The sequence below is a fragment of the Mercenaria mercenaria genome, chromosome 9, assembly GCF_021730395.1.
Source record: "Mercenaria mercenaria strain notata chromosome 9, MADL_Memer_1, whole genome shotgun sequence".
NCBI classification, from domain to species: Eukaryota; Metazoa; Mollusca; class Bivalvia; order Venerida; family Veneridae; genus Mercenaria; species Mercenaria mercenaria.
Window position 1 is genome coordinate 53,055,228 of NC_069369.1, and position 72,089 is coordinate 53,127,316.

General features: G+C 34.4%; 3 protein-coding genes across 3 annotated transcripts in view; 1 reads left to right on the forward strand and 2 right to left on the reverse strand.

The window, feature by feature from the left end:
- The window catches only part of LOC123547179 (alkaline phosphatase-like), a 17,193-nt gene extending 11,621 nt beyond the window's left edge, over nt 1-5,572 (forward strand). Inside the window, exons 7-11 of the mRNA XM_045334086.2 lie at nt 1-69; nt 522-665; nt 2,942-3,133; nt 3,657-3,770; nt 5,361-5,572. The exon at nt 1-69 is cut by the window's left edge and continues 31 nt beyond it. Of these exons, the coding sequence (XP_045190021.2) occupies nt 1-69; nt 522-665; nt 2,942-3,133; nt 3,657-3,770; nt 5,361-5,572 (731 nt within the window). The remainder of the gene's footprint in view (nt 70-521; nt 666-2,941; nt 3,134-3,656; nt 3,771-5,360) is intronic.
- A 5,731-nt stretch (nt 5,573-11,303) lies between these two features.
- On the reverse strand, nt 11,304-23,680 carry LOC128545909 (uncharacterized). Its single transcript, XM_053551413.1, has 5 exons — nt 23,384-23,680; nt 16,419-16,521; nt 15,258-15,434; nt 13,467-13,641; nt 11,304-12,925 (listed from the first exon to the last, which is right to left on the reverse strand). Exons 1-5 carry the CDS (start codon nt 23,504-23,506, stop codon nt 12,778-12,780), a joined length of 726 nt encoding a protein of 241 aa, XP_053407388.1. The 5' UTR covers nt 23,507-23,680; the 3' UTR covers nt 11,304-12,777.
- A 7,147-nt stretch (nt 23,681-30,827) lies between these two features.
- LOC123547176 (uncharacterized) lies at nt 30,828-35,608 on the reverse strand. The gene is made up of 5 exons (XM_045334083.2): nt 35,307-35,608; nt 34,766-34,868; nt 33,664-33,840; nt 32,117-32,291; nt 30,828-31,516 (listed from the first exon to the last, which is right to left on the reverse strand). The coding sequence occupies exons 1-5, from the start codon at nt 35,427-35,429 to the stop codon at nt 31,369-31,371; spliced, it is 726 nt and encodes a 241-aa protein (XP_045190018.2). The 5' UTR covers nt 35,430-35,608; the 3' UTR covers nt 30,828-31,368.
- Between the last annotated feature and the right edge of the window lie 36,481 nt (nt 35,609-72,089).

Below are 72,089 nucleotides of genomic sequence, written 5' to 3' on the forward strand. Positions count from 1 at the left end.
AGAATTACAGATATGTATGGAATAGGGATGACTTTTTGACGGTTGATGATAATGTCGAGTTTCTGTTGGGTAAGAAAAGCATGATTTCGGTCACATTGAATAATGTTTGTCGAAACCATAAACACATTTTTAATGAAATAAGCTGAAATAAGTAAATATATATCAGTATTCTTCAATATATATACATGTACCAGAAATGATGAAAACAACCTTTATGGTCATGCAATTAGGGGCAGTGTCTGAAGTGCTGTGAATTTCGCAATTTGTTGCATGATGTCCATAAATTGATACGCTTTTGATAACAAATTTCGGTGTTTAGCTCTAATGGCGCTATAGCACAACACTGGCTGAATAACCATTAATTCTGTCTTGTTGCTGAAAATATAGTGCTTTGGAAGCTCGGATGTTATCAGGTGATGAAGAATCCGCAATCTACATGTTGTGTGTCCAAAACTGAATTACTTATAACTGCAGCGTTGTGCTAGCTTGCAAGTTAACACATTTGTTTTTTTTCTGCACAGGCCTCTTTGAACCAAGTTATATGAATTTTGATTTGCTACGGAAAGAATCAGGGCCCTCGGGTGAACCATCTCTTGCAGAAATGGTTGAAATGGCTATCAAAATCTTAATGGAAGGAGAAAATGGATTTTTTCTTCTCGTAGAAGGTATTATCACCGTGGTTGAATGCCATTTTAACAGTATTTTGTTTGTTTGTTTTGTTTTGTTTTGTTTAAAGGCACTGGCCTCCAGATTTGGCTAAAAAAAATCTTTCTTTCAAATTGAAGTCTGGTCATATTATGAACATCAGAATATGAATTTTTGTTTTAAAGTATTAAAAAAATTCCAAATCAAGAAAAAAATGATGACTGCGTCGGTTTCGAACCCCGGACCGCCGCAGCAATAAAGACATTTTCCCGTCGTCGTAACCAAGAGCGCTATAGCTGAAGAAGTGAACAATGACTCCAAAATATAGATATTTATAATGGAGACAGTTTACCTGGAGTAAAAGCGTGACAAACGCTTTTCGATTTTCATCGTAAAAAGTAGTAAAAACAGCAAATTCTGATGTGTTTCTTAAGAAATATAGCATTTATTTCAAGATATCTAAAAGAAAAATTGTTGTCGAAAGATCTGGAGGCATGCCGCTTTAAGATTCATATATTAAGCTGATAAGTTATCTCCTCTGGATTGAATTTTCATCTCCATACTATATCACTTTAAAAATATAACATCTATCAAATTGTTCAAATCAAGTAGGAAAGTCCTTTCAGGGTGGTTTTTTATGTTTGAAAATATATATGTGCTTTTTCATTATACATATTCTAACATTGTTCGTGTTCAGTTGTATAGAGAACACCTTGCTTGTATCCATAACAAATTTCCACGACGTTTGTTTTAATTGTGTTTGTCTTACATATTTATCTGGGTAGTGTAGGTAACTATTAATTTTAGCATATTGCTATCTTGACAAATTCGACTTCCGCTATCAGGTAAGAAGCTTTGTAAGTATATGTAGAGATGAAATGTAGATGTTTTTATTAAATTTTCACATTTGCGTACCACCTGGAGAAATATGTAAGACACACGATAGCAATAAACGTAGTTTACTGAAACAATCTTTGAAAACGATTATTGAAGTTCTCTTAAGAAATTGACAATGGAGGGCAGAAAAATATGTCATACAAGACATAGAGATAGTTTTTCTTACTTCTTTCGAGAATTTGATACATGTTATCTCTGTTTATGTCTCATAACTCTGCCATGACTTATACAAGCCTTTTCAACTGACCCAGACTGAAGGAAAATAACAAGCAATGTGCATTTATAAGGCACTGTAAGGTTAGTGTCCATCAATTACGGTATGACGCCTAGCAGACCGACAATTACACTACCAATGTCTCATTCACAAAATACATTTCCGTGGTGTGTCGTCAAATATACAACAGTTTTGATGCGCAGGAATTTAACATGGAAAGCATTAGACAGATAGGTTTATACTTGAGCATCTGAACGATGAATAATGAAATACAAAAAGCCATTCTTCGTGTCCTAAAATGCTCATAAACACCTCGCGGTTGAAAAGATGATGATCTACATTGATAACGGTGATGCGGCAAAAGTTATCATCATAACCATTCCGCTTTTCAACCCTTTGTTTATCATTTGGATCTTTTTTTAGAATAATAGTATTGGTTTGTAGTTTTTGAACTAACACCCTTTTAAACAGTTTAGATGATATGGTTCCTTACTGGCTGTAACACGGACGAGGAGGGCTAAAGGTTTATATACAGGCGGGTACCCAGATAAAACCATCAATAGTATTTCTATGGCCGTTATATACCGGTATTGACGTTTCTGGATTTGAAACTAGCTATTAAGCTATAACCAAGTTTCTTCAAGTGACTGACAACTTCTCGATATGAACCAAAAGTAGCCAAAAATAACTGACAAGTTCTCCGTATGAGCCTAAAGTAGCAACAAATAAATGACAACTTATCCATATGAACCAAAAGAAGATAAAGTCCGTATCTGTAAGGAAAAAGTTTTGACTCCAGCTCGGACATATTACTCGTATCGGGCTAGACGGGCTGTTTAAGAAATTATCTGGTGTTAATTTAAAGTAATACACATCAATAAAAGTGAGAAATTGTAAATACATTGTACCATCAATGACAGTAATTTTGTATCAGTATTTCTTAAAATTGCGACGTTCGAAATTAACGCCGCTAATCGACGATTTTGTTGTTCGGAAACTTCAAAAGTACACGATACTAAGTGAATTGAAAACTATATGAATGTAGGAAGATATAAGACATAAATCACGATTCAAGTTGCATGTATTTCAGTTTTGGAAAATACATGGTTCTATTCAAAACGGTTTTGTTTCTTTGTTTAAACTTTGAAAAACCGGCTGAATGACAAAAGAGGATATTAATTACAGGTGCACGTATAGACCACGGTCACCACTACAATCTTGCAAAACTGGCACTCCATGATGCCCTCGCCTTTGATAAAGCGGTCAATGTCTCAAGAAGGAATATAGAGTTCGAGGACACTTTGATGCTTGTAACAGCTGATCACTCACATACATTTAACATTGCTGGTTATCCAAGCAGAGGCGCAGATATACTTGGTAAGATATACAAATTCGTTTAAACGTGTTGGTGAATTAGGTATGGTTCAATATGCTGTTAAAATCCATGTCAAAATCTAACGTTTTAGATTAGTCTCGGACCCCCCTTATTAACTACTTATAGTTGAAATTGACCAACTGCATGTTAGAAATAAACAAAACGAACGTAACGGTTACTGGCGTGTCGTGAGTTGCAATTTGAGTCCGTATTGTACTTTGCAAAATATGGCAAAAAGTAAAAAATCATTTCAGAAACAGTAAGTTATGAACACGTTTCTAATCAAGCACCAAACGCAGGTTTACATTTAGGCGGACCTACTTTTTTTCATAATTGAATTACAAATAAGTTTAAATAAACAAGTAATATAAAATGAAATATAAATGTATCATTGTTAAGAAACAAATATGGCAGCGCATTGCATTTTTTTTCAGTTTAAATCTATTAATAAAGTTTGTGTAAGCCACTGCAGAGTTGATAGAAATCACTACTACTCTCAATCTAATAAAATGCTTTTATATGCAGGTTTAGTAGATGGTGGCCCGCAACCACTGGATGGAAAACCCATGACAATTTTACAATACAGTAATGGACCAAGTTACGCTGAACCAAGAAGAGATCTGTCGGGAGTGGATACAAGTGAGACAAAACTTTTGAAATATTTTAGCAACCCATACATGATTCTAATATCCTGTTAAAGTTTAAGTTATTTCCTACAGGAATTTGTAACTATTTTCTTGGTTATAAATGATAGTTTTTACTTGTGACGTCATGACTACATACGTCCTATTGGTGTCATGTTGAAATATGATAAAGAATCGGTTAGTTTTCTCTCTTTTTTTTATTTTTAAGCTACAGTAATGAAACTAACATACATACGTGCGTGAAAGAAATTCCTATGATGTTTTCTTTGAATAGCGAAATAAAGGATAAGCGAATGAAAACACGACAATTTAATTTTTATAGATTTGTGGAAAAAAATGAACATTTGTCAAATACGATAAAACAGCACGAATCAATTTCGCCATTTTTTTTGTATATTCAAGAAACTAAGGATATTTCTGGATAAAATGACAAAATATCAAGAACGTTTACCTTTCTATAGTTTTGTTAGTTTTGATAAGCTAACCATACCCCGGCAATGAAAAGTGACGTTGTTACCCTTTCCATTTAAAGATGTGGTTTCCTTAGGTCGACAAAACTCTAAGGCTTATTTCGGGATACGCAAAACCCATTCCGGAAAGACGTACTTGACAGCTGGGCCACATTTGATGAATGTTTCGAAATTAAGACTTGATAAGAAACTTTATATTTGCCATTATGGTATGAATACAACAAAATAAGACACAATACTTTAAAATAACTGGTATCGTAATAAAATTACTCATGTCATATATTTAACTGATGAAAATGGAAATTTCTAAATAAAGGAAGTATAAAATATCCTGTTACATTTACAGACTGCCGTCTAGAATATACTATACGAGTGAGAAAAAAAACATGGCAAAACACCAACGTCATTATTCAATTTAAAACAAAATGTGCGTTTAAATCCGTTTTTTAAACAATAATCAGATGGTCTGATATTTCATAATACATTGTAGATACTACATATATTACGGTACCAAACAGACTGTGTAAGTTCATGGGAATTTCAGAAAAAGAGTATTACTGTACAAACTTAAAAACAATTGATGATATTAAGTAAAAATAGTTTTAACAATCAAGAGGTTGCGAAAATATACGAAACGTTAGTAAGGTTGAAAATTGTTTGAAAAATCTTTATCCCAGTTCCGTCCAGTTGACAGTAAATAATTTCCTAAAACGCACCCCGTCTATTGTTAAAGAATATCAATGTTACGTTGTCTATTACTATGTTTACCAACTAAACCAATTTAGCCAGTTGTAAACGTGAAATATTTTTCATTCACCAATAAGGAAAATATGACTTTGTTTTAATCATTTTACCTTAACAAAATTTATACTATCCTAAAGAGAGTATTGTCCAAAATATCCGTTATTATGACCATGCAAGCACACGACAAGAACAAATTTGTGCTGGAACAGAGAGTAGGAGCATGAATGAGGTGAACATAGTCTGTATAACTGAATAAAGTCAAATCCATTTTAAACAAATATATTTAACGAATGTGAAATAAGTCTACAGTCTATGTATACCATCTTATTACCAAATTATATCGTTTTGTAATTTTTTTACTTTCATTTCAGCTGCGTATAATTTTATGTTTCCCTCTGGCATTCCACTAGCTCTTGAGACACATAGTGGCGAGGATGTGGCTATCTATGCCAGCGGTCCAATGTCGCACCTGGTAAATGGCGTCAAAGAACAGAGTTATATTGCCCATGTTATGGCGTATGCAAGTTGCATTGGGCCGTATTCAACTGGCCGTACTTTCCGACAATGCATGACAGCGCGATGAATATCATTTGGTATTATGTTGACCTTGCAATTGATATTACATCATAGATGCATTACCTCTTTAAAGTAATTGTTTATTTTCATTAATTCTTTATTTCAATACCACATTTATATAGCATTATCGCAAAGTATATACATACAGGCTTTATGAGCATAATTGAAAACCTGTTAAACCAAAATACAAATCTTAAAACAACAACAAAAAAGCTTGCAGTACAGTATATTGAATAAACAATGAATGACTGATAAAATGATATGCTATTCTACACTTTTATGTGACAAAAAGTGCAATTCTTACATAAGTTTGAATTATTTTAGCGCATATAAAATCAAAACAACATCAATAGTGACCAAAAGGATTGACCTTGACCAAATGTATGTGGCATTCAATAAATTTTACACAAATAGTTCGGTTGAATGCATTCTTTAAAATTAAATATGTATGCAAAACATTTTTCTTGTGTGATGATATGTGCAACTTTTATGTTGATATGGTACACGTTCCATCTATGTTCTAGCAATTAGTCAGTAAGTGAATACCAATCTTTAATTTTGAGAATACCATAAGGGGATATTTGAAACTATATCTTTAGTAAATAATAAGCTTTTAAGTTACTGTGATTATTGTCATTTAATTCATTGCCTAAATATAATTTTCATCAGACTTGGATTTTGTCTTGGCGGGGAATAAATGTAAATAAATCAGTGAGAATTGCATCCCTTTAAGGGCAAGCGGAAGAAACTGGTAAGAGAACTTTGGTGTCTTGGTTTAAGCGGTGAGTAAAGAGTATTACTGTCACTGATTTTAATTCAAACATTTGTTACAATAAAATATAGAGCACTGACCATATGTTTTATCTCGTTCAATTGCAAGTTTAACTTCTCCCTCCCACTACCCTCATTATTATAATAAATCAGTCATATCTACAAAGACAAGACGTGCCACAAACTTAACAACACGTATTTAGATGGACAGGCATGTCTTGTAGTGCAAATATTTTGTGTTGTTGTGTATTCAATGTCCCGACCAAGACAGTCGCAGAGATGTTACAACTGTTGTCGACATAAGCCTTATATATATCTAAATATTTTACATTTCAATATAAAAATTAACTACAGTGGCACAGAAGACATGTATAAATTAGCTTTGCCTTTGTATGCAATTAAACGTTTCCATCAATTTAAGTCACTTCAATAAAAAAGTAAACATTGAAGTTTATAAAAAGACAACGTCAATCAAAAACATGAAAGTTAATGAATAGACACTTTGTTGACTGATATATCCGTAAATCATCAATAAACATCTATAGTGACTGTCATGGATCCCACACACCGTGTTCAATTTGAATATTTTCTAAAGTTTTGCAGACTCCCCTCTCATACCTAATGTTTAAAACATATTAATAGAATCATTGCCACACTTAATCGTTAACTGTTACAAAAATAAATACAATTTATGAGAAAATAAAATCGCCGCAAATAGGGTACTTAGCTTAGCTTCTACGGCGGCACGTTTCTGCTTCTTCAGCGATCTTTAGCCAAATAATTAAAGTTTTTGCCAAATGTTTTTTATTTATTAATTTTTGTGTGTATGGGGGTGGGCAATGTATGTCTTACTAATCATTCAGGAATGAATCGTGTCATATTTATCCGTATACCATTCGTGCCAATTCTGTATAACTACATATATTTCAAACATTTACATTACACAATTAATGCAATTTTAGCCAAACAATGGGAAATTATCGTTCAAAAAATATGCTATCTATGCGTGTATTACATTTGTTTTCTTTCAATGAATCAAACTGCGCATAAATAAATGATAAATAATATATTTCCCTTTTTATTACTCTTTAATTATAACTCGACGCAAGTCAATCACCACTGACGGAAATCGTATTGACACAACGCAATGAATTTACTGCTTAATATACGCAAAAGCGGTTTTAATTAGGATAACAAATGTGTTTATAATAAAAACGTTACTAGTTTACGTATTTTGAAACTGTTTTCGAAAACAAGTAACTGGTTATATAAACATTACACCACTACAAACCAAACAATTGAAGTAAGGCTGGGAAGTGAAGAGGGTCGAAGATCAGAAATGGAATCCCGCGGAATAGAAACTGTTACTATGAATCGATATAAATCAACTAGGACATTAATGAAAGTTGAAATATGTTGTTATATTTTGGTTCATTTGTTTGCTTGCGGCGTTGCCTGGCCCAGATACGGACGACCACATCCTTTATACAATGGAAGACAACAAAGAAATGAAAATATTTTCACAAATGCTGTTCTACTTGGATTGGGTAAGGGACAACTAAAACTTTATTTTATTGTTGGAACGTTTTAATTACTTTTAGGGACAGGAAATTAATTATATGCTATTTACTGCTATTTACTGTAAATAGAAAGTAAAAACAGAATAAACCAGTGAGTCCCGGATTATATTTAAATTTGTAAGATATGAAAATATTCGTTTGGTAAGTAAAATATAAAGAAAATGTATTTACTGCGTTATTAATGCAGTAAAATTATATAAATTACGACGACTTTAGCTGTTCTCTATGACATATATATAAGACTTTAACTTGAATTAATCATTTTTAAATGTCCATATGTTTCCGTATATTACTGAAATAATTGAAATAGAAAGGAACGTTAAAGCCAACGACAAAAAGATACAGCTTTCAGTTATGTTTACAGAGGCCTCCGTGGCCGAATGGTTAAGGCCGCTGACTAGAAATCGAAACCTCTTAAGGTGAGAAAGCCAACATTCTAGCTAACGGAAGGCTGATGGTTTTACCCATGTGCCCACACATGCCTGAAAAAATGCCTTAAGGGATACCATTGGTCTTTTACCATCATGAAAAGCTGGATAAGTCGTAAGATAACCCAAATTATGCCGTGTGACTCTTAACCCAGCAGTTATATTTTCAATTCAATCCTGAAAGGTCAAGTTAAATTTAGCCTTTGTAGGATTTATATAAAAAATCTAAATAATCATAAACTTCGCCGTCGACGTATTTCTTTGACAAGAGAGATTTATTTAAGATTTTTGCTGACGATGATGGTGCTAACGGTGCTATGAATGAAAGTGTTAAATTAACATTACATAACTCTGTTTCAGATTTCAATGAAATACAGCCCTTGCAAAGGGCATTTGGTCAATGGTTTGGCTTTGGCAATTTGGGTCTGCTAAACAGTGGTTTTCCAATGAACGCTTACGAACGTAAAAGAGCTAGACAAGATATGAACATTCTAACTGCTTTAGGGGTTATTGATAGCCCAGAGGACGGGGGTTCACACGATACACCGGATAATCCTGGCGCCAAAAATGGAGTTGGAAAGGGTACGAAGAAGTCAACAGCTAACGGTCAATTGAAAGGAAAGAGAAAAATAATGAGTATAACTGCAAAAAATGTGAACACTAAGAACAGCAGCAATGTGGGTAACAAGAGCAAGTTACAAACGGAAAAGACTACAGAAGTCTTTAACAAGGGAGAAAAACAAGGTCTAAGAATGGGTAATGCTCAAAGTTCAACGAAAACTATGACAGTAAAAACTATAAAAGATGTTAATGAAAGAAAATTAGCTAACAAACAGAGGAAAGGTAGACAACAAAATAACGGAGGTGACACCGACAAAACTATAAACAGACCCGGTGGAAAACGTAGGATTAACAGGCCAAAGAGACGTAGAAATCCACCTGGTGGCAATCGCGTTGCAGGAGCTGATTCTGGTGAGGATCGGTCTGAAGACCACCCTCTTAGAGGCAGAGGAGGAGGACGGGCGCTCTGGAGGAATTGGGGTGAAGACGCTTGAGTAAGTGGAAGCGAGATATGTAGTAGACGTTTAATTTCGTGCAGCTAATGTTAAAAAGGCGTGAATCGATTGCATAATTATTTATACAATAACACTTCCAAAATTTGTATAGACATAGAGCCGAATTTCAAGTTGAAAGTTTGTTTTTAAAACATTCACTTATTAGAATTTGTGCCAAAATCTGTTATGACATTTTAACAGAAGACAGTTTTACCTCAGTTTGTAAATTATGTAATTTCTTTTTATGTGTTTGTTTATTTTTTCTATCAAAAGAAGTATATATCTGCCTTACAATCTGATTCTGTTGATATTTTTTTTTTTAAATTTGTACCATAGTGCCTATTTCATATATCAGTGTTTAACCGCTCGTACCTTATGAAAAAGAGTCCACCTAGCTTTAATTAAGATATGAAGAAAAGTATGTTTATATAAAATATAAAGTAACAAATGTCTTTTATAACTCAATATATGAATAGAAATATTCTTTTATATTGTGCTATTTAAACGTTACGTAAAATATATTGCATATACATTGATGAGACTCAAATAAAGACTATTATATGGATAAACTGAACTTATTCCTCAGAGAGTCCAGTTTAGTTAGATTACGTGCCAAAACCTGCTATTGTATTTAAAACATAAGAATACCTTATCTATGTGAATAATGTAAATGTGTTGTCTTCACTTCCTCGGTATTTGTGTATTTGTCATGATTTCAAGAGGTTGTTGTTTCGGTTACGTATAGTCTAACCAAGGTTATAATGGATCTTAATTAGTTTTAATTGAGCTCTAATGTCGTTTGTCATCATTAAATTTTAGCTGAGATTTTTATAAATAGTATGATTTTTTTTACGATTAGCAACAACGCCTTGTTTTTATACATTGTGATAACATGACCGAAATATTTTATTTCCTATTTTATTCTATGTAAATAGACAACTTACGCAAAGCTGCCACATATAGCTAGACCCATTTCGGAGTACACAAATCCTTGGATTATTTTAAAGAATTCTGAAGATGTTATAACACAAAACAATATACATATTCCATACAACCGAACATTGGTAAAGAATGGACAATTCTAAAAGGAAAAATTAACTTACAAGCAATGAACCCTTTCTTGAATGGTTCATTTGAATGTCCGATACTTTTAAGTATGTTTAAAATTGAACTTTACTGTCTGCGTAAGTCTTAAGTTTAGTTTATTATACTCATATCTACGAATTAAAAAGAATACCAGTTTGACAAAAGAACATGAAAATTTAAATATGTATAGTCCCATCCAGTTAGTATTATTAGATAGTGATAAGAATGCATATTGCTCAAACAGAAATTTTGTTAATTTGAGAATATTTCAGTTGGGAAAATACAGTTTTATTATGACATATTAAATTCAAAATTTGTCACCTTTTTAAAATAAACGAACTTAACTCCATTTATTTATCATATCTCTATCATTTTACACATTAACGTGTTATAAAACACAAACTTATATCCAGTAAAACAAAACTAGTACTTTGTAAATATATTGCTATATTTCTATGTGGAGTCAGTAGGTGATTTCAATATAAATTCAATTAATTTATTAATAGATGATGGCGCATATTAACAGACACAGCTAACTTTAAAGCGTCTTATAAAAAATCAGTCAAAATAAACTTTATTAAATTTAACGTTGATTTTAGCCTAAAACTCGTACGTAATGGAAAATAAAATATTTTGGAAAAAAAATACACTCGCATCAATTCTGTCAATCTAATCCTCTTCTGTTACTTTCATACCCTAGTTCTCAATTCGAAATTATGAGCAATGTGTAAGTTTCAAGCAAACTCTGTATTACTATTTGTATATTAAAGCTTCAAACATCGTCATAACAATAGGATTTTACAAAATAAACAAACAACCACGACAGTAAGTTTATTAATTGTAAGGTTAAAGATCGGCTTAAAAACTGTAAAATAAAAATAGATGACAGGCAATAAATGACTGATTCATCAAGAGATCCGCAGATCTGAAGTAATTAAAATTACACTAATTTACAACAAAATATTTGGTCAAGAAAAAGCTCATAGACTGAACTAAGAAATATCTTGCATGTGAAAATACTTCATTATTTGTCTCAATTTCCACGTCGCATTTAGAATAACTGTGAGGCCGGGGTAATGAAGTATTTTGACCCCCATAGAATAATGACCCCCCGGAGGGGGCATACAGATTTGCCCTTGTCCGTCCGTCCGTCCTTCCGTTTGACCATTAGCCCCAGATACCATCACTTGACACAGAAATCAGAGCATTCCGCAACGGGAAAAAGGATTCTATTTCTAGACGCTGTATCTTGGTGTATACATTTTTTTTCAGGAAAATTACAATTCACAATACGTTCACAAAACATACCAGTGTCAATTATCCCTTGCGGAATGCTCTGATTTCTGTGTCAAGTGATGGTATCTGGGGCTAATGGTCAAACGGAAGGACGGACGGACGGACACGGGCAAATCTATATGCCCCGCTCCCCCGAGTTGGGGCATAAAATGCAGCAATTAGGCCTTAGATACATCACTAAATTTGACCAAATGACCGGGGGTCGTTTTTTATGGGAGTCAATATTCTTCGTGAGGTTCAGTTTACTTCACGTGGGGGAATCATAGTACTATGATCTGGAGGTCATAATACTATGACCGGGGGGTCACTTTTTCTATAGAATAATGACCGGGGGGTCATTATTCTATGGGGGTCGAAATACTTCATTACACCGGTGTTTTATACGGAAAGAGTAACTTTTTTTAAATAGAATGATGTTCGGGAATCGATATTGTATGAGAGTTCGAATGTAGTAATTTCGACAGTGAGTATTTTACATGGAAGGAGTCACTTTTTCTATAGAATAATAACCGGGGTAGTTATTCTATGAGATTCGAAGGGAGTCATCTTTAGGGAGTCAGTATTTTACTTGGAGGGGTCAGTTTTTCTATAGAATAATGACCGGGGGGTCGTTATTCTATAGAGTTTTCAAAGGGAGTCAGTTTTTTATAAGGGTAGTCAATATTTTACAGGAAAGGAGTCACATTTTCTATAGAATAATGACCGGGGGGTCGTTATTCTATGGGGGTCGAAATACTTCGTTACACCGGCATGTCGGGTTTTAAGCTACATTTCCTTGTACAAATGTAATGTTACTGGCAATTCTCCAAACATTCAACCTACCATTAGTTGTTATACTGTTTTTTTTTGTATTAAATGTATTCAGGGTTATCAAAAATGAAACAAGCATTTTGAATAATATCTGTTTAGCTCAAATACACAAACAGTGTGTAAGAAAGTAAAGAATGTGCAGCGTGTAGATTTATTCAGTCAGTATCTACTCAAGACAACATCATACTAATTGTGACAGCAGCAGAAGTTAGGACCGCAGTAATTCCCAGAACAGCTGTTATATTTGTACAAAAACAATCCCAGAGCGCCATATTGATCCCTCGGGAAGATCGTGGAACTCCGATAAACATGTAGCGCATTGAAACATGTTTTTCTGAAAAAGGAAAACGACAAATATCATTAGAATAAAATGTAGAATACTTCAATGTAAATCCAATAACATTCTAAAATAACGTTTCAGGTTTTGAAGTATAAAAGTAATAAGTAAAGAAAGATGACAGTTTGTTTCATTTAACTTTGAATGTATTTTCCTGTCGAAGCATATTTTCAAAATGCCGCTTGTCCTTAATTTCATAAACTATTCCTTTTTCCATTAAGATACATCTTGTTATATATATTTGGTATAACGCCTGTTAGACAATTCGCTAACTTTTTATTCCAAATCAAACAGTCTTCATGTTTGTCGAATATTTAGGTGTGCACCCGGAAAAAAACTGGATGTTCCTTATGCGGATCACTGCATTTTGGCCAGCATCTACATGTATGTACGTACATTAATGCATGATAGTCGTTTCCCTTTGCTGGCTTCGGTAAAGAAATGTCTCGTGTAATATAGGTATATGATTGAAAACCTTAGTGGTAAATAACCTTTAAGAATGATATCTGTACTCAACTAAGTTAAACAAAATACATACCCAACATGTTTGCACGTTTCTGCACACGAGACAGAAAGAGCAGAGCATTTTCGTCTAATTGCATACACGTAGTTTCCTCCCGACAGAAGCGCTGTGCAAGTAGATACCGCAATTTGATCTGCGAAGTCATAGGTCACGCCAAAATTATCATCCGTTCCGTAGCTTTTGATACAGCCTGTAAGCGAGTGAAATATCTTCCGCTGTATTTAACATAATACGTAAGAGAAAAGATTTTTTAAAAGTCTGGAAACAAATGAGAAATCAACTGCTTTTTATCACAATCAAAACCCCGTATCATTTATTTTTAGGTTAACACAGAAAATATTTTTACAGCTGATGAGCTGTTGATACGGCTCACGTGTGTAAATAAAAACATGTTATTACAAACAAAACATATCAGTTTTAATATCCGACAATTTATGGCTATTTCCTACTTGACTTATTGTTTGTTTGTTTTGGGTTTAACGCCGTTTTTCAACAGTATTTCAGTCATGTAATGGCGGGCAGTTAACCTAACCAGTGGTCCTGGATTCTGTACCAGTACTAACCTGTTTTCCGCAAGTAACTGCCAACTTCCCCACATGAATCAGAGGTGGGGGACTAATGATTTCAGACACAATGTCGTTTATCAAATAGTCACGGAGAACATACGCCCCGCCCGAGGATCGAACTCACGACCCAGCGATCCGTAGACCAACGCTCTACCTACTGAGCTAAGCGGGCGGGCTTCCTACTTGACTTAATACTTTTGCAGGTAATTGATATGATCGGCATCGGCGTAGCCATGCTTCATCGACTTTTACAGGCTTTTATTTTTTTTCCTATTTTTTGATGAAACGATTTGAATTTGTAATTTTTTGCAAGTATTCTTGGCTCGACAGCATAGGGGCGCATATTATACACTAACAGTGTGCTTTTTGTGTATTTAAGCATTTAGACTGTAACCTGTATATTTGTTAGGTATTATGTGTAGGAACTACCCCTATGATATATAGGATAGATATCCTTTCCATACCTAGAGCACAGGTATATAGTACGTAAAATTCAAGGGTAATTTCTTGGGTTTGGCGGAGCAGTGAGGGGTATTTCCTTTTTCATTTGTTATGCTATTGACATTATGTTTTGAAGCGAATTTCTTATAATTATCTTAAATTTCATGCACCTCCCACTCACCGATAATGTAATTTCTCATTTAATTGTAACTAGATGTAAACTGTTTTTATCATATGTTTAAATTTTGCCATTTTAAGAATCTCCAAAAGAACTACATTATGCAATCCATACAAGTCTATTTCACTCGCCAATATACTGCTCGATTTCACGCCCATTTTCTCCAAATAACGTTCATGGCCCAAACAATGCATTTTCGGACACATTCCCCGTGTAAAAGACACAGGATATGAAAGAAAGTATACAACATTTTACAAATGTATTACCTACAACGATGTATAAAATGATTGTAAGTCCTCATTTTTCACTGTTTCTTGCAAATTGTGCGTGTTGATGAATATGGAATGACCTGATACGCACTCAGTTATAACTCGGAAAAAAACTCTACCACCGGTTGTCAAATGTTTAACAGTGTTTTGAACTTTTATTTCAAGTAGAAATGTAACATTTTGGGAAAGTACTTAAGTAATAAAGCAGATATTTCATGGGTATAAAACCAACCCAACCGTAAGCCCTCCGGCTGTATTTCCTCTGCAAAGGGACGAAATATAAAGTCATATTCACCACTTCTGGATATTTTATTGTTTCCCAAAGTCCACTAAGTATCTGTATAAAACTGACCTGCAAATTGTACAGCATTACATGGTCGTTCTTCCGCCTTTTGCTGTGGTCCCTGCGTTGGAGAATGTGAAATGGTTTCCCTTGATCTACTTTGTATACGTCCTCCGTGTTTGCCCGTACAGTTCATATAACAGTCACTCCAGGGGCTCCAGTCTCCCCACTGGGGCAACAAAGATACTGAATTGAGTATAAATTAACATCATTAGTGGCAAAGTGAAAACAGATTTAATGTAAGTTATCAATTTTACACCGATGAGCTTTCTAAAGGAACTGCGAAATCATTAACATTCGTGGGAGAATAAATTGATTGGATTTTCCGGTTGCATGAATCCACGAAATTAAATCTGAGCAAACAGATTAAATCTCCGTTTATTGTATTTACAAAAACGGAAATCCAAGAACTCATACCTCCAAGAAATAGCCGCCCTTTTTTATACCAAAACCACGAAATTGAATGATTTTACAGTGTATAAAATATGTACTAATATGTTAATTATCGGTAAGAGCTGCCGTTTTAGAGGTCGTTGAAATTTTGCTTCCTACTATGAGTTTTATACTCCACCACTGCACATCTGCTAAAAGGATGCGGACAGTAAAACTAGATTTCTTATTGAAAACTAGATTTCGTATGATTTAAGTCAGGAGTATTAAAATATTAACTATGTAGAAAAGACCTGAGTATCAATTGATGTACAATGGAGCTATAAAGGTAATTTTGGCGTTTATTATCTTACCGAGAATATATACAATATTCATTATAAGGTGCAACATCCGTGAAGTTTTATGCGTTTACTTAACGATGCAAGATACGTGGAGCTTTAGGCCTTGGTTATACGATACAACATTCATGGAGATTTAAGTCTCAATTGTAGGACGCAACTGTTAGTTTTACTGGATAGTCTATTGTACGATGTAACATATGTGAAGAGTTAGGCGTCAATAGGACGATGCAACGGATAATAGAAGATTAATTCTCCCTTGTCAAGAGATTATGAAATACGACCTGAAGGCCGCTTTATACATTTCAGATCGTCTTGGTGGTCCAGAGTTACACAAATCGGAAGTAAAAAAATCAGTTTCTGTTGCAGACTACATTAAATGCTGATGATATACACATAAAAACCTTCATCAGTTTGATGAAATATATTTATCCTGCCATACCTCTAAGTTGCTCTTTCAGTTCATCGATAAGGCCATTTTGGCTGTTCAACAGAACCTGCATCGTTTCTTGCCTCTCTTCTAGCTTTGTCAGTTTCTGCAGTAACTATCAAACAAATCGTTAAGTTGTATCTCTTGCATTTACAAAGGATTTACTACAAATTAAAATGCCCCCTATTTGCATTGAATGTTTCAATTTACTGTCATTTTTAAAGATCCGAGGTTATGAAACTGAGTCATGGTGTTAGTCTTGAAACTTAAGCATTTCACTGACATAAAAGAGCACGAATTTCGATAAATAAAAGGAAACTATGCCGAGGATACTTTGCTGATGGACAGCATGGAGTGTCAACTGCTGAAGACATGTTGAATGTACGGTCTGTTCCAGAGTAAGAAACAATAAAAGTTAGGGTAGATTTCCAGAAAGCACAGAGCACCCCTAACCCAACCAGATAGCCATGCATCGCAAAGTAGGTCCTCAACAAAAAGAAACTGAAGTGGAAAGATTATACAGACGCGCGTTCCTTAAAAAAAGTGTCGGACGAAGGTGAAAAAATACAAAGACGAATATTCAACTGGTAAAGTCACGCTCCAAAAACGCAGTTTCCCTACACCGCAAACCACAGCAGCGCGAACACATGCGTGATCCACACACACATATGCACGCAAAACAAAAACAAGATAGTGGGCTTCGCCAAGGGAACAGTCGGTGGTCAAAGAAATGATGGGCACTTAACCTCACTCACAGGAGGTCGATGCGGGAGTGTGATTTAGAAAAGAAACGCCACTAACAAACAAGATATTATACATAAAATAAGAAACGGACACAAAAAAAAAAAAACAATGTGAAAATTAGGTCACCGCCCTGGAACGGCCATTAATCTATATAAAGGAGATTGGGGGTTTAAACCCGTTGAGGGCATACCAATCTCGCATTTATCTAATTTGCAACAAGTTAGACTAGATAGCGTAGATAAAATAACTCTCCGTAGAGAATAGCCTTAATATTAGTGATAAAATACCAGAATATATAAAGTAAAACAAATCAGAGTACCAAGAGCCTGTCTTTTAAGGGCACGACTTAATAAGTTGCAAGATAAAATTCACTCCCTCCGTCCGGTTTTGAAGAATTTAGGAGAAAAGCATCACCAATATTTAGACTTTATTGGGGACCTCCGTGGCCGAGTGATTAAGGTCGCTGACTTCAAATCACTTGCCCCTCACCGATGTGGGTTCGAGCCTCATTTGGGGCATTGAATTCTTCATGTGAGGAAGCCATCCGGCTGGCTTACGGAAGGCCGGTGGTTCAACCTAGGTGCCCGCCCGTATTGAAATAACGCACGGAGGGGCACCTGGGGTCTCCCTCCACTGATCACTGAGAAAACCCCCCAAAAAGTAAGTATTACTAATGTTGGCAGATTGCATTGTTCTTATCATGCTTTACTGCGAAAACTTTACGTATTTTCATTATCACCATTTTTTATTTCTTTTGTTTTTCATTCGGCTCCGATTTTCACTCGAAATGTTGTCGATCTCGATGACCTACGACTCAAAACATGATAAATCACTTAATAGATTATGTAAAAGATATATAAATTCTCTTGTTTAAACGAAAAATATAATTAATCTAGAAGCCTTTTGCTGTATATATCGTGAATTTACCGTTTCGAAAGTGCCCGACATTTTTTTTACAAAATTCCGCGGTTTGTGATAATCTCGCTTCTCGTTTATTTCACGAGAGAATATACTATTTCATGCAGAATACATGGGGAGCAACATATCCTCCTAGATATTAACGCCCTTGCATATTATAATAACCTTTCGATAATATGAAAAAGCCTCTAATTTTGAACCATCTCTTGCAAAACGAATAAGTTGTGACACAGACACCGCATGATGTCGCTCGAGGGACATACCCGTCTAGGAGGGGAAAATCGACAATTTTAAAATTGAAATCGTCTCTTCCATCACATTTTGTTTCAAAATTACTTTTCATAATCATTGTAAAATGTACGTCGAAAAATGACAATTCTTCATATGGGGTATTAACTTTATCAACTAGTAATGCTTTTGGATAAATGTTTTTCACCATTTCTGAAAAATTAAGGTTGTCCATATATAGAATACCATTAAGGTACCTCGAGATTCCATTAAGGTAGTTCTGCACGTTCAGCTTGAATTTTTATCGAGATAGAATTTTATTAAACCCTGATTTTTCAAAACTTCAGAATATACTTGGCAAATTCAGTAAATAAAAAAGATAGGGTTGTGCACATAGTTATTTGCCAGACTGATTTAAAAAGTTTGGACTCACGCAATTTTTCATAATGGGAGTCTATGGGAAATTCACAACTTCCATAACATTTTCGCGAAAAGAAATTTTTATACAATGTAGATTTTAATAAAACTTCTCAAAGTCGTAAATAAGCATATGGTCTATAATGTGGTGAAATAAAGTGTATAGGTCCGTGTTCTTGTTTTAGAGATATTTGACAATGATTAAGTGACCGCACATTTCAAACGTATTAGATGTTTTAATATCATATTTTGACTTTAGAACGATAGTAAAAGTGCCATTGTACTAAATTTACTCACGGGTTGCCAGTAATTCATAAAATGATCTTCATTTCCGTACGCCGAATCCCGGTCATTTTCAATAAAATGGTGCAATTCTCGATTTATGATGTCGTCGTTATTTCATGAAAAAACTAAAAGTTTACAAGTTGATTTTAGGCATCCTAGTCATAATACGCCTATAACTTATCATAATTACACATGCTATTAAATGGTGAATCTTTAAGGGGACGCATATTGCTACATTCACAGTTCATACAGAAACGAGGAAGGGGTGCATATTCAAGAAATCGATGGTGGGAATATAAAAAACATATTCCTAAACTGATATAATACTGATGGACACCTGTAATATTCAGTACTTTGTGGATAAGGATGTGGTACTATGAATGTAATAGGAAAACAGAGGTCTTTGTGAAAGTACATTCAACACAAAATATTAAGCTTTTGTATGAGGAAAAAACAGGTTTTTTTACAATAACAGTGTTACAAATAATATTGAAGGGATGGAATTTTCTTTCTAACACACCAGGTTTGCTTAAACATGTAAAAAATTAACGCCACGTCATTTCAGCTCGGGATGGATGCCATATTTCTCATTGATAAAAAATGTAAAAAAAAAAAAATCAGAGTGGGATTAGCATTGCAAGGGCATAACATGACATTATACACAATGAATACCTTAGAACAGATATCTAAGATGCTACACAGGTCAGGCGGGTTAAATGCATAATGTCGATCACTTGAAATTCATCTTGAAAATGTGGTTAATTTTAGTTTATTTCATGGTTTTTAATTTTCCCACGACTTCTCGGCGAATCACTGCAAAAAGTATTACTGCGCCGGACGAAAGGTAACTCTAATAAACAACGGGAGACAACTTAGGTGTCAGCACGTGTATGATTTTTAAAAAAACATGTCGCTGATTATAATTTCTTATCAAATAATGAATCCTATTCAGATATTCGTCTTTAATATTAGAAAATTATTAATTTCTGTGAACATTTATCAAAAAATATTACTTACAGTGGACTACTTTGCGCATCAAACTGGTTTCCGCTTCAGTTGTGAGGCACTTCCGTTATACTTTTTGACAACAATAACAAAACACAAAACGAATCAATAAAGTCACTTATAAACCGACTGCTACTTACATCAGTGTAAGTATAGTTGTTGTTAAAACATTATACTTGTTCATTACGTTATGAGATAAAGTTTATCTTGAACTGCATAATCCATTAATTACGTTTAGATGATATTGCATTTACAACTTATCTGACCCCGTTGTTTTACGTGAATGACAGCATTCTCGTGCAACTCGTGCAAACAGAGTTATGAAAACTATGGTGGAGAATTCAAGGACAAATTATAAATGACATTAAAGTGAGGATAACTGTATATTCATCCACTTTTGATCATTGACATTCCTGCTGTGTATTAGGGCGCGCTTGATTTCTTGTTCGGAGCAGAATTCCGGAATAGTGCTCTACCCCAGTGAATCAAGTGAAGTTGGAACAATGTTCTGCTCTGTTCATTCAGAAAAGTATTTGTAAAATAATCAAACCATCAAAAGGAGAGCTAACAATAATGTAACTATGTCTAAATAATATCACTGTAGTTAGAAAATAATTAATCTTTATAGAGCTATATAAGAAGCATATAGTGCTGTAAAACTTAAAATACGCAGTTTCATTTTCACCTTCCTGCCAATGTCGGCCATATTGTTTTCCTCATGCACCACCTGGGAAAAAGGTGCAAGAAGAACATGTTCTGAACTCTGCACCACTGCGCTTGATTTATGTTCTACTTGTCCGGTGCACACTGAACCTGCACTGAGCACCACTACAATCAAGCGCGCCCTTAGTAAGTTTTGTAAACAAGATTAGAGTGTTACTTTTGCACATATACACATTGATTGGACCTCTCAACCAAATTTCATATCTTATTTTAGGGATTTTTAAGACAATACATTTTCAAAAGTTTGTTGAATGTGTTTTGATATTTAAGTGCATTGTAGCTCATGAATACCAAGTTGAAAATTAATAATGGCAACATTTCTAGGCCCTTATTGTAAGCCACTCGACTTCTGTAACGATAAATGTTTAATGTAATAAGGGGAATATACTCTTTTAGTTTTGGAATGTGGCATTCCTTGACCACCGTATCTTTTCTTATGCACTACTTTGTAAACAAACTAAATAATGTGTTTTAGTTTACATATGCAAAATGAATAGCAAGACAGTGAACTTATTTCACTTTTTTTCTTTAAATTAGAATCTGTAGGAGATTGATAAATGTTTGGACAAGGTGAACCACTATTATTTTCGCACAAAAAAGTAATAATTGTTGACTTTGAATGTACACAATAAGTCTTATGTAATTCAACAATAACTTTCTTGTTTCAGTTTTTCTCATTTTCATTTTAGTGAGCAATCCTTTGTGTACTTATAACAGTTGAAACAGTATCCATTTCATGTACCAAAACCTTGTACTTTTTTGCTGGTAAATTTTATCATACCCCACCCACTTTTTTCTAATTTCATAGTATGCGTCCCCTTAACAACTTTTAGTGTTGTACAACAAAGTCACGAATTTGAAAGGACAAAACGAAAAAAACTGTCTATGACAGATACGCCCTTCTAATTCTAAGGGCGTAAGTGGACTTTTCTGGTACAACAATTAAGTGCAGATACGCCCTTCTAATACTAGGATTCTGAAAAACTTTTCACTTACGCCCTTATACTATTGGTGAATTTGGTCAACGCAGCAGTTTGTGACGAAAAATTTTTTTTTACAGAATTATGCCCCTTGGTGTGTAGTTTCAAAAAATGTATGATTCATAAAAGGGCGTAACTAACACTTACGCCCTTCTAATTCTGGGGCGTCGATATATTGCGATTTGTCACAGTTCTGGGATTGTGACCTCGTGGTAAACATTGGTATTTATGCTTGAATACCAAGTGAATGGATTCTCGAAATATTCAGGACTAAAATCCGGTGAGTTATATTCTTATAAATTCGATTTTAGTGTTTTTCAAGAGTTGTATAACTAACTTACCTAAACATGATTATATTTGCTATCTGTATTGTTTATTATCATGTCTGAAATGCATGTATTTTAAATGAAAGGTTTGTTACCCATATATAACGAACCTTTAATGAATAGAAGGCGATATTTTTGTATAAATTAAATTCACTCTGTCAAGAAAGAGTATGGCCATTTAGTTTCTTAACAATGCTTTGATGATATGACTGTATTTTTAACCTAAACATCCCTTTTAATTCTGCCTATTCATGAGAGATTGCTAAAATGCAAACGTATTTTTGACTTATTTGACATTTTTAAAGAGATCATACCAAAATGAAGGGGAAAGATTATGCCATTCCGTGATACTATTTTAATAAGATTTTATGCACCAAGATTCTGTTAAGATAATGAAATATGTAAAATTCTATTGGTGTCTTCAGATAAACTCAACTCACTCATAAATACTTTACAAGACAACCTTTTGTGTGCAGTGTGGGAGTCCCATAGACTAGTGTTTCACTAATTAACCCTCAATGGTCAGAAAAAAGAGTTACACACAAATCTATTATTTTTTGGATATCTGCTTCTTCCCCCACCCGCTTCCCACCGAATTAAAACTGTTATAATTAAAGAATGGATGAATTTATTTCAAACCTGTGATGCACTTTTATAGATCGCTCTCAAAGGAACATACTGCCACTTTATATGCAAACAAAAATCCTTCATAAATAAAGTAACTGAATCAATTCGTACACTTGACCAAGTTGTGATTTTCTGTTCTGAGAAAAAAAAAAAAAAAAAGTATAACATGGTCTGTATAGTTATGCCCATGCTTCATCAAAATCTGAAACTGACAGTTCGAACATTATTCACACTTATTTACAAAAAATAAGAGTCAAGCAAGACAGCCAGTCAAAATGTGTTATATTTACTTGGTAAATATCACTCATATAATTCGAGTTTCAAAGCAATAAAACTCCCATTAACGCTCCAACTAGAGCCTTGGATGTCCACATTGTAATTATTCAGTTTCATTGCTAAGCTAATGGTTGGAGAAACACAATTACTAAATTCATAGCCTGACTTGTTTTATCAGAAAGGGTTATTGGAATAGATATCATATGTTTACTGTTTATCCAGCAAATTCGTCAAATTTAACTTTCATATTTGAAATTTGAAAATAAGAGGATGGTGTGATGAATTTATCTGAAATCAAAACAAATAATGTACAAAAATGACAGTTCAGTACTTAGTGTATCCTTTGAAAATGCCCCAACACCTACCCTACACTCTCCCCCCCCCCCCCCCTTACCCCCCCCCCCCCCCCCCCCCCACCACATATAATTCTTTTCATATAATTTCTTACCTTGTAATCGTAATCAAATTTGGAATAGCATCTTGGCTCCTGTCTCGGCTCTTTACTGTCATTTCCAGGTGTCTGACAGTTAGCCGTAATAATCAGTAATATTCCTAGCAAAAACGCCTTCATTATTTGTGACCAAAAACAATAAAATTCCGCTGTGGTGTAAATAATTCAATGTTTTTGTCTTAAAATGAATTTTTAGTAGTGTTATTGATACGTGTTACTTATTTGCATAAGACGAAAACAAAGGCAGACACATCATTGTTTGTGTGCAAATATAAATTCAACTTTTTATTTTAATCTTCCTGCTTCCTGGTAGTAGTAAAACACACTACATTTATCCTGTTTAACATTGACTGCCTTTTCTAAAGAAAAAAATATTATCACCGGCAGCCGTGAAGATAAAAAACCGATAAAATAGGCACAAATTTGCAAATTCAACACTGATATACGACTGAGTTAAATGGCTTGGTACGGTTACCATGGAAAATGGCCCTTTGTGCAAATTACTAAAAATTCAATGACTAATAGTATAACCCTTTTAAATTACAAAACTTAAAAAAATGTTAGGACATCGAGAAAATTTCCCTTCTACATGTCGATTTTCAACCTGACTATCTGTACGAAAAAAATCCATTTTCGCGCTTATTTGACGTTACGTCTAACGTTATTGAAAGGCATATACGATTATATATCTAATTAACGTAGTTTCATCACTTAACAATTCAAATGTACTTAAATTATTCCGACGAGCGTAACATTCCTTTAATGAACGAGTTCGATATATTTAGTACTGAAACTGCACGAAATCAATATGTTATTTCACATAATCAGAAATAGCATCACACCATAAAGTTAACAAGGAAGACGGTAAAATAATTTTGCTTATTAAAAATATAGTTCCATTATCAACGTAATGAATAATAAATATATATAAAAATGTCCTATATACTTAAATTATTTGACTAATTGACAGTATATTCGATCACGTCCGTGCAAATATAGCCCTGAAATATATGTTTCCAAAGAGTCGTTTAGTAAATTTTATTTAATACACAAATGACATGCTGGAGATTCACTTAATATAAGAGCGAGAAAGAAACACTTGCCTTAAATTTATTAAAATTTAGTAGGACAACACACTCGTGTAAGATCCTCTATGTTTTTCATCAATATTCGTAAAATTCAAGTATTAAGATTGTCGACGTTTTCCTTTCAGATAAATCACTCAAATGAATAATTATCAAACATATTTAAATCTGTATTATGTTGATAGAATATATAGAATTTGAAATTTCCGCCGTTTCATTGTATTCAATGATAAATAGAATGAAAAGTTGATTACTCCGATGAATTCTTTGAAGTTTATGATTTTAAAGGCACTGACCTCCAGATTTTGGATAAAAATGATCTTTCTTTAAAACTGAAGTCTGGCCATATTATGAAAATTATATTATGATTTTTTGTTTCGAAATTATCTTAACAAAAAGGCCATGATGACTCTATATTGTTCACCTGCTAAACTTGGCCTTGGAATCATCAAGACATACATTCTGACCAAGTTTCATGAAGACAGGGTCATAAATGCGCCCTCTACAGTATAAACAAGCTGTTCCTTTGATTTGAGTGGTGACCTAGTTTTTGACCGCACATGACCCAGTTTCGGACTTTTCAAAGGAATCATCATGATAAACATTCTTTCCAAGTTTCATGAAGATAAGGTCAAAGGTATGGCCTCTAGAGTGATAACAAGCTTTCCTTTGATTTAAGCCGGTGACCTAGTTTTTGACCCCACAGTTTCAAATTTGGATTAGAAATCACCAAGATGAACATTCTGACCAAGTTTCAAGAAGATAGGGTCATAAATGTGGCCTCAAGAGTGTAAACAAGCTTTTCCTTTCATTTGACTGGATGACATAGTTTTGGACCCCATATGACCCAGTTTTGAACATGGCATAGGAATCATCAAGATAGACACTCATACTGAGTTTCATAAAGATTGGGCTACAACTGTGGGCTACAACTGCGGCATCTAGAGTGTTAACAATCTTTTCCATTGATTTGACGGGGTAATCTAGTTTCTGACCCCACATAACCCAGTTTTGAACTCGACACAGAAATCATCAAGATAAACATTTTGACCAAGTTACACATGATGAAATCTAGCTGGTTTTCGAAAGGAACCGGGATATTATTGTGACTTAAGTTGTGTGTAAGTCTGGTTAACATCGAATACAAAATGTCACTTCTATCGTGTTCACAGGGTAAAATTAACAAATTTTGGCTCTTTCAGGGGTCAATCAGGGGCCGTAACTCCGGAGCCTATGATTGGATCTGCCGAATTCATCATGGAATCCAAGATCTATTGTTGTTAAAGATATTTTGCAAATCTGTATCAAATCAAACCCTAAATGAAGTCTCATCTCTATATGGCTGCAAAAGCCAAAACGGCAATTTTTGGCTCTTTAAAGGGGCAAAACCCTGGCACCAATGATTGTAGTTTTTGAAAGAAACTCAGATTTGGTTCCCATTCAAGTTGTGTGCAAGTTTTATTAAAATCAATTGCAAAATGTGATGTCTATCGTGTTCACAAGCCAAAAATAGCAAATTTTGGCTCTTTAAGGGGCCATAACTCTGGAACCCATAATGAGATCTGGCCAGTTGTCGAAAAGAATAGAGATACTATGCCAATACAAGTTGTGTGCAAGTTTGATTAAAATCGGTTTCAAAATGTGGTCTCTTTCGTGTTCACAAGTAATTGTGAACGGACGACGAACAGACGGACAAACGGACGAAGGGTGATCACAAAAGCTCACGCTGTCACTACGTGACAGGTGAGCTAAAATGCCAAATCAAGAAAAAAAGATGCCTGTGTCGGGAATCGAACCCGGGCCACCACTGCAATTAAAATATTTCTTGCTGTCTCTACCAAAACCACCATGAAGGAATATGTGTTATACGACGTTAAATATACATGTTATTGATAAAGGCAGTTTACTTGAGTAAAGCGTTACAAACGTTTTTCAACTTTCAGTGTAAAAATTAGTAAGAACAACTCATTCTTATGTATTTCCAGTCTGTCAGTGATTAAGTTTCAAAGCTTTCTTAAGAAATACAGCATTAATTTCCTGATACCTCACAATGTTCTCTTTTCTTGTTGTTGTACGATCTGGAGGCCAGTGCATATAAGGAGTGTGGTTTATAATACTTCTCTAGTGTATGTTTTATTAAACATGTTTTGTGAACATCGCTGTAACTATATCCACTCATAAATTTTCTAATTAATGTTGATCTGAAAGCGACACAAGATAAGTACGGTACAACATTACTTAAAACATATTTTAATTTTGACTAAGCTATGTTCAAATTGTTGAACTTCCAAAATACTTCTTACCACCGAAACGTGTAGATCTAATCATTTTACGAATCTGTAGGGTCTAGGCCCATCAGATAAAACACTTGTTTCTTGTAACTATTCAATATGGAAATTGTCTACATAATTTAAATATCTCAATACTTCAAAGTGCTATTATTATAAGAATCCTTGCGTGTATCAGTGCTATACACCGGGCACGTTAAAGAACCAGGCTGTCTATTCGCAACGAGCTAGGCTAAGTTAGCCGGACAAGCCTGTATCTGATTTCTGATCTCTCTGTCGTGGGGGCTTTGTCTCACTCTGTCCCTCTGGTCAGATCGCTCTGTGTCTGTACTAGTAGAGGATGAATTATGCGCCCTGTGTGGCTGCATTTGAACTATGTAAAACGTGAAATTGATCATGAAAAGGGCGCTATATAAATCTGGTATAATAATAACAATAAGAAGAAGAAGAACACAAGACTGTTTCTTTACAATGCACAGAAACTCATTTTAATAAGATGTTTAGCTTCTTTTAAAAACGGCAACGCTGACCATATGTCAGACTTTCAAATAATAGTTAGCATCCACAAGCGGTAAACTTTACAAAACTTTTATGTGATTGAGGTACCTATTTCTTCCACATGACCATGTAAATAATGAAAACTTTATCCATTGCGGATATTGTTTATTTTTTAATTTTGTAGCAAAAAAAACCCCCATGTTTTTTTAGCTTTATACAGTATTTCGCATATAAATGACCTCATCAGTGACGTCACAACTAGAATTGTTTGTAACGTTATTCTCACCATGACGTTCAAATACTTGTTTGTAGATGTATTAGCGTTATTTGTCTATTAAAATATTTAATATAATGCTTTTGAATTTTGAAGACATTATTTTAGGCCATTTTGTACATAAAACCGTACCAAGCTCTCTAGCTATACTGATCAAATTTCACAGCAAATAAACCCACAAAGGCCATAATGTTCACAGAAACGGTGGTTCAAACGCCTCGACGGTAGAGAATTTGTCACAGTAATGGTGGATAAGTATGGCCAGGTGACTGTATATCCTTTCTCATCGATATTCTAATAACTATTACTTTTTTTTTCACGTTTAGCTGGAAACAAGACGTGAGACTCAAACCAAATTATGTACTTTTCCAATCACAAACATTCGAGTTATATTAATAGGGTCCACCGTGACAAAGTGGTTAAGGTTGCTAACCTGGAATAATTATTATTGAAATCTCGCCTGGAGTGTAATATTTTGAACGTAAGGAAGACATCCAAAGTCGGTGGTTCTCCCAAGGTGCCTTATGGGTTACAAAGGGTCTTGCTTAATCGTTAAAAGCTGGACAAGTCGCCACATACAATTATATGTACAATTCAAATCTGAAATCTCAAGTTAATTCAAACATACTTTGAATGTATATAAAAGTCTAAATAATTATAATCGTCATCGTACTTCGGTTTATTGCATGACGATGATGCTACTGACAATGCTATGAATAAAGTACTTAATCAGCATTTGATAACTCTTATACATAATAAAATATGTAAAAAAAATCCCCTGGAAGCATATAATGCAATCAAACAAAATAATAACAGACTCCATTTGATTGAGTCTGTTAATGAGAGGCAGTGGAAAGTGCAAAACCCCTCACACCCACTAGCACCGGCTTAAGCGGGACTCTATTACCCATGAACATTGAGTGGACTCCATGATCCCAAAGGACCTGAAAATATAACAACATTGAATCCAAAGCAAAGGACGTTTGGTTAATTGTTTTCCGTTGATAATTTTGCTGTACCAAACGATGGTTTTCTGATGAATGCTTACGAACGTAACAGGATTTGTAGAAGACGTGTGATTGCTTGAAGCTAGATGTCTGTCATTTCGCTTACAAACTGATCGGGTTGATATCTGCTTTTGAATTTGCCCTTATGATATATCAGTGTGTTAACTGCTAGTAAGATATGGACAAGTGTCCTTTTAGCTTTAATTATATGTAAAAAAAGTATGTCGCTGTGATTAAAATGGTGTTTATGTAATATAAAATGATTTTTATAACTCATTATATGAATAGAAATATACTTTTATATTGTGTTGTTTTAACTTTTAGTAAAACATACTTCATGTACATTGATGAGACTCAACAAAGATTTTGACGTGGATAAACTGAAATTATTCCTCAGTGAGTCCACGTTAGTTAGATTACGTATTAAAACCTGCTATTGTATTTAAAAGATAAGGATGTCTTATCTATGTAAAAATGTCCATGCGTTGTAGAAACTTATATGTACCCTAAGCAAACACTCTGTTTAAAGAGTGAAAGTTTTGAGTGAACACCGTTTGTCACTCCTAATCCTAACCATGTTATATCAATGCAATGGAAAAGTAAGCTATTTATGTTACCAGCTATACAAGATAGCACTGTCATACATTTAACAGTCCTGAAATTGGTATCTTTGATTTTCTCATATATCTAGATTTTTTTCACATACTTTGACGCATTGTCTTCACTTCTTTGGTATTTTTCATGATTTCTAGGGGTTGTTGTTATTTGGTTACGTATAGCCTAACAAAGGCGATAACGGCTCTTCATTTGTTTTTAATTGAGCTCTATTGTCGTTTTTTATCACCAAATTTTAGCTGAAATTTGTATAGATAGTAATAATGTTAATTTTACGATTAGCAACGACACCCGAAATATTATTCCCTACTTTATTCTATGTGATTTTCACAGAGCTATCACACATAGTTAGACCAATTTTAGAATACACAAATCCGTAGCATATTTTAAAGAATCATCCTTAATCTCGGAATTCTGCAGATATTACACAAAACTGTACAAGTTATCCATACACCCGAACATTGGTACAGAATGAAAAACTCTAAAAGAAAAAAAATAACTTACAAGCAACGAACCCTTTCTTGAACGGTTAGTTTGAAAGCCCGATACTTTTAAGTATGTTAAAAATTCAACTTTACAGTGAACTGCGTAACTCTTAAGTTTAGTTTTATTGAACTCGCATCTACGAATGAAAGAATACCAGTTTGACAAAAGAACCTGAAAAAAATAGATATGTATAGTTCCATCTAATTAGTACGTATTAAGACAATGGTATGAATGGATATTGCTCAAACGGAAATTCCGTTAATTCGAGAAGATTTCAATGGGCAAAATACAGTTTTATTAAATTCAAACCTATGTCCTTTAAAACAAAACTAGTACATTGTAAACATATCGCTATATTTCTGTGTAGAGTCAGTAGGTGATTGACACAAGGACAAGACCGTTCTACCTTATTGGCATTCGCTTTATTTTTTTTTCTGTTTAATATCCTGATGTAGTGACAGTCACAACAAACTTAGTGGTCATTGATCAAGTAATTCATGGCTATAGTTTAGTAGTATCTGTCCTAAATCTCGCGAATGTGTATCCGTGCGTTCGATGCATGAATTTGTTGTACACAATGAGAGGGTCGCAATGGGGTTTGTTTTCACGTATTGATCATGCAATAGAAGGTAACGAAGTATGTTAACCTTTGTGACAAATAAGATGTTTGGCATGTATCAACAACGCCACTTTTCCATCATCGGGTTTAGTTATATGTAATCCGTGGAGCGCATTCAGCCTGAGAGTCGCCTCAATCAGGAAAGAATAATTTCAACGTCGGAGGTCACGGAGTTTGATTGACCAGCTTGTAATGACAGCAGTTTGCGAGGCCAGTTGCTCAGTCAAGTGTGACATACCCATGTTAAGTTAAGAGAAGGAACAATTAATAGATGGTGGCGAATATTGACAGACACAGCTGACATAAAAACATTCAGTCCTATTTAATTCTATTAAATCTTGACCTTGATTTTAGCCTAACACTTACGTAATGGAAAATAAAATATTTTGGGGGAAAATCACACTCGCATCAATTCTGTCAATCTAATCCTCTCCTGTGATTTTCATATACTAGTTCTCAATTTGAAATTATGAGAATTTTATAAGTTTCAAGCAAACTCTGTATTACTTTTTGTTTATTAAAGCTTCAAACATCGTCATAACAATAGGGCTTCACAAAATAAACAAACAACCAAGACAGTAATTTTTATTAATTGTAAAGTTAAAGATCGGCTTACCAACTTTAAAATAAAAATAGATGACAGGCAATAAATGACTGATTCATCAAGAGATCCGAAGAATTAATTAAAATTACACTAATTTACAAAATGTTATATCAATAAAACGCTCGCAGTCTGAACTAAGAAATATCTTGCATGTGAAAATACTTTACTAACATAATACTTATTGTCTCGTTTATCACTTTGCATTTAGGATAACATGTGAAACTAGAATGTCAGGTTTTAAGCTCCAGTTCCCTTTACAAAGGTAACGTTACTGACCGTCGCGCCGCAATGCAATTCTCCAAACATTCAACCTGCCATTAGTTGTTATTCTGTTTTTGTTTGTAAGTTATTCAAAGTTATCATATTATGTAACATACATTTTGTAAAAAAAACAATATATAAATATCTATTTAGCTCACATACACAAACAGTGAAAGTAAAATATTTCCGCTGTGTCCTGCGTGTAGGTCTATTCACAGTCCGCATCTACACGGGACAACATCGCACTAATCGTGACAGCAGCAGAAGTTAGGACCGCAGAAATTCCCAGAACAGCCGTTGTACTTGTATAAATACAATCCCAGAGCGCCATCTTTATCCCTCGGCAAGATCGTGGAACTCCGATGAACATGAAGTGAATTAAAACATGTTTTTCTGCAAAAGAAAAACAGACAAGTTTAATCTTTAAATATCATTAGAATGAAATGCAGGATACGACAATGTAAATTCAATAACTTTCTAAAATAGCATTATACATTTCAGATTCAAAGACAAAAATTAGAAGCAAAGATGATAGTTTCAGTTTCATTTAACTTCGAATGCATTTTCCTGTAAAATATCGCTTGTCCTTAATTTCATAAACTATCAAGTAGATATTCCGTTTGCCGTTAAGAGACATCGTGTTTAATTTTGAAAAAGTTAACAACATGTCACTGCTTTAAATGTCAACCAAGATTAAAAAAAAATCAATATGCTAACTGTATCATACACATTTAATTACATTACGAGTATGATCCATGATCAATGTTTTCAACGGTGGAAAGAATATTCGGTATGGTGGCCCAAAACGGGATAGTTCTTAAGCGGACCACCGCTTTTTGGCATGCAGCTATATGAATGTACGATTGTTGTTTCCTTTAGCTCACCTGAGTGCATAAATGTCTCGTGTAATATAGGTGTATGACTACAAAACTTAGTGGTAAATAACCTTAAAAAGTGATATCTGTTCTCAACTAAGTTAAACAAAACGCATACCCAACATTTTTGCACGTTTCTGCACACGAGACAGAAAGAGCAGAGCATTTTCGTCTAATTGCATACACGTAGTTTCCTCCCGACAGAAGCGCTGTGCAAGTAGATACCGCAATTTGATCTGCGAAGTCATAGGACACGCCAAAATTATCATCCGCTCCGTAGCTTTTGATACAACCTGTAAACGAGTGAAATATCTTCCGCTGTATTTAACATACTGCGTAAGAGAAAAGATTCGTAGTAGAAGTTTTGTTTGAAGATACAATGCCCTTCAAAAGTCTTGAAAAAATGAGAAATCAGCTGCCTTTTATCATAATCAAAAGCCCGTATCATTTATTGTTGTGACAACACAGAAAATACTTTAAACAGCTGATGAGCTATTTATACGACTCACATGTATAAAATAAAAAACATCTTAATACAAACAAAACATATCGGTTTTAATACCCGAAAATTTATGGTTATTTTCTATTTGACTCAATACTTTTGCAGGTAATTTATATGATCGGCATCGGCGTAACCATGCTTTCGAGCTCTTTTTTTCAATGATTTTACAGGCTTTGTTTTACTAATTTTAATGTAACGATTTCATTGCCTGTATTCTTAATGGTTTCCTGTAGTGTTCTGGCCGATTGGCTCACCAGTATAGGGAAGCGAATTATATGCTGAGCTTTTTGTGTAGTTAAGCATTTAGACTTTAGCATATGTTAGGTACTTCTGTATTATGTGTAGGAACTACTGGACAAAAGTATTGATATCCCATCCATATCTAGAACACAGGTACATAGTACGTGGAATTTCAGGGTTGTTTCTTGGGTTTGGCGGAGCAGTGAGGGGTACCCCCTGTCCCATCTTTTAAGCGAATTTCTTATAGTTATCTTAAAGTTCGTGCACCATAATACCCACCGATAATGTATTTTGTCATTTAATTGTTATGGATTGTAAATTGCTTTATCATATGTTTAGTTTTGCAATAGATAAAATTTCGATTTAAGAAACGTCCAATGAACTATTGCACATCAAACTGCATTATGCATTATCCATACACTAAGTCTTCTATTTCACTCGCAATTTCACTGCTCGATTTCATACCCCATGTAGAGTTTACGGTCCAAAATATTTTTGGAGGCATTCCCTGTGTAACAAACCCAGGATATAAGAAATAATACAACATTTTACAAATTTATTTCTCGCAACAATGTATAAAATGATTTTAGGTCCCCATTTTTACTGTTTCTTGCAAATTCTGCATGTATATGAACATGGTATGACTTGATGCGTGCTCAGTTATAATTCGCAAAAAGCTCATACAAGGTGCCTTGTTGTCAAAAATTTAGCATTGTTTCGTAACACTATTTCAAGTAGAAATGTGACATGTTTGGGAAACTACCTTGGCAATGAAGCGGATATTTCGAGGACACAAAACCAACTGTAAGCTCTCCTGTTGTCTTTCCTCTGGACAGGGACGAAATATAAAGTAATATTCACCGCCTCTGGATATTTTACTGTTTCTCAAAGTCCAATAAGTATCTGTAGTGTATAAAACTAACCTGCAAATTGCACGGCATTACATGGTCGTTCTTCCGCCTCTTGCTGTGGTCCCTGCGTTGGAGAATGTGCAATGGTTTTCCTTGATCTACTTTGTACACGTCCTCCGGATTTTCCTGTACAGTTCATATAGCAGTCACTCCAGGGGTTCCAGTCTCCCCAGCGGGGCAACAAGGATACTGAATTGAATATAAATTAACATCAGACGTGGCAAAGTGAAAACATGTTAAATATAAGTTACAAATTTTACATTGGCAAAAGAGAACTTTTGCCAGGAAATGTTAAATCATTGACAGTGGTTGGGGAATAATTTGCATTGATTTTCCAGTATCAATCCACGTAACTGAACCCGAGCGGAAAAATAAAATCTCCGTTTATTGTACTTACAAAACTGAATTCCAAAAATTCATTCCTCCGAGAAATAGCCGGGAATTTTTACCAAAATCACGAAACTGAATGACGTCACAGTATGTTAAATATGTTTGTAAAATATCAGTAACTGTTTACTGCTGCCATTTAAACTTGCACTTTAACTAAGAGGATGTTTACAGTAAAATACCTTAGGATGAGATAATCACCGTGGGAAATTAGATTCAGTCCTATCTCTATATTTTGAGCAAATTAAAACTATGAGGGGAAAACCTGATTTACTGGTACCATATTAATGAAAACTAGATTTGATACCATTTTGACATTACATTGTACTATTATACAGTAGAGTTTTAAGCCTCGATCCTACGTCGCAAGAAACGTTTAGATTTAGGCCTCGACTGGACGTTGCTACATACGTGGAGATTTAGACATCAATTGTACGACGCAATATACGGGGAAGCCTAGGCATTGATTGTGCGATGCGATATTAGGGTCTCAACTGTACAATGCAACATAATTGTGTTGAGATTTAAGTGTAAAGATATTACTATTTCAATGCGACCTGACGGTTTCTTCGTATAAATCAGATCGTCTTGGTTGTCCAGATTTGCTGCACAAATCATAAGTAGAAAGTGTCACTTGCTGTCACAGTGTGCATTAACTGTTGATGTCATTCACATGAAAACCTTAATTATTTTGATGAAATACTATATCTATTTTATCATGCCATACCTCTAAGTTGCTCTTTCAGTTTATCAATCAGGCCACTCTGGCTGTTCAACAAAATCTGCATCGATTCTTGTCTCTCTTCCTGCTTTGTCAGTTTCATCAGTAACTTCATCAACAAATGTCTATGTCGTAATTCTTGCATTTACGAAGGATTTACTATGCATCAAACTGCTGTCCCCTTGTTTGCATTCCATGTTTCTATTTACTTTCATTTAATAAGATATTTGATTTTTGGGGATCAGTATTGGAAGTCAAGCATTTGGCTGACATAAACAGAGCTAGAATTTCGATACATAAAAGGCAGCTATGCTGTGCACGCTACTTTATTAATGGACAGATAAGCATGCTCGACTGTTTATTTGTTGATTTGTTGAGATTACGGTCTGCACTGGACTAAAGAAAAACTTTGAGCGCCCATCACCACACCTGTGAGTATGACCTTTGACTGCTTAATGCATGTCAAAGTAAGCATTTATACAGTTTACAATTGATATAAAGTTTTGTTCTTTCATAAATAATACAACATCTTTTTTTCGGTTCTTACCTTGTAATCGTAATCAAATCTGGAGTAACATCTTGGCTCCTGGCTCGACTCTTCGCTGTCACTTCCAGGTATCTGACAGTTACACGTCATAATCAGTACAATTCTCAACAAAAACGCATTCATTTCTTTGTGATCAAAACAATAAATTCCGCTGTAGTGTAAATGATTTAATGATATGTTTAAGGTTTTGAGCAGTGTTATTGATAAGTGTTACTTATTTTCATTAGACGAAAACAGTCAGACACATCCTTCTCTTATGCGCAAATATAACGTCTTAACAGACGTTATAGTTACCGTGTTTACACTAACTGATTTACATTTAGATAACGCCTAATCTATTTTCACCGGCAGGTGTCAAGAGAGAAATCGATAAAACGTGCATGAATGCAAACATTCAAAACTTGCCAGAAAAAAATAGACATGCCGCTGAGTTAAATTTAGTTGCACAATTTATAAACTGGACTTATTCCAGTATTTTGGGATCCGAGAAAAGTTGAAAACAAAAACAAAGTAATTACTTTATCAAAGGTCAAACGAACACGTGGGGAGGGGCAAGTGGAGGCGAAAAGTGGAAAACTGAAATAAGGTAATTACTATAGCAAAGGTCAAACGAACACGTGGTGAAGGGCAGGTGGAGGAGAAAAGTGGAAAACAGAAACAAGGTAATTACTATAGCAAAGGTCAAACGAACACGTGGTGAGGGGCAACTGGAGGCGAGTCTTAACCTTGACCAGACACGAAAGCCTCAGAAAGTGAAGAAAATTGTTTATTCAATTTCCAGAAAAATGTTGACAAATTCTGGTTGGTGCCATAAACTGGAAATTTACAGAATATTAGATATAGCTTTGGTCCTAAAACTATGTGTGATCTAGTGGATTGACAAAGTAAAGCAATCTGCTGAACAAACATTGTTTGGAGCTGCATTTATTGTCATCCTATAAAAAGTTATTAATGTGGGTCTATGTACGGGATATGATACAGGTTTGTACATACTGACAGAAAAAACTGACTTCAAGGATACTGTAAGGCCACACCAAATTAAAAAGTTGTTCATCGGATTTTTTTGAAAAATTTGAGGCGGCGGGCGGAACATTTTTTTTTTATTTTTGTTTGAATTTTGAGAACATCAGGAGCGAGCGAAGAGCGAAGAAATATGTTTGTCTTGATTTGACTCTCGATTGACTAATAAAAACCTTAAAATAGAATGTACAGTCCTTTTGCATTAAAAATAATTCACCTGGGATTGAAAATATTTGACCTGCAGATGCCCAACAAAGCAAACTCAAAAGGTAATAACATTTGCATACAGTACAATGTAATCAAACAATGTATGCTTTTGAAAATGCTATTAGAAAATATGTCATACAAAAATGCACTATAACCTTAAACCATAATCATGACATAGATATGTGACTTGAATATTTACCCATATGAAAATGTAACATTTTTAGCTCGACTTTTTGAAGTTTTTGATCAAATATCTCTGATACTATTAAAGCTTTTTACCATAGAATAGTTTTGTTTAAGTTTTATATAACGTTCAATAGCTCTGTTACTTTCAAAGCTTTTGACTATTATGCCACTATCACTGGCAAAGCTCTAATTCAGAGTAAAACATTTAGAAAAGTTGAGTGTGCTATCTTACGGACAGCTCTCTCTTGTTCTAACTTTAAACTTTCTTAACAGATTTATCATAAAATGTGTTGATACAAAGTCTCAATTAAAGTCTGAAATGGATATTAATGTGGATTAACATTATTCTACTCGAGGATTGGAAAATTTAAAAATCTAAACTGGTCTGAACACAACTCATAATGTAAATTCCTTACCCTACCCACTTCCGTATACTAATAATGCTGATTGTGTGGACAGGAAAAACAGAAAACATGAAAGTGGCATGCATCAATACGTATTTACTCTTACCTTAATGCAACTAAATATAAACATTATGATATATTTTAGACGATGTGTGCGTAGTATTATATATTCTGATTAAAGTCCATTTAGAACAATCTGGGACTGGAATTATAATTGACATTTTTGGACATCTTTTGTTTTTATTCAATATAAATTTATCATACATTCCTCTATCATATGCCAAAAATTGAATTTAAAAGTTCAAATATAAGACTTTTAGTTGGTAAATTTCCAGGATAAACAGTAAATATTGGACATATGTTTACAATAACACCAAAAGAATACTCCGGCTATAAATTTATACAAGGTATTTTTGTGAAGAAGTTTTAATAATGTTCAAACTGTTGACCTATTAATACATGGAACTGAAGAATGAAGTAGTCTGATTCGATGGCGGAAAAATAAAGGAAGTTCAGTCTTTGAGGAAGGAGTAGTCTGAGGATAAAGTCCATCTTCTACAGCACCTTACTTCCTTTGCTATCTTTTGCAGGTCGGACTGCAAGCCTGACCTTTCCAGACAAAGGTCTTTGTTTGCTTTGTCTTTTACGTTTGGGGTTTCCATTTCCTTTATCTTGACCTTTAGCCCGTGGCTTCTTCTTACCATTTACGCCTCTATCTTTGCCACTAGGATTACCCAATGTCTCGGGTACATTTTTGCCATGTAATCCACCTAATAAAGCTGCTTCCTCTGGGCTTTCAATAACACCTAGAGCCGTTAGAGTGTTTATATCCTGACTAGCTCTTTTACGTTCATTAGCGTTCATGGGAAAACCATTGTTTGGCAGACCAAAATTGCCGAAGCCATACCCTTGTCCAAAAAATGTTTGTAATGCCAGTATTTCATTGAAATCTAAAATAGAAATAAAACATTTTGATTAAATACCTTAAAGATTATCATAGACAGCATTACTATCATCAGCATAATGTTAATTAGCACCATGCTCTCCATTCTTATAGTTATCATCATTTCATCATTATTATTCTATTTATCGTTTATCTAGCTATGGTCGTCATCATCATTTCATCATTATCATTCTGTTTTCGTTTATCTAGTTATAATCGTCATCATCATTTTGTCATTATTATTCTTTTTTTCGTTTATCTAGTTATAATCGTCATCATCATTTCATCATTATAATTCTTTATTTTCGTTTATCTAGTTATAATCGTTATCATCATTTTATCATTACTATTCTTTTTATCGTTTATCTAGTAATCATCGCAATCATAATGAAATTTCATTTGTATCATTTGTAACTTTATAAAAGAAGCTATGCTTCAACGCAACAATACCCTGTCAAATATTACTGTTTTTCAGTAGAAGTATTGTTATTTATGTGTACATGTATATATTGTTATGCATTTGTAAAATTATCTCTTTACCATATTTCTATTACAATGTAATGGCCAAAGGCAGGTAATTTGCTGATTTGCGAATAAAATTTGAACTATGAACATCAAGTTATCATCGTCATCATCATTAAGGGGACGCGTACTGATACATTCACAGTTCACGCAGAAATTAGGAAGGGGTGCATATTTAAGAAATTGATGGTGGGACGATAAAAAACATATTCCTAAATTCATATATTACTGATGGTCACCTGTAATATTCAGTACTTTGTGACAAGGATGTGGTACTATGAATGTAATAAGGAAACAGATGTCTTTGTGAAAGTACATTCAACACAAAATATTAAGCTTTTGTATAGGGAAAAACAGGTGTTTTATTATACCAGTGTAATAAATAAATGTTGTAGGGATGAGTTTTTCCAGGTCACCAGGATTGCTTAAACATGTAAAAATTTAACGCCCGTCAATTCACTTTTGGATGGACGCCATCTTTCTCATTGATAAAAAAATGTAAACAAAAAAATCAGAGTTGGATTAGCATTGCAAGGGTATAACATGACATTCTACGCTATGAATACCTTAGTACAGATATCTAAGATGCTACACCGGTCAGGTGTGTTAAATGCATAACGTCGATCACCTGAAATTGATCTTGAAAAAGTGGTTTACTTTTGTTAATACATATGTTACTATATATAGTAACAAAAATGAATGTGTTTTCAGCAGATTATTGCTTTCACGCACTGATTATCACTTATCGGCCCGGGCCGAAAACTCATAATCATAATCCGCCTGGTAAACACGTGCGCGTGAAACCAATGTCTACATGAAACGTCATCATGGTTCAACATGGCGGCCGAGCCGACGTTGGAGTCGTTATTGCACGTCATAATTGTTTGTCACTGGTCTACACGCTAAACTGTTGTTTATCGCAGAATTACAATGCTTGGTTTTCAGTAATAAAACAGGACATGCTCATATTTACATTGGAGCTAGAATTCCGAGCAACAGTGTTCGAGTATGTGGCGTAAAACAGCATGATTTGCAACACACATTTTCAAAATTTCGACAATGTTGCAGGTTTCTTCTCAGTGAAAATGTTATGACTTAGATCTACTGCTAAAAAAACTGCAGTTTTTTTCATGGAATGGCTCATATTACGCTCAAATTATGTGTTGTTCCGCATTTTTAGAATGGCGAACCATAGGTAGATAACTAAGAATTTACTGCGCTCCTTACCGTCAAGAAAGTCTGTAATTTGTCTAAATGTGCAACAATAAGTTAGTGCACTCACTTATATTTTCCTAATATTGACCCTATATTGCTTCCGGGAACGACTAAACATAGACTTTGAGACAAAAGTACCCCCAGACTATTTAGCCATTGAAAACTAGCGACAGAAGTTGTAATTTTACTCCCCTTGAGTAGTGCAACAAAACATAATATAATAATTATTATGTATTAAAGACATTAATAAAGCTAAAGCCCTTGGGCCATTATTCGTTTTCCGGGCCGATTATCACCTCCCGGCCCGGCTCTGTCGTGCATTAACCTCTAATTTATTTACATGAGTTTTAATTTTACGGTAACGGTAACTCTAATAATCTACGAGAGACAACTTAAGTGTCAGCACGTGTATGCTTTTTTTCCAAAAAGTGTCGATGTTTATAATTTCTTATCAATTAACGAATCCTATTCAGAAAATTCGTCTTAAATATCTGAAAATTATTAATTTCTATAGACATTTATCAAAAAATATTAGTTACAGTGGACTATTTTGCGAATCGAACTAATTTCTGCTTTCAGTTGTGAGGCACTTCCGTTATACTTTTGACAACAATAACAAACACAAAATGAATTAATAAAGTCACATATAAACCGACTGCTACTCAAATCAGTGTTAGTGTAGTAGTTATTACAACATCATACTCATGTTGTTCATTACGTTATGAGATATTTTTTTTCTTGAACTGCATTATCAACTAATTAGATTTAGATGATGTTGCATTTACAACTTGTCTGACCTCATTTTTACGTGAATGATAGCTACTCTCGTGCAACTCGTGCAAACAGAGTGAAGAAAAGTATGGTGGAGAATTCAAGGACAGATTAAATATGGCATAAAAGTGATGATAATAGTATACATGTATAATCATCAAGGTTTGATCATTGACATTCCTGCTGTATATTAAATTTGTAAGTTTTGTGAATGAGTTTTGGAGATTACTTTTGCACATATACACATCGATTTTTTGACCTCTCAACCAAATTGCATAGCATATTTTAAGGATCTTTGTCACAATACATTTTTCAGAAGTATAATGAATGTGTTTTGATATTTATGTGCAATGAAGTTCATGAATAACAAGTTGAAAATTAATAATGGACCCATTTCTAGGACCTTATTGCAAACCATTCGACTTCTGTAACAATAAATGTTTAATGTATTAAGGGGAATATACTCTTTTAGTTTTGGAATATGGCCTTTGTTGACCACCGTATCTTTTCATATGCCTTACTTTGTATACAAACTAAATACTGTTTTTATCTTACATATGCAAAATTAAAATACAGACGGTGAACTTATTTCACTTTTTTCTTTAAATTAGAATCTGTAGGATATTGATAAATGTTTGGACAAGATAAAGCGCTATTATTTCCGCACAAAATTTATGATTTGCTGAATTTGAATGTACACAATAAGTCGTATGTAATATAACAATAACTTCCTTGTTTGAGTTTTTTTTTCATTTTTATTTTAGTGAGCAATCCTTTGTGTACTGATAACAGTTGAAACAGTATCCATTTCAAAGAAGGCTTATTCTACCTGAATATGAAATTTTCTGACCCTAATTCAGATGCATAAATGCATAGGTCAGCCTAAATATAGACTTTCCGGAAATCCACGAAAATGTACAAATGCCAATTTTCCCGTGGCGTGGCTCAATTTTTATTATCATTTCTGCATCCATTGCCAATACCACTATGATATAATTACAACTTCAGCTTCTTCTACTGTTACCTCGACTTGCTGAAATGAAAACCCACATGCTCAGGTCACTTGTTCAAACCCGGTGGCGACATACATTTGTAGCAATCTTTCGTCATCCAGAGCTGTTTCAAGTTGGTTGACAAATAGGAAGTTGCTATGAAATGGGACAAATTATATACAACTTGTCATGGACGGAGTCGTTAGCCTTAAGTCTAGGAGAGCCCGACCTTGTGCTGCGAGCTAATGTCTATGCGATTTTAAGAAAATACACCTTATTTTCTAGTTACCCTCACCCCACTGAGCCCGCCTGTGAGGTAATAGGCCTTCTTTCATTATAATCCCGCCGTGAAATAGTGGAGTCTGTGCGTTCGTGTAGTTATATATTTATATAGGTTTTTGTCTTTGGCATAACTTGCCCATGCATAGTCAGATTTTCAAATTATTTGGTACAAATGATCAGCATGGATAGAAGGTGTGTTGCGATCATAATCCTTGTTGCTATATCCAAGATCAAGGTCACAGCTTTGAGCTTAGATTTGTTTTGTTATTTTGTTGTAATATATAGTATTCGCAACTTGACCGCGATGGTTGACCTTAGGCTGATTATTCATATCGATTATTTCATTAGTATGAATAAGGGGTGCTTAGGGTATCCATGTATATTTATATGCAGTAAGTTTGTATACAATGCACTCCTTTTCAATAATAGGTTGTGCCTTATTATGTATTATAATACAAAGGTCAACCATCGGGGTCAAGTTGCGTCCACTATACTCGTTTGTGCCCGGATCATAACTCGCTTTAGTCAGATTTCCAAATACTCTGGTACAAATTACCACCATTTATTGACAATCTGTATTGATAATTTTACACCTATTATTGCAAACGTCTCAAATTTTGGCATCCTGTAGAATGGTTTTGATGAATATTATGGTTGTTTGTATTTAGGTAATACAGTTTAGGGCAGTTAATCTTATCATTGATCCTAGAACGAACCAGTCCAAGATGATGATGATGATGATTATCATTGTGATGATGATGTTGATAATGATGATAAAAATATTAATAATATCAAAATCAGTACAACAGTATCTTTATGTTAGTAACCGACAACTTCCCAGCTTGAAACAGCACAGAGTGGCGAAAATCGCAACAGATACGAGTAGTTTTCACCCGGTCTGGAACGTGTGTCCTTCAACACTCTAGTCGATGGTTAGTTCTTCCCATTATTTTCAATTGAAGTTATATCCTGGCTCATATACGAGTTTACTCTCATACGTTCGTTTACGGGTCTGGTAAAACGCACCGATACACGTAAGGTTTCGTAATCTGCAAAACTATCCACTGCACCACCCTTACCGATGGAGTTACTCATGCCGCTCCTATAGAATAAGCGTGTTTCCATACGAATGCAGACACCTGGCAAGAAAACTCTCTTAGTAAATATTATCCAATAAAGTTCACGTCAGGGTTTTAAATGGAACACAATTATTTCATTTGATGTATCCATTGTCGTCAGTATAAGCTTTTTTTTATGTTAAAAGCAATGCGCATTGACAAAGATAAACAAAACGAAAACGAAAACCCTATCTTGCAGCGAATCCGCGGACGCCGACGACATCAGGATCAGAACAATAGCCATGAGCAGTCTTCGAAAAGTCAAGCTAGTCACTATCTTTAAGTATACATAAATGTATATATACCCGGTGTTTAGCTTTTACAAGACTTTCTATGTTAGATGAGACTGCCTTGATCTTGATTTTAGTGCATTTTATTTGTTTTTGAAGCGATACAACCAGCGAATTGGTTTATAAAAGTTGAACAGGGATTGCATGTGGTGTGCATCTTCCCCTTTAATCATACATATTCATATACATGCATTCATGCATCTAGTAAAAATGAAATCTTACAAAACAAAGCCGATATGTGAAATTTATAAGTGATATGTATGATCAGACCAGTCATGATAACGATATCCTTGTCAAGTTAAATTGCCAGATAACAAAACCAGTAACAAGATATTAACCTAACCGGAAATATCCCTCTAATCAACAAGAGGGCCATCATAGCCCACTATCGCTCACTTGAGTAATACTACACTTTACATGTTATTAAATGTGCGATTTTTGCCATTTTAGGGGCCATAACTCGAAGACAAATAGCGAGATATGGCTACTCTTCGAAGAAAAAAGCAAGATCTTAATGATATATAATTTCAATGCAAGTTTGGTCAAAATAAAACAAAAAATGTGACCTCTGTCATGTTCACAATGCTAAAATTAGAACATTTTGTCATTTTAGGGGCCAAAAGTCCAGCACATATGTTGCTATATAGCTGGTTTTCGTAGGGAACCGAGATGTTATAGATATTTAACTTCTATACAAGTTTGGTCAAAATGAAATAATTAATATGGTCTCTATTGTGTCCAAAAGACTAAAATAAGCAAATTTTGCCATTTCAGCCATAACTCCGAGACAAATAACGCGATATGGCTATTTCAAAAGGAAGTGAGATCCTATATAAGTTTAATAAAAATCAAATAATAAGTAGTCTCCATTGTGTTGACAAGGATAAAAATCATTCTTTTTTTGCCAGTTCAGGTACTCCAAGTCAACTGGTGCAATACGGTTGTTTATGAAATAACCGAGATCTTATATATATATTGTTGTGTGCAAGTTGTGTCAAAATAACGAAAAATGTGGTCTTTATCGCGTTCACAAGGCTAAAATCAGTAATTATTGCCATCTCTGGGGCCATAACTCCAAGACGAATAAGGTGATATGGCTGGATTTCGAAAGGAACCGAGATACCATAGATATATATAAGTTCTTTGCAAGTTTTGTCAAAATCAAATAATAAATTTTGCCTATGTCGTATTCACAAGAAAAATGCGAACGGACGGACGGTCGGACGACGGACGACGTACAAAGGATGATCACAATAGCTTACTTTGTCACTTCGTACAAGTGAGCTAAAACATGTTACAAATGTGTTTCAGATGTAAAAATGCACTTTTTTGTTCAGTTTTCCGATTGAAAATGACATGTGACAAATGTGATCAGATGTCACATCAAAACTCGGCATCGATCACATTCGTCTAAAAATTGTTACATATGTGCTTGATTTCTGTTACATATGCGATCTCATTTGTAACACCTGTTACATATGCGATCGCATTTGTAACACCTGTTACAAATGCGATCTGTTACGAATGTTGTCCTACAGCGCGACGTCCGGTGATGGTGTTGCGCGTAAAAATAGACGAAATTGAGGTATATGAAGTCATAATTTTGCTTAGTATGAGAATAATTTTTCTCGTAAAAAGGAAAATGCTATTCGACAAATACATGTATGATAATACATCATATACGTAAATATCTGGTTTGTGATTTATGATTCGGCTCTATTATCACAACAACTCTGGCGACACGAAGCGTGAAAAAAGTATGAAATCAACAAAAATGGCAGTTTCTGACCTCATATGCCTTATCGGAGGACATCTGATGCTATTTATGGTAACTCAACTGTTATGAAGTAACGGATATCAAAATACGTTGCATCAAATCCTGCTTACGGAGACATAATTGACAAAATATCATCGGGAATGGGGTTGCGCACCGGGAATGGAGTTCATATACATCATAATGTATACAATGTATACGCTCAACTCCATTCCCGGGGTGTAACCCCATTCCCGATTTTTCTTCTTTTTTTCTTCTTTTTTTTTTGCCAATCTATCATCCAAAAGCAACATTCATATAAGTGTATGTAATACTCATGACTGTTATAAACGTGTTTGGTCATTAGAAGCGTCACATTTCCATAAAGAAGGAGCAAAAGTTTCCAAACTTTTTTGACAGATCGAGCTAGCCGAGTTATCATGATATCAGGGCTGATTCTTAAATTAATAATTTGGTATTTCAAAGTTATGATCTTTATTCGTTTTTGTGTCGAATAGTATTTTGCTTTTTTCGTAAATGTGTCATTATTCACAAAAACAAAAACCCACCTACCTCGATTTTGTATATATTGATGCGCAACACCAGCACCGGAAGTCGCGCAACCCATTTTAAGTGGGAATTGGATTGCGCGTTTACCACCCGTGAACAGTTATTGTCCTTAAGTATTGACCTGGCACTCATTAATCTTCGCCAATATTTTCGGGCGTTTACGTTAATTTACGCAATATGTTAATATGAATTAAGGCACCGCCTAGCATTGGGGATTTATCTTTTATATATCCGCTTAGAAAGAAATATTCAACGCTCAAGAAAGTGAAACTTTGCTCTAAACTGTAGTTTACATTTAGTGTCATCATACCTCTTACAGCGAATATCATACTTTGCAAAATTTACGGAAGCCATGCCGGTGACGTCATTCAGCGTTCTCGCACTAGCTTTTAGAATTTTGTTTTGTTTGTTTGCACTCCACGCAGAAACTTGACGGTCTTTACACTTCCTTACTGTTTTAAAAGTGCTTTTCAGTTGCATGTACAGTTTTCATTACGAAAAAGAAGTAAAATAATCATGTTAGCGCGGTTTACGAGTTTCTATGACTGATTCGGGGTGTTCGGATGTTCATAAAAACAACCAGTCAGCGGATTTTACATAAACCGGAACCGGAAAACATCGAAAAAATTGCCTCAGTATATGCAAACAGCAAAGACGAATATCTATATACGAACGTTACCGTCTTGGGGATTTTCATCCCCGGCGCTTCGCGCCGGTGATAAATCCCCTATTATTAAATGTTAAATTTTGTAAAATGCCTTAAATTTCAGACATTATACAAAATGCCTAAATTCAGAAAATGCCTGTAACATATATAAGCAGTCTGCGTTAGAGTTTTAATTGTTTTTTTTTTTAAAGCTGAATTTTATGTTCTACCTAACACACATTCTGAACAGACGCATGCACATGTGATCACAGGTAAATCAGTCAGGTGGACATCATTAACAACAGATATTGAAGACCGATTTTAATAATAATAAATAACGTTTTCATAAATTATAAGTAGGTTATATCAAGTTTTATACCTGACTTTTAAATCGTTTATTTACTTGTTCAACTATAAGGGTAATATATGGCAAAATACATAGATTAAGATAATTTTAGTTATTTTCTGAAGAATTTATATCACATTATACCGTGTAAATAACGCAATAAGATTATAATTTTTTTTTTACTGACTGAAATGTAGTCGAGGATCATTGGATTATTTCATTTTACTTAAGAAATAATAGATATGTCCCTATATTTTATCAGTTAATAAAATATGGGCAGGAGTTCGGATGCGTAATAATTAAATCACGAGTGCGTAGCACGAGTGATTTAATATTCGCATCTGAACGACTGCCCATATTTTATTAACTGATAAAATTATTGGAACATATTTATTATTTCGATTCTAACCACGCAAATTCTTCGCATTTTACAGCACTACATTTTAGCCCGATACGTCATTCGGCTGGCCATATGCTATTATAAAAACCTCCCCACGAATGGAAAGCGTTGCATAAAACGGATATTTAGTAAATTCTAATTAAAGTATAATTAAGTAGTTACTGCTGTGAAAATGTTATTTTCAATAACATCAAAGTCAGAAGTAAATACTTCATTCAAAATTTATATATGCAGTTTCTAAAAATAGTACAAGTCAGCACTGAAACATACACGCCAAAACATTGCGGCATATAAACACGTAAACACTCGAGTCTGGAAGATTGGAACATGAATTATAATTTATTTACTGTCAAAGTAGAATCCAGTTGACATTTGTGGTGCCTACAACGCAGAAATTGTAAACTACGCACACGACAAGATATATTTGCATATATGTTGAAGTTGAAACTTACCGGGCTAAAACACTTTCTTACGCAAGTTACGGTAAAAATATAAACAAATAAATTCATCAGTAAAAAATTGCATGTTTCAGAAAAGTAATTACTACTACTTAGCACTGAAAAAGTCGAGTATTTAGTCGGCATATAACGGAAGCAGAGTAGAATCTCACAGTCATGTTACAATCGTAGGGTCGAATGGAACAGCTATATTTTATCGTAGATTCATGTATAGGCGATTTCGTTATATGTTTATATAGCAACTGCTGCGGATCGTGTTTGAATTAGTGGTAGCTTTCCTGTTCATATATAAATAAAATAGAAGTTTTAGTTGCCTCTTACCTAATCCAAAAATAATAGCATTCGTAAACATATTTTCATTTATTTGCTGCTGTGTTCTGTTGTATAAAGGATGTGGCCTTCCGTATCTTAGCCAAGCGCCACTGGAAACCAACAGATGAAGTAAAAAGCACGAATACAGTTCAAGTTTCATAACTGTCCTAGATGATTTAATCCAGCTGTGTTGTATAACCTAATACACTACGCAGAGGACTTGAAAATATTTCAGCGCCAAATCTGTTGATATGTCTTCTTCTAATTCGAGCCTGACTTAAATAGTCTGCGGTGATGGAATAATTACGAAATATTTTTCCAAACACGTTTGTTAATAAATTGTTAATAAATCCTGTACCATGAATTATTCCGCACATGCGTAATAAGAAGAGTTATAATTTAGAAATATGATTAACAATAGTTTTGATCTGATTGGGTGGGATAATATGTAAATATTGAATATAAGTTTATTACTTATTCGTCGTTTATGCAAGATCTTTTTTATGCAAGAAGACAAGTGCAGCGAATATATAACTGTAACTTCCGCCGAATTTTATTGATAATTGCTGTCAACCTGTTAAAATATAATGCTAAATATCAGGAACAATCCGCATTGAACGTTTTTAAAAGACATTAAAGAGGCACCACAAAATAATTGTATTCTTTTGTGTTTCCATGATGGTAATTATACATGCTTTGCACGAAGAAAATGAGAAATAACAAGTACTAGATCTAGTTACAAATTGACAGTGACATATATTAGGCCAAGACAACGTGTGTAATGTCTTAACACTTTATTGAATAACTGTAGCAATATGTACAGAAATCAGTGTATTTAGTGAAATTTCGATCACATTTTGTTTCTACAGTGTAAAATAGTTATTCATCTATGTTTTTGAAACTATGCTGGAAAGAGAGTGACTGAATAAGTTTGCAGATGAAGTTGTCAAAACACATTTATTCAGGAATGGCCTAAATTGTCCACCTGAAAACTTGTAGTATAACTGTATATTACCTGTATTTCAAAAATGATTTTCATGAAGTTTTTGTGAGTGAAAAAAGTAGGTCACTAGGTCGTGGTGGGTCTTTAAGTACCATTTATCAGCAACAGTTTAAAAAAAGATACTGGCTAGTTAGCCAATTACTAAACACTAGAAAACAGAAAGTATATCCAGTCAGGAAAATACACACTCTAACACTTCGCCATTATCATGCTGGACAAGATTGATGCTGCCTTTGCGACCATCCATGCAGTCTGAACATGATCTACACTGTTCACCAGTGCAGTCAATATCATTTTGGTAAGCACCCCATGGTACCGTCCAAATTGAAAGATGAATAAATTCATTACAATTGAAATTCACCAGGGTAAGTGTTACAACTGCTCAGTGTTACTTAGGTATTGTAATTTTTATTAAAGACATACAAGTATCAAACACTTGATATATCATTTTGACAATTTCTACAGACGGTTAGTAATTTTGGCTAAGACACATTTTCTGGCGATTTCCTTTATTGTCCGGATAAAGAATATATAAAGTATGCTTTAATATAGTAAGCATATATATATAATGACTACTTTCGTGCTGAGCCCTCTAGGTGTCAATTAAATGACAAGGGTTGCAAGCCCTCAAAGCAAGCATGCAATATGTTTTTGAATAAATTAAGATGTATTTAAATTTGAACTCTGTTAAGTAAATAGGTATTTATTCTCGAATGACCGGTTCGCTACTCTTGACAACTCTGGTTATCTAGAAAAAAACTTGAAAACATAACATTTGTAGCCTATCCAAAATGCAGCTACGTAGTGAAAACGTAAAATGAGCCGCGTCATGAGAAAACCAACATAGTGCGTTTGCAACCAGCATAGATCCAGACCAGCCTGCGCATCCGCGCAGTCTGGTCAGGATCCATGCTGTTCGCAAATGGTTTCTTTCATTGCGGTAGGCTTTGAAAGCGAACAACATTGACCCTGGCCAGACTGCGTGGATGTCGGTTTTCCTATGGTGCGGCTCAAATAGTTAGCTAGATATAAAACATAAAAAACATAAAAAATGCTTGAGATCTGATCCGCTCCATCTAAGCACTTGTTCTTTTCGTACTAATAATATTTGCATCGATTTTAGTAAATTGCTTTTAAATGTGTATAGACGGATACAAACAGTCAGCTATATGTCACTAGCATGTATTTGATTGTCGTTAGTAGTAAAGGGGGGCGATATGGGGACCTCCCAGGGGGGGCGATATGGGGACCTCCCAGGGGGGGCGATATGGGGACCTCTATTAGAAACTTATAGTCCATTTTTCAGTAGGTGATAAGGTTGATTCATATATGTCTAAGGGTTTTTTATACATTTTTACAAACTTTTCATTTCACTAACTACTACTACAACTACTTACAAATATTTATTTGTATAAAATCTCAGACCCTTACTTAATAAAACCCAATATCCCCCTTGATAAAAAAACCAGGCCCACGGTTTTATTTTAATGGCATATTTACTACCCCTTACGGGGGAAAAAAGGTTAAAAACCCACAATATGTGTGAAACCCGTTTTTTTATTTTTTTAACAGAACTAAACAAGTAACAATGAACAGAAAATTTAAAAATTTAAAGGGGTACAAGAAATTCATGTTTTAAAAACATAAAATTTTTAAAACATATGCAAAGAGGGGGGATTACATTGATCACGTACAACATTGACAGTGTTTCAATTTAGGTAATTTTCTAGTTTTTTTGGGGATAGATGCCCCATTTTAATTTTTTTAAACCTTTCACCTCCGTCTTTGCCCTTTGATGATAATTTTTTAGGTTTTTGCTCAAAAATTTAATAGTTAAAATTGATTTAAAGGGGTCAAAAACCTCTGTTTAAAGAACGTCAAGGAAAATTATGCAGAAAAAACCCCAAAAAAAATAAATTTAATTTCCACTTTGAAGTCGACAGTATTCTGGTCCTTCCAGCGTTAGTCCCCAAAAAGGGGGTTTTATGTTTTCCCTTTCCAAAGGTGGTAACCATAACGAATCAAAGTAAGGGCTTTATTTTTTTTAAAAAAATAAAACCCAAACCCAATGTTCTCCAGGTTGATCTGAATAATTTTGGGGTTAACAATATAATTTGGTGTATGAGTGGGCCCTTTCTTTCGGGAAAAAATGATCCTTGGGACAGACTTACCATTGAGCGAACGCAATAGAAAAGTTTTGCCCCAGTTTTTAAAATTTAGTTAAATTTGGGTGTCCATGGTTCCATTTTTTAACTTTTTCCCAAATCCATACACTTATCACGACTCATCGGGATTGAGCGTTCATTTTCTGTGCTTTTTTTAATATTCGGGATTTAGGAGCTTCTTCTTTTTTTGTCAGGGGTAAGAGGGGTACATGTTTTATCTCTTTCTTAAAACTTTCCCTTAAATTTTTTTCCCATTTTCAAGTTGATAAAGGGCCGTATCAAAAACGTTCTACCTTTTCTTTCCGTGGGTGTGTAAAAAACCCCTTTTGGGGTGGGGTTTGAGTGGGAAGGTTTAAAACATCATCCAAACAATGTTTCTTCATTTCATTATAATAAAGGTGTTTGTAGTTCTTTCCACAACAATGGCGTTAAATACCTTAAAGGGGCTTCTTCTCTCTCCAAATTAAAAATCTTTTAATAATTTCCGAAGCGGGGTTGATTTAAATTTGATTGCCCAAATTCTGATATACCATAACTTTAAATAAACTGCGGGAAAAGTGTTTTCTCCAAACAAAATTCTACCCTCATTTTTCCCCTGTTTTTATGGGGTGAAGTTTTCCTTTTTTCACTCCCTTTGGGTTCTGCCGTTAGGTAAAAACCCCCAAAAGGTGTGATCCTTGTTTGTATTCCCCAGGGAAAGGTCAAGGGAAACCCGATTCACCCCCCAACGCTCCTGTAGCTTGGAGAGAGACATGTAGGATCGAGATATTCTCCTTATAAAAATCTGGTGTGTATGGTTTGTTGTGAAGGGGTTTTTCCCTCGTGCTAAAACCTTCTAATTTAAACGGGTTTAAAATTTCGGAAGTCAAAGGGGTTTGGTTCTCTCATAAACCTTTCCCAATATAAATTTTTTTACCATGCCTTAATATTCTTTTTGGCAGTTAAACCAAAGAAAAAATGGTCATAAATTTTTGGGATCCAGTCCGCCCGGGGAATTTAAAATTTTTTCACTACTGCGCGACGATTGGATCTTATGTTATGCTGTGCAATTTTTTTTTATTAAAAGGCTTTTGCATTTCAGGAATAAATCCACTGTCCCCCACGTTTTTTTCCCCCCGCTTTTTGAATTTCAACTTTTCCGTCGGCAGTACCTATGAGAAAAAAGGTGTTAGGGCCCCTGTTTTTTGAAAACGTTTTTCCCAATTCCTTTGGGAAGTATTTCCCCTGTAGGAACAATCCGATGTAACCCTTCCAATGATTTCCCAAAATTTTTTGCTTGTACAAATTAGGGGTTTTTCTATTTTTCCCAAACCCCTCATTACTTAACCTTTGTGTTTTTCTTCCCATATGAAGGAAAAACTGCCCTTTCGCCCCAAGATTAAAAGGCCTCATTTGTGTGTTTTTTTACTTTCCTTGTTGTAAGCCCGGAGGTTTTCAATGTATGCTTTGAAAGGGGTATTTGGTCGGGCATTGCGGGAAATCAGTTTATTGTTCGGGTAAAATTTCAATGCTACTAAACGCCTGTGAAAAAAGTTTTTGGGACCCCGGGACGTTTCTGGTCACCTGCCAGATTGTTCCCATCAGCTTTTTTTCATTTTTAAATTTGAGGTATAAATACGATTGTTTTAAAATCTGTCCATTTTTCCGTCTGTGGGGGAATAAGGGAAATTAAATAGGAGCGAATTTTCCCGTCCCAGAGATTGGGTAATTTTCCTGCCCATTGTCCATTTGGGCAACTTCAGGGTTGGGATACTGATGTAACATAAAATTTTTCGGGTTTTGCTACCCCTAAACAAGAACCGTCGCTAATTTTTAGTCGAAAATATCAAAGACCTAGATTTAAAATTTTTTCTTAACTGCTTTTTATTTTTTTTATGTGAACGTTTTTCTTTTTTTCTTTGAAGTGTTTTCCCCGTCCCGTTGTATCACTGTCACTCCCCTTCTTCCACAAAGGGTCGAATAAAGGAATAACGAGCTCGTTCACGACGGGAACCTTTTATATTTTTACGACTGGAAATTTTTTATACTTTTGATAAAAGGATTTTCCCATTGAAAAAAGCTCCCAGCTTTTCCAACAATTTTAAAACCCCCTTTTCCACGGGCCCTTTAAACACTTTTTGAAATTTTTTTCCCAAAAATTAATATCCTTGGACGGCAAGATACCTTTTTTTAAAAAAAAAACCCTTCACTTTTTGACTCCCCTTGATTGCGGATTTAACCCAAGGGGTGTTAAAAAAGGGGAAACTGTTTTTTTGATACAGATTTGAATTAGATCCGATCCATGACCATTTTGACGGGGAACCCTCCTCGTACCGGGATGCATTTTTTTTAAAAATTTAAAGTCGGTTTTTTTTCCTAAAATAAACTTTACCATAGAATTTCCTCCAACAAAATGAACTTTTTTTTCCAGTGTGGGCCCCTTTATATTTTTACTTATTTAAATCAAATTTGGATTTGGAAATTGGGATGTAATGAAAATTTAGAAATTCTTCATGAATATATTTGAACTTTTTTGGGCCCGGAGAAATGGGGCCAAAAAAAAGGGATGGGTGAAAAAAATATCTCCCAGAAAAAGAAAATCAGCCAAATCGGGAAATAAATAAAAAAAATGTTTTTGCCAAATTCAAACCACACCGAAAAAAAAAGGGATGCTCATCTGAAAGGATTAAACTTTCCCCAGATGTTCATTTTCTTCCCCCCCCTTTGTAATAAACTAGGAGGGAAAATGTAACCTATAGGCGATGTTAAAATTGAATTTGATTCTTTTCAAGGGTTTTTGAAACCTATATAAAACCCAACCTTTGATAGTTCATGAAAAGCGTCTCTATTTTTTTCTTGAATGGCTTTGTAAATTTTCATAAATGAATGCTCTGGGTAAAATAAACCCCTGATTTAAAAAAACCTTTGGGAAAAGTATATTTATAAATTGTTTTTTTTTACATTTTTTTTTGGGTGACAGTTTGTCAAATTTTTTCCAAGTTTGGACTGGTAAAACAATCTGAAATTGGATTCCTCTTCGGGTAATATTTACGTTTCGGGAGAAGGAATAAGGAGCTAAACCCAAACCGCCATTTCCCATTCCTCTTTATTTGACGGAATAGGTTTAGGTAATTTTTTTTTTTAAATCCCCTTTGGTATTTTTGGGGGAATATTTCCATAGAACTTCATTTAAAAAAGGTAATGAAAAAGGGAAATTTTCTTGTTGGTTTTTTGGGGTTGGATACAGTTTTGTTGTTGTTGTTGTTTGTGGTTGATGTTTTGAAAGGGTTTTTATAAATTTTTAAACCGGGGGTTTGGTAAAATGAAACCCAAAGTGTCTGCTGAGAAAAATTTAAAACCAAAAATCCGGTCTTGTGATTTTAGGAAAAGTTGAATGAAGAAACCCCCAAACCCAAAAAATAAATGGAAAGAATCGGGGGAAATGTAAGTAAGTGGGTTTTTAGCTTCGCGTTTTTTGGAAAAGCGGGGAAAGTTCTGACCTGAAACATGACTAAATTCTAACTGAGCATGTTTTAAAAGTATTTTTTTCCCTTTAACGAAAATGACTTTCTGGAATTCCAAAACGTAAATTTTTTTGGATATCCTTCCCAGGGGTTTTTTAAATTTTCCCTTTAATTTTTTTTCCACCAAAGTTCCTTGTGCACGAGCAAAAATACTGAATCAATTTCTAAGGATTATCTTTTATAGTCTGAATTTCAGGCAATTTAGAATAAACCCTTTTCTTTTTTTTAAACCACTTAATTTCTAACTGAAACCTTTGGGTGGGGAAAAAATGGCGTAAATAAATGACTTTGAAAAGTTCTTTACCCAAATTTGGGGTAAAAAACCTTTACCCAACTTTCGCTTTGTTTTTTTAATAGGGACTAAATCGCCTCCCTTTAAACCCGGGAAGGGGGGTTTTGGACTTTTCCCTTGTACCAAATATTTTTGGTGAAAACCCCCGGCTCTGTATCAACAGTGAGGGAATCCGGAGTTTTTTGAATGCTCCGTTAAACTTTTTTTGGGGATTATAAGCTGAAAAAACATCTAAAATATCAATGTAACGTGCTTTTTTTTTCATGTGGAAAAAATTCCACTTACGATTTTTCAAAACTTCTCTAAAACCCTTTTCAAAAAAGCTCGCTTTGTTTCGGGGTTTTCTTTTGTAAAGAAATGAATTTGTTTTGACTTTAAGAACTTTTGAAATCTTTTTTTTTTAAATTTCGGGGACCCTTTGTCAGTTTGAAAGGGGACTTAGGGAGCGAGCCACTTTTCCAAGTATGGACTCAACGCTTGAATCAAAGTCTGACCCTTTTTTATTATAAATTTGGGAAAAAAACCCAAGCTATTTCAAAAACACATCTTTCACACAGAGTAAAAAATCGATATTGGTCGTTTTTTTAAATTAAACCCTTTGTAAATCAGCTAAACGCTTGCCACTGGATTTTTATACCCCCTACCGATTTTACGCCTTCTAAATTTTCGTCGGATAGGTTTGTGAAAAGTTATGTTTTTTTTTTTTTTGAAGCCAATTTTCTGACTTTTTTAACGATAAAATTGGTTTTTTGTTTTTGTACCGCCCATTTTAAAATTTTTGGGGGACTCCTGAAAAACGGCGGGGTGTTTAGGATCGAAATAAATTTTAGAGAGTATTTTTTTCCCAATTTCCCCACCTGTTAATTTGCTACCCAATTTTGAGACCCAGAGGCTTGGGGTTTTCTTGTTTTAAAACCCTTTTTTTGGGGGGGGGTGGGTTGGTAAAAAGTGGGAACGGGTTTTAAAAATTTTTTTTTTCACCCCCTTTCATTTTCCCCCCCCGGGAAACCCGCCTTATTAAACCCAAAACCCAAACGTTTTTGGGTTGCCAACATTTTCCTGGGGGTTTTTAAATTTCCCTTCTAAGCCTCGGGGAAAATTTTGCCATCCCTTGGGTTGGAATCCTTTCCCGTTGACGGGGGGACATAAATGACTAAATCAATCATTTTTGCCCCAGCAATTGGTTTTCCTTTGACTTCTAAATTTCCCTGACTTTTTCCAAAACTCATGCTGGGTGGTCTTCCAACATTTGAAGAATATTTTTGGCTTTAGGGACGCATAGTTTCCCGGGAAACACTATCAATAATACGATCCGTAAAGCAATGTTTTTTTTTCTGTTTTGTCGTTTTTCAGGTTGATGAACTTTGATGAGATGATGATGATGAAAAGAAAAGGGTTAAATTTTTTTTTTAGGGAGCCATTTTGAATTTTGGGTAATTTTTGCCCAATACAACAAGCTTTTTACTTTCAGACGATATCGTGTTAAGTGGGGGTTTCTTTTTTTCTGTAGTTCAATTTTTGGGTGTGACTTGGGAATCTGGAGGGTTTTTTTGGATTTTTTTCCCCTTGTTTTTCCAACGTTTCTTTTCCCCCAAGCTTTTAAAAGGGGGACAATAGCCTCTTCTTCATAATTTTTCTTTAAAAATAGTTTATTCTTAATTCGGGAATTTTTTTCTGTCGAGCACAGGTCTTAGTGAAAAAGCTAATAGGGTTTAAAAAACCCCCCTTTCTGTTTTAAAATGTGTTTTTTTTTCTGAATGGGTGCCCCTTTTTGGTGCTAAGACCCAAAATTTTTGACGGTTGGGGTTTTAACTTACGCTTTTGAGCCTTTGATGAGTCCCCTTTTCCTTTTAAAAAAAATTGTAGCAACATTTCAAACACAATTAATGACTTCTTTTGGAGCAGGGTTGAATTTTTTTCTTTCAAAAATTTTGGTGTTGTTTGACCAAAGGGGGCAATAATCAGGTTCCATTTTTAAATATAAAGGGGGAACCCTTTGGGTTTTTTTCGCACTTTTTTTTTCTTTGCCATATTTTCTTTTTTTAAAAAACTAAACTAAAGCGTGAGTTGTTTTTTTTCCCCTTTTTAAATAAAAGAAAAAAGTAACACTCTATTTTAAAAGGGTAAAAATCTAGAAGAAAAATTACTGGGAGACCCCTTCCCTTCAGGAGATCAAATAGTTGAAGACATACTAGATAAAAGGGAAGATCTTGGTAAAGACCCTCTCGAAAAGGGGGGAAAAGGGGAAGATTTTGGGGGAAAACCCCTGTTATTTTTCTGGGATCTTTCTGTTTTCCCTTGCAAAAATCCCTTTTTATTTGAGGAATTTTCCCGATAAAAGTGAAATTTTGGGTGAAGGCTTTTCGAAAAGGGGGGAAAAGGGAAGATCTTGGTGAAAAATCCTTTACTTTTCGGGGGTCTTTCTGTTTTCCTTGATTTAGGTTTTATCAAGAAAGCCCGACATTTAGATAAAAAAAATTTCCCTTGAGGAAGATGCCCCCTTTTCTTGATAAAGGAAAAAAAAAGTTTGGTTTTGGGTTTTTAAATCCTAAATGTTCAGGTGAAAATTGGTGACCGGGACAGGTAAAATTTGGGCCAAAACATCGGGGAAAAAAGATTTAAATTGTGAAAAAGGGGGGAAAACTTTCTATTAACGGGACGTGAAAATTTTCCCGTGACTTTTTACGTTTTGTTAAAAAGCGATCATCGTTTTTTTTAAAAAGGGACTGGAAGTTTTTTTTCCTGTTTTGTTCTTCTGTTTTTTTTTTATTAAAAATTTTCCCAGTGGTGAGTTTTTTTTTCTTTTTTCTTAGGGGGGAAATTTTTTTTTAGATTTAGTTTTCCTTCTTTGACGCTGCTTTGAGGGGGTTTTTTTGCCTTTTTGATCCAAATTTTCGTTTTTTTTTTTTCCCCAAACCCATCGCAATAAACTTCGTATTAAACTCCACCAAAGAACCCACTTCCTCGGGTTTTTTAAATTTTTTCCCTTTTTTGGACTCGGCATAAATTATTTAAATTTTCTAACGCTCTATTATTTGGGTTTGTTCCATCCATAAAATTTAACGTTTGTTTGGAAAATTTAATTTTTTTCTGCACAAAAATTTTTTCCCTGCTAATGAAACCATTTACCATTTTTTTTAACCCTGCTGTCAGTAATTGACCCTTTCCTGTGGTTTGTTTTCCCCGACTAATTTTCCCAAAAGCTTTTATCAAAACCCCTTTTGGGTGTATAATCCATGGCTAAAAATTTTAAATAAAATATGTTCCTGTACCCATTTTGGGGAAAATTTAGCCCGAAGTAAACAATGGGACCTCGACCTGCCCTGAAACCCCAGTTTAAAAAAAGTCTTTTACGTAATTGAAATTTTTCCCGGGGTTTTTGGATGAAAATCAATCAATAAATACCCCTGTGGGATAAAAGTAGCATTTTGGGTAAGAAAAGAAAATGTGGTAACTGAATTGGGTTACCCCAAATCCCTTTAACCCTGGCCTTTACCCTCTTGTATTTTGAAAAAAAAATATATATGGGCTTTAAAAGGACTTATAGTTCTGCTGGTTTGGGACTGTTGAAAAAATTTTTTTTGGGGAATATAAAAACCCACTAGCATTACGGTGATCCCCTTTTTTGTTAAACCATAGTTTGATTTTTTTTTAAACTTTATCTCCTAACAGTGCAAAGATGACTAAATGTCGACTTGTTTTAATCTAACAATATCATCGTCATAAATCGGGGAATTACCATTTATAAATTTAATAAAAACCCACCTTAAATTTCTTGTAAAATAGCGTATGGGGAAATTGCCATCCTTGAACACCACACGATTTGTTGGGTACTTTTTGGGAATATTTTTTTCTTTGTATTCTATCATTTTTTTAACAAACTGGTTTTGCCTCCCCCCATTTGGCCCCGAAAAAAAAAATATTAAAAGGAATTTTGAAAAAGAAAAAGGGTTTCCCATGATCGCAAAATGAAATGACAATAAAAATTATGAAAATGATTTTATTTAAAAAATAACTGAAAAAAAAAAAACAAAACAATGTCTGTAAAACAGCGGTCATTTTCCCTATCCTCGACATTTCATGACGTTTTTTACATTTTTTGAACAATGGGGTTTAAGGTCAAAATGGGTTCAGCTTTCATTGGAAGAACTTTCCCCGTTTGCAAAAATTTTTGGTTTACAATACGGTAAAAAAAAAATCTAAAACATATGGGTTTTTCCAACACTTTTTTTTTCCCATTGTAGAAAGGTCCATTGTCGTTTTTTGATGCTGGTAATTCTTTATGAAAAAACACAAGGGGTCTCAGGCTTCTTTAAATTCAAAAAATCTCAAATTCCCCAACTCCCCTTTAATGAGGGATGTTGTTTTTTGTTTGCATGCTTGGTTTTTCCCATTTGAAAAGCGTAAATTAACGTTTTTTCTGTAAATGGGAAAGTGTCTAAAATACTTTCTGCTGCTCATCCCCCTAGGTTTACAAGTCAAAGGGTTTTAAAAACGTCGATCCCACTTTTTTAATTTTTTTTAAAAAACACCACCATTATATTGTCATTCTTATCCAGTCCTCTTTTTTAAATTTGAATTCATGTTGATTTTCACTCTACATGTCTTGAATGTTTGCAGCAATCGTTTGAACTTCTAAAATTTACTGTCCCCCATTTTAACCAGGGGAAAAATCTGCTCGTACTTTAAAAATTTTTCTTTTCAATAATATTATACAACGTGCCCCTTTATATAACTTTAAGCCAAAAATTAAAAAAAAAACCCACAAACATTTTAAATTTTTTCTCGTCTAGGGAGGGGGCCGTCCCATGTTTCCCCTTTCTTCTGCACGCATTAACCCAAAAAAGGGTGCTTTTTTCCCTATAAAAAAGAGGGCCCCGGACACTGACTGGGGAAATCCCTTTTTGTTTCTTTTTAAAATTAGGCGCGATTTAAATGCCTTTCCCCCGGGTTTCACCGCCGATTTTTTTTGACCATAAATTTCCCGTTTACGGGTTTTTACAAAAAATAACACCCTTAAAGGGAAAAAAAAACGTGTACACAAAAGGGAGAAGAAGACCCAAAATTGAAAAACCCGATCTCGTGTACTAAATTTTAAAAAAAGGGAAATTGTCGACTCCCCCTTTTCCTGTGATTCAGTGAATGTTGTTTTTCATCTGGGGGTAAAATACATAAAAAAAAAAACCCCATCTTTGGTAAAAATCAAAATTTTATCATTTTATACATTTTTTAAATTTTTTCCGAACAAGCTTCCTGTACCCCAAAACCCAATATTTTCTTTTTTTTAAAATGTCTTGCAAAAAACTAGCATTAGTGTCAGCCCTTTTTCACTATTCTTCATATATCGTGCAATTAAAACCCTTTTTTAAAACTTTTCAAAACCTACGTGAATAATTTCTCGTTGAAATTCCACACTTTTTTTAACTTTTGGTTCAAGATATTTAAAAATCTTTACACCTTTTGGTGGTAAATATAAACCCACATTACTTGTAACAAGCCATTTTTTTTTAAAACGTTTCAACATTTTCTATTTTGGGGTTTTCGAATTTGGGAGTCAGATGATTTGGGACTGTTGGACCCAACTCCTTATACCCCATTGGGAAAGGGGATCCAAATTTTTTCTTCCTTTTCCACCTTGGATGGTTTGGGATTTAAATTCCCACAAATCCATTCCAAATCCCCCAAATTTAAATTATCTCGGGGGTTTGGGCCCTCACGAGGATTTTAGACCCCGTGGCTAGAAAAGATTTGTTAGATTTTATTCTGTTTTGAATTTCAGCCAATTTGCTTTGAAAGCACTTCTTAGATTGTTGACCCCTTTGTTTCACATTAAGTTCTCGTTTAAATTTTTCCCAAACGTTTCATCTCGAAGGGAACTTCCCGTGTTCTGATACACATAGCAGGGGAACCCTTTTTCTTGATTTTTCCCATTTTTTTTGTAAATTGAAAATTTTGGGCCACTACATACTTTAAACCCGCACTGTTTCGGGAAAAACTTGTTTTGTACATGTTGCAAAAGGAGTTTCCCCTTCCATAAAAGAATATAAATGTCCTCGTAACCTAATTTTTCTTTAAATTCCGTTTTCTTAAGAAAATAAAAAAAACTTCTTCTGTTCTTGAAAATTTCCAAATTTTCATTAATTAAAAAATTGCCAAGCTTTATCAATAAAAATTCTGGTTCATTTAAAATCCCCAACTTTTTCAGTAAAAAAATTTACCCCCCCTTTCCCAAATCTTTTTATATGTAAAAGCACTCTTTCACTAAAAGTAACAAAATTGTCCAACCCCGCCGTTTCAGCTTAAAGGTTTATGTTAGCTTCTCCTCCCTTTTACTGCTTTTGTTACAAAAAGGGTTTAAAACGCTGAAAGGTTTTCCCGGGTTTATTTTAAACCCTGCCGAAACTGACGCTTTTATCTTTAACCCCTTTTTTTTTTTGATTAATGTGAAAAAAAACCACCGCATACAGTTTCAAAATCTAGAAAAGATAAGAGAAATCCCGGGGATTTCCCACAAAAAACTTTTATAAATCCGGGGGGTTGGGATATATCTGGAGACACCACACCCTCTCCTTTGATGTCATGTTAGGAAAGAATGTACCAATGGCACAGTCTTATTTTTAGATCAAAATACTAACCGGGGGTATAGACAGATCGGGAAAATTTTTGTCTGTGCTTTTTCCAGTTACTTTCGGTCCCTGTGTCTTCGGGAAAACGTGGGCGGATAATATTAAAAGTGGAAAAAATTTTTTTCTTTTCCCTTTTATACTTTTTTTCCCTTGTTTGAAATTGACCTTTGCGTTTTTCCCAATCTAAAGTGATTCCCTTTTTTCTTTTCATTTTGTATGTCTTTCCCCACCTAAATAAATACTCGTAAAACCCTAATTTTTAGGTCCTAAAACAGCGTATTTAAAAAATTTTACCTTCAGGGACCTCCCTCAGTCCATTTTTTCCCAGACGGGTATTCACATAGGAAATTCTATTGATTCCCGGATCATAGAAAATACATGCAACTTCTGTTTCAAAAAAAAGCACACGCGACCAAAAAGTTTCTAAAAAAGGAAAACAGCCAAGTCTGGCATAGGCCGAAAAAAATATGCAACCCCCAAATTAGCTGAAGAATGTGGGGTTTTACTTGGGTCTGACCTGTCTGAAAAATTCATTAAAGCAAACGCATCATGGGCAAAAAAAAAAAAACCAAAAATTGAGTTTGATGTTTGTGTCTTTTGAAAAATATCTTTAAAACCCTTTAAAGGGGTGTTTTTCCAAATTCTGTCTTGGGTTAAAAAAAATTTTTTTGAGCATTTTTTTCCCCATAGGCAATTGGCATAGTTTTAGCAAATGCACGTTTACCAGGATTACTTTCAAAATTTTATCTAAGTTATACCCCAGCTTCCAAAAAAGTCTTTTTTTAAAAATTTTTCCTGACTTTCCCTTTGTTTTTTCCCAGGCAAAGGGTACCCACTTTTCTTCCTGGGGTTCATTTTTTAAAATTTGTTTATGTACTTTGAAAAAACCTGACTCTCCCGGATCCCCGTGCCCCAAAAATGGTTTTATTTCTAGCACCCGGTAAACCCTTTTTCTAAAGCTTTTTTAATTCTATGAAGTCCATGTACCAACCAAAAGGGTCGACATCAACACTTTTGATTTTCAAAACGTACATTCTTTTTCAGCGCAAGTCCCACACAGTGTAAATACCATTTTCCTTTTTACAATGCAAAGGTTTAAAAAAGGCATCCATTCATTTTGAGGTGGGAGTACCTTGCACTTTATAAATCCCCTTTTTTATTTTGTTATATTTTCAAAACGAATTTGCTCTTGACTTTAATATGATGGGTGTCCCCAAAAGGATATTTTCTATATTTACAAAAAAGTATGGATAGAGCGAAACAAATTCGCATATTTAATCTCCTGGGTTTTTAGTTTCGTCTAAATTCATGATACAAAAGTAATGCAAATTTGGTTTTTCCCCCGAAAAGGCCTCTCGGGGTTCAATGGGTTCTAAATGTGGGTAAAATGGGCAATCAATGATTTATACATTGAAACATTTTTGTTTTGGGGAAATTTTTAAACTGGGGATTCCCAAAAAAAATCTTTAAAAATTTTTTTCCTTGTTGCGGGAAACATCAAATCTTTTTAAAAAAATTTTTTTTTACAAAAGGTTTTCCCTTTTTTTGGGATTGGGAAAACGGGGGGGTTTTTTGTTTCTCTTTTGGGGTAACTTCCCTTTTCATCCATGCTCCAACACCTAAGAACTCATACACTGTTTTTCCCTTTCCCTTTTCAAAAACCCCCCCACAAAATATGGGCCTATTTGTTGTTCACCACCATTTTAAAGGGATGCTGGATTTTTTTAACATGTTTTTTCGCTATAAAATTGTATCCACCGTATACTTTGATTGATATGTTTTTTTGTTTGGATACCCTGCATCTGAAAAATGATACCAAAGCTGTTTTTTTGGGATAGAATTTTTTTGCCCGGGGTTTTTTCCAAAACTTGTGCCAAGGTTCATGCCTCAAGGGGGGGTCTATTTGATCACTGCTCATTTTCTGGGATCGAAACTTTACCCCCCCCACGCTTAAAAAGTCTACAACTGAAACTACAATTTTTCCTTTTTTTTTTTAAAGTCAAATACCCCTTCAAATTTTTTAAAAAATTCTCATTAACCATTTTTTAAAAATATTTTTGTGATTCTGGGTTTCAAAACTTCCAGGTTTATAATTTCTCTAAGGGAAGTAAAGGACCTAAATTTCCCGAATTTTGTTTTGGGGTTCCCCCCAAAAGGAAAAATCCTTTTGGCCATTTCAGTAAATCCCAAATTTTTTTTTGGGAATGTTTCTTGTGGCATATTTTAAAAAACTCATAGAATCGATTAAAAAAAACTCCATGACTTCCCTCAAGATAATCTTACTTCCATTCATTATAAGTTTTGGTTTTTAAATGAAACCCTTGTAACGAGATACCTGAGAATAAAAAGTGCATCATAACCCTGGGGGTTTTGGGCAATTAAAACCCTCGCACCTTTATGTATGGGGGTTTAAAAAACCCTTTTACAAAAGCTAGATAAGTTAAAGATCACGCGAAAAATAACTTCCCCCCCCTCCTGGGACTTCATCACACCGCATGCAACATTCATTTAGGGGGTTTTTTTAATACAATAACCCCCATGCCCCCTGTGCAACACAGAAATTTGGGGGTATGGTTTTCCCGTGTCAAATCGACATTAAAATAGTTTGGTCATATGTTCAATTCTGACATGCGAACCGTAGTGCATATTTTTGTCGAGACTTTCTGGATCCTTTGGCAAATTGGGTTTTGTGTGTAATTTCAGCTTTCATTTGCTTCCCTCATGAAAATTTTTAAAATTCCCCCATTTTCTCTGTACAACTGTTCAAAATTTTATTTTTTAAAATTTTTTCACCCCCCAATTACCCAACATCATCAAACGGGACGTTTATCCTAAAAATTTAAAAATTTTTGGGTTGCTAAAAAGAAAATTTGAACCTTGTCCCAGGCATAGCAAATTTCAACGGTCCTTTTTATTTCAAAGCCCCCCATGCTAATTTAAAAAATTTTAAGCGTAAATCCCCAAAAGGGGTTTATCCCTTACGTCCCCCCGGTAAAAGGTCCATCAATACCCCTTTAAACCCTTTGGGGTTTTTAAATTTTTTCCCTTGATTTCCTTTCCATCCTTTTTTTTGATATTTAATAATTAATGACAAGTTCTTCACGTTTTTCTTTTTGGGTTCATTTGGTTTTTAGAAAAAATGTTGTTTTTTCTTTTTAAATTTTTTGGGGCCCTCTTTTTTCTACCCGCAGTATTTTTTTTCTTTTTACTAAGTGATAAACGTGCCCTTTTTTAAAATTTTACTTTTAAACATCGTTTTGAATTTTGAACTAGATTTTATTTACTAAAAATGAAAGAAACTGAATAAGGCCACAAGTTTCCCCGAATTTTACTATATAGTGATAAATTTATTTTCACACATTTAAGTTCGGTCAAAATTAAGAAATTTTTAATTTCGATGTCTCACTTTTTTTACCCACGAAAATTTTTAAAAGACCCCCACAACCCCCAGGGCCCAAAAAAAATTTACCCAGGTTTTAAAATTTTTTCAGTTTTTTCCGTCTGAAAATTTAAACAAAGGGGAAAAAAAACCTACAAAACCCCCGGCAGATCCTAGAAATAGAAAAGGTTTCTGATTTAGCAAAAATATTTACTAACAACAACCAAAAGGGTGTTTGAATTTAAAAAGAAAAAAAAACGCACATGAAAGCAGTTAATGGAAAAATTTTTTCAAATTACGACGTAATGCAAGCTATAAATGTCACCCGCCAAGGGGCATTAAACGGGAAAATGCCCTCAACGAAAAACGGTTTTAAAAAAGGATCTCTACAAAAAAAGTAATTTGCTACAGATGTGAAAAAAAGGGGCATTTCGCAAAAAAAGTGTCCGACTCTTCCGTCAGGAGGCAGAAATTTAAAAAGAGCGAATCACCGGCTACTTCGGGGTTTGAAAAATATAGGAAAATTCACTAACAGCATCCCCTTGGGAAAAGTGATAAAACAAAAGGGGGGGGCTTAGGCATGGCATGGAGGGAAACCGTAAAATCAATTTTTTCCAAGCCCACCCCGCAGAGATAAAGGAAAAAAGCCATAAGCTTTTGGGTTTGGTTACCGTTCCCCCTCCCCAACCCCCCAAAGATGCTGGTAACTTTATTATTATAAAAAAAACTCAAATGTACCAAAACAGGGAAATTTTCCCAACAAAAAGAAATTACCTTGCCACCAGGGTGAAATACCACCAGGGGGACTTTTTTTTTAACGGCGTTCAAATATTTCAGGGCTTCGACAAGAATGCACCGCCGAAAAAGTTGCTTTTTCCCCTGGTACCGATTTCAGATAGAGCTGGAAAATTTAACAGTCACTGCCCGGTTTTTTCAAGGCCCTTAAAAAATCACCTAGAGCATATAATACATTTGAAAAAGATCTACCCACACCCCCCCAGGGAAAACGGGGAGAGAATCAGGGGTACCCCGGATTGGGGGCTTCAGTCAGCCCACAAAAGGTAAAAACTTTCCCATACTACAGACAGGGGCAATGTCCGGAAAAAAAAAAGTAAACATGCATAATCAGGCAGAGAAGAAGGGGAAATTTTCTGCGAAAGCGTAGGAAAAATTTCAAAAAAATTAAAAAAAAAGGGTTTTAACAATACTATGAAAAAAGACATTTTTACATCGTTTCATGTTGATAAATTTTTTAAATTTCAGAAGAGGGGGCTTTCTATGCGAAAGTGGAGGAAAAATTTTAAAAAAAAAAAAAAAAACGTTAAAAAAAAAACTATGAAAAAAAAAGACATTTTTTACCTCGTTTTTATGTTGATAATTTTAATTAAAATTTTTTTTAATTTTTTTTTCTTTTACAAAATGTTGCATCTTTTATTCCCTAAAGTTTTTTATGTTACGAAAATAAATGTAAAACATAGAATTTTTGTTTGTTATGAAAAATATTTTTGATGAAAGTATTTTCTACTCTAAAAAGATGGGTTGGTCCTTTAAAAAAGGGCCTTTATTAAGTCCAAAAACCAAAAAACCCAGAAAAAACTGGGTTTTAAAATTTTTGAGTTTTTACTGGCCAAAGGGTTTAACCCCAGACAAGTCCGGGGGAGGTTGATTAATTTAACTCTGTACTGCGGACAGGCCACTCCACCCCCCGTCTTGCAAAAAAGGGTTTCAGGCCTTCCTGCCGCGCCTCTTCCCCTATTTTTCATAAACCCAACAGGGGTTGGGTCCTTCTTGAATATCGCCGTAATGAAAAGAAGTAACTTTTGTAGGCCCCTGATTAAAAAAGGAAAGTGAATGTAGAATAACCCTTATATTTAAAGCAAAATATTTGGGGAAATTGGGCCTACTTTTAACATTTTTTTGAAAAAAACCCGGAAATTGACCTAATTCTTTTAAAAAAAAATCATATCAAAGCTTCTTTTTTAAATTTTTCAACCTACAATTATTTTATATAAAACAATCTTATTATTTTTAAAAAAAAAATTAAAAACATAAATAAAAAAAAGAAAATGACAAAAAAATTTTTTTTTCGAGAAAATATTTCCCTTTTGAAAAAAATTTGTTTTGGGCCCCGAAAAAGGGCCGTTGGGTGGGATATTTAAGATTGTCTACTGACGACAACCCGGAGGGGGCCCCAACCCGTGCCTGCCCCTGCATTTTTCAGGGCAGTTAAACTAGCGATTTCTTCACCCCCGGGGAACCCCCCTGTCGATAACTGAAACGACGCTTTATCATCGGGGGTTCCAGTCTTTTCCCCCTTGTTGGTGTCATTTGTGGGACTCCCCCCCCACCAAAATGGCATGGCTGGCACTAGACCCTGCCAGGGCCCCCATCCCCCCACTTCCCTTTCCCCCATGCCAAAATGGGCTCTCTCTTCCCCCCCTTCAATGTCTCTCAATAAATTTTTCTACCATCTTGCCCCCCCCCCCCCCCCCGGGGGCGGGGGGGGGGGGGGGGGGGGACTTTCAAGAATTTGGCTAGCTGCCGTTAATGGGAAACCCTGATAACGTTTTTTTTTGTTGATATTTAATATCAAACGTGAATGACCTGGGGAAAAAAGAAACTGTATTTAAACAACAAAACCCGGGGGAAGGGCCTTTCAATTTTAAAAATGCCCCCAAAAAACAAAAAAAAACCCAAACAAAAACCATAAAAATTTTTATTTATGTTTCTTAAAATTTAAACTTTTTTGGGCTTAGAAAATTTTTTCCCCAAAAATTAAAAAATCCCTTTTTTTCTTTTATTCACAATCAAAAAATAATTTGCACTTTAAAAAATATTTTGGAAAAAATTTTGGCCGTTTTTTAATTTAAAGACGTCAATTCATGCGTTTAAAACACGTACTGTATTAAAATCGATCAATGGGATTTCTGGGGTGTAGTAGTCATGTTGCGAGGTTAAAAATACTAAAACACTTTTTTTTAAAATACAAATCTTAAAATCATCTTTAATACACTGAAAACGATTTTTAACTAAGAAAATGAAAACTAAAAAAAGGGTTTTGGTAAACATAAAAAAAATTTACTTTACGTGGAAATTTTATGGGTAATTCTGTTCCAAGAAAGGGTTTACTTTTTTTTTCTTTAAGTTTTCACTGAAAAAAATTGAATTAATCATTTTGCATTCATTTTTTTGTAATTTTAGCATGAAATGAATAAAAAAAATCATTAATTTGGGAAATTTTACATTGAGTTTAAATTTCAATTTTTTGAGTTGAAATTTTTTTAAAAAAACCCCAGTTCAGGAAAAATTTTTACTTTATTTCCCGAACGTTGTTTATTTAAATTTGCGCTGATTTTGGCCCGGGGACGTCATTTGTCTTCTTTTCTGAATTTGGTGCAGTTTTCATTGTTTTCATTTGAAAATAGGTCAATTTTTCCCCCTTTTGTGATATAAAAAGATAATAAGACCTACTTAGTTCTTTTTCCTTCTACCCCCCCATCATGGATAACTATGATGATTTACTGGGGCAGCGACAAATTCAGACAATTTCCTGGTTTATTTGATGCCGAGCAAATTAAGGAAATGGTACCCCAATTTATGGGTTTTTTACCAAACTACATTTACTTTACCGGGGCCAAAATACGCAGCAAAACCCGAACCAAAAGCTTTACCCTCAACAAGGACAACAAAAAGCAGCAATTTTCCCAATTTTCAAAAAGCAAACCGCAGCAGGCCGCAGCCCCGCACAGCAGCAACAACAGCAGCCCCCCGCCCGCAACAAGAAAAAAAAAACAAAAATCAACCCCGGGCTGATATTTTGAAGTATTTTTTGAGTTTGGGGACAAGAATTACGCAAAAGAAATTTAAAAAATGGTCAATCTTGGGGAATGCATTTTTGTCAATGCCCGAAAAACACATCGCTGAAAATTTAAACCTTTAAAAAATGGTTTTGCCGGGAAATTTAAAAATGAATCGGAGGGAAAATAGAATCAAATTCAACAAAAAAAGGGGAAAATTTAGAAAAACGCAAGGCAGAATTTGGTTCCCTTTGGGTTTTCATGGGGAAAAACAATTTAAAAAATCAAAAAAAAATCAAAAAAAAACTAAAAAAAACGGCCCCTTTTTAGGGGGCCACCAAATCCTTGAAAAAAAATTTTTTTTCGTATTGTCAAAAAAACAAAAAATACCGTAGGGCCCTTTTTTTTTTTTTATTTTTGTTATAATTAAAAAAACATTCTAACCATTTTAAGACCTTATATATAAACCCTCACTTATAGAACCCTTTAAAATTTATTTTATTAATTTGTATATTTCAATGTGATCGTTTCATTTTTTTCCCTGCCGAAAAAGGTCTATAACTCATCTGTGTTTTGGGTCAGAAACCATTGTCTTCTTTGTCATGATTGGGTAGATTTTTGTCATTTTTCAAATGTAGGGCAATCCCTTTTTCCTTAAAAAATTTTTAAATAGGGCAATCCCATACTTCCTAAAAATTAAAACCCCATTTCCCCACAAACTTTTTTCATTTTTTCAAAATGGCACACCAATCGGGAAAAAATGCAAAAAGTTGAAGAGAAGCTAAAGGAAATACATAGTCCTTTAGACGAGTTCTACAGTTTATAATGAGGTCTATGCTCAGATAGAGACCGAAGTACAGAGGTTTTCCCTTTCAGAAGGGGGGTACGCAGGGTGATTTAAAAACTGCACGGGAGTAAAAGAGAAGGTTTTAGAAAGGGAAGGCAGGGAAAAAGCAAAAGGGAAGGGAAAGAAGAAGACAAACTGCGGAAAAAATCAGACTGCAACCTTACAAAGGCATTGTCATTCCATTGCAGCAAGCCAAAAGCACAACAAAGGCAAGGGGGAAATTTCAGCAACCCCCCCACACCCCCCGCAAACAGATGGTACCACAACTAAAATCCCAAAGGTGTTGTGTTTTTTTAAAAAAGAAAATGAAAAAAAAAACAAAAAAAAAAAAATAAAAAACAGAAAAAAAAAAAAAAAAAGGTCCTTTTTAGGACCACCAAAAAAAATTTTTAAAAAAAAATATTTTCTCGTATTGTCAAACAAATATTCATAAATAAGACAGATTGTTAAAAATATTTTTTTTGTTAATATATAACATAACATTTTCCCTTTTTTCATGTTTAAAATACATGTTACTGTAATTTTTTGTCTACCAGGTTTGCTATCATGAATACGTAAACTTCTTTTGGGTTTTTACTCCTATTTTCCATTGTCCGGGTCGGGATGGTGATCACACAACATAGTCATAATGTTAAAATTGACTTTTTCAAAATCTTTATCCTTCATTTTGGGTTTTCCCTCCGATGTCCCCATTCACAAAAAAGAATTTGGGTTTCAAAGGTGTTCAACCACTCGATTCAATCTCAGGTTTTTACTCATGTATTTTTTGGGGGCATGTACATCCAATAAAAGAAATCAAAACCAACTTGTCCTTACTTTTGAAACCCTTTTTGCTGACGCAAAAGAAAGTTCGTTTTTAGCAGAAAATCAAAAATTGCCCAAATTTTAATTTTACCAAAAAATTTTCTGGGAAATTTCCCAAAATATCTATAAAAAAATCACCATAGTGCACGGGTGGAGAAATCTACTTTTAAATTGGCCTCTTTTTCTTACATAGTCTTTGAATAATTCTTTAAAAGTGTCTGACGAAAAGCCAAGATTACTTTACTGTAATGTGTTATACGCCCCTACTTTGTGATTTTGGTCGCGGGCCCCTTCCTTTTTTCCCGCATGAGGGGATTCGTCATGTTTCAAATTCCGGGGCTATTTTCCAAAGGGGAAACGGTTTTGAATTTTGAAGTAAGAAGGGTGATTTTTTCTGTGAAAAACGTTTTTTTTTATATACTCACTGTGAAAAATGGACTATAAACTACAAAAAAATTTGGGCTATAAGTTTTTAAAAAGAGTCCCCATATCCACCCCTTTTACTTCTCACGTAATCTGGTTAAAGGGTGTAAAACTCCCAGAAAATAAAATTTTTAAAAGGAAAACCCCTTTTCCCTCCCTACACGAAGACACCAATCACAGCAACATCAGTATAATTTCTTTGGAAACAAACGCTTACCCAGATATTTATCAGATCCACGTTCATTGAAGTCCCCCACTTTTACTTCTTGTCCCCTTTACTATCAAAAATATTTGGGCTGTCTTAGGAATTTTTATAAGGTTTCAAATCATATAAATAAAATGAGCTATTTTTTCCCTCTTTAAAGGGTTTGAATTTTTGAAGTAAGAATGATGATTTTTTTTCTAGTGAAAAAAAAGTTTCTTAATACTTCTCCTTTCTGAAAAATGGGCTATAAACTACGAAAAAAAAGAATATAAGTTTTTAATAGAGGTCCCCATATCGCCCCCCCTGGGAGGTCCCCATATCGCCCCCCCTGGGAGGTCCCCATATCGCCCCCCTTTACTACTGTCGTTATATGAACACCAACTGTAATAACCGGGATGCTAATGAACTGAAATTGCTCATAACTTACAGATAATAAACCTTTTTATGTGACATTTATATTCAAGTATTTGCTTGACAGTTTCATTTTTTATTAAAAACTGCTAAATATTTACATAAGCTTTGCCAAAGATGCAACTGACAGCTGTCCTTACTTTGTGTAGTTCACGTCAATCTTTGACAAAAAGTTTAAATCACTGAATATTCATTTCGTATTTAGATATACAAGTAAGTACTATTATTCCTTTGCTGGTACTCAGGTTACGCCCTCATTTAAAAATAGGTCTACTCGGGCAAAAACTCATTCGAGGCACGCGGTTTAAGGCATCGCCACAGTGGCGTCCATTTTACTCAAAATTTTACATGCAAATTTTCATAAAAATAAAAGATGACTAAATGATATTAATATAGTCAATAAATTTGTCATAATTATGTTCTAGATATCTATGTGAACATATGCAAGTAATAGAATGTGCATTTTACTACCTGTGTTATACCTTTTACACCTCAAAATGGTAGCAACGCATTTGGTAGTCACTACCAAAATTCAGCTGAGTTTTGGTAGCGACAAAATGCGTTGCAATTGAAACACACCAAGTGTGAATGTATTTTGATAGTTTTTTCTACATCAGGGGTTGTGCTCATTTTACATCACACATAAAAGAGAGAGATAAAAGGAAAAATTAACTTCCCTTAACTGTATTACCTAACAGGCGCTGTGAATCCAACAAACAAACTTAATATTCAGCAAAACCATTCTACAGGGTGCCAAACTTTGAGACATTTGCAATAATAGGTGTAATATGATCACTACAGATTGTCAATAAATGGTGGTTATTTGTACCAAACTATTTGGAAATCTGACTAAAGCGATTATGATCCGGACACAAACGTGTATATTACAACAA

Coding starts and splice junctions, on each gene's coding strand:
- LOC123547176 (XM_045334083.2), bottom strand. CDS start 35,429: ATGAATGCGTTTTTGTTGAGAATTGTACTGATTATGACGTGTAACTGT. Junction 32,292..33,663: donor TAATGCCGTGCAATTTGCAG/GTTAGTTTTATA, acceptor ACTCGTTTACAG/GTTGTATCAAAAGCTACGGA. Junction 31,517..32,116: donor GAAACGTGCAAAAATGTTGG/GTATGCGTTTTG, acceptor TTTCTTTTGCAG/AAAAACATGTTTTAATTCAC.
- LOC128545909 (XM_053551413.1), bottom strand. CDS start 23,506: ATGAAGGCGTTTTTGCTAGGAATATTACTGATTATTACGGCTAACTGT. Junction 16,522..23,383: donor AATTTGATTACGATTACAAG/GTAAGAAATTAT, acceptor TTTGTTTGATAG/TTACTGCAGAAACTGACAAA. Junction 12,926..13,466: donor GAAACGTGCAAACATGTTGG/GTATGTATTTTG, acceptor TTCCTTTTTCAG/AAAAACATGTTTCAATGCGC.